Source organism: Drosophila santomea, chromosome 2R, assembly GCF_016746245.2.
Source record: "Drosophila santomea strain STO CAGO 1482 chromosome 2R, Prin_Dsan_1.1, whole genome shotgun sequence".
NCBI classification, from domain to species: Eukaryota; Metazoa; Arthropoda; class Insecta; order Diptera; family Drosophilidae; genus Drosophila; species Drosophila santomea.
The window spans coordinates 12,744,504-12,816,592 of NC_053017.2; the positions used below are offsets into that span (position 1 = coordinate 12,744,504).

General features: G+C 44.9%; 2 protein-coding genes and 1 long non-coding RNA gene across 4 annotated transcripts; 2 read left to right on the forward strand and 1 right to left on the reverse strand.

The window, feature by feature from the left end:
• Positions 1–4,159: 4,159 nt before the first annotated feature.
• Positions 4,160–5,369, forward strand: LOC120445517. 2 transcript variants are annotated; one of them, XM_039625975.2, is made up of 3 exons: positions 4,173–4,501; positions 4,551–4,683; positions 4,736–5,369. In XM_039625975.2, the coding sequence occupies exons 1-3, from the start codon at positions 4,250–4,252 to the stop codon at positions 4,834–4,836; spliced, it is 486 nt and encodes a 161-aa protein (XP_039481909.1). In that variant the 5' UTR covers positions 4,173–4,249; the 3' UTR covers positions 4,837–5,369. The 2 variants fall into 2 exon arrangements, with proteins under 2 accessions (XP_039481910.1, XP_039481909.1); XM_039625976.2 differs by lacking the exon at positions 4,551–4,683 and having other exon boundaries at positions 4,160–4,501; positions 4,949–5,369.
• Positions 5,370–13,895: 8,526 nt separating this feature from the next.
• LOC122756434 (putative uncharacterized protein DDB_G0291608) lies at positions 13,896–23,414 on the forward strand. The gene is made up of 3 exons (XM_044005889.1): positions 13,896–14,016; positions 21,892–22,015; positions 23,258–23,414. The coding sequence occupies exons 1-3, from the start codon at positions 13,896–13,898 to the stop codon at positions 23,412–23,414; spliced, it is 402 nt and encodes a 133-aa protein (XP_043861824.1).
• A 4,651-nt stretch (positions 23,415–28,065) lies between these two features.
• LOC120446071 lies at positions 28,066–28,996 on the reverse strand. The gene is made up of 2 exons (XR_005615819.1): positions 28,901–28,996; positions 28,066–28,854 (listed from the first exon to the last, which is right to left on the reverse strand). It is a non-coding gene; the product is annotated as an uncharacterized LOC120446071 (long non-coding RNA).
• Positions 28,997–72,089: the final 43,093 nt, after the last annotated feature.

The window sequence follows — 72,089 nt, forward strand, 5'->3', positions numbered from 1 at the left end:
CATTTGAGGGCCGCTTTGTGAAAGACTTTTTTATGCTAAATACCGCCGCAGTTTATATTGATGGCGATCCGAGACACAATGTTGTACACCCGATGCAGCCATCCATTTCTATAAATATATACGTGCTAAGTATATCTCACTCTCCTGGAGGAGAAACACAACGAAATGTGTGACAAAACACCACAAGGAATTTTAATCCCAAAATGATTGATAATCATTTGCACGAGCGGCGTGAACGCAACGAGTGAAAAAGCTCTATCACGTTCCATTTGCCTAGGTGTAAAGTCCATGGGGTATTATCAGCACCGCCCAACATCGTCTTCATCAGCATCTCCACATCATCATCATCTCGGCTGGGCTTTGTTTTCTGCTAATGTTTGCACTTAATTCACCAGACAATGCGACACGGGAGTGGAGGTGTGTGGGGGAAAAGCGTTTTCTTTTGGCTTTTACCCGGGGAAAATGGATGGAGAACTGGAGGGATTGTGGCTGCCAGGGCGAAAAGTCTAAATTATGTCGTTGCCGCCTGACTGTTGCATAGGAAAATGCATCATTTTGTGAGCTTAAGAAAAGACGATGCGCTTTTTGTGAATGGGCAACGGAAGCACTGGAAGAAATTAGTGCTACCGAAAATAGGGGTTCTTAGAGATAAATATCTATACAGCAATCTCGGTTTTTAATTCCCACTCTGTAAGTCATGAGTTATGTCTAGAATGCTGTCTTAAACATTTCTGGAGCATGTTAAAAATTTAAAAACAGATGTTTTACACTTGTATTTATTTGCCATATTATGTCGCTCATTCGAGTGATCGAATTACCAGTGCCTAGTTAAGCCCGAACATATTGAATAATTTTCCAATGGCAGCTGTTTTATTACCATTTCAAATTATTATTTGGCGGCTAACACCTTTTTTGTAGACCAAATACCTTAAACTGTTTAGCCAGTGACAAATTTCCTCTGTTCACATCGAGTTGACGATGAGTTGAAAATGTGACAAAAGCTGATTTAAGTCATAATTTATCATGATATGCTGGATTAGTGCGATGAATTTTACAAACGTTTATTTTTAACACGTTGCGACATTGTCAATGCCAGCAGGTTGAATTGGAGTCGCTGGCTAATGTTTAAATTTATTGACTATCAAATGGTGAATGCATTGTGTGCACCCTGCCTACTGCATTAGTTTGTGCCACTTTCGAAGTCATAACCGGCTGAAAGGGGGGATTATTGCGCCGCTGTGGCGATACTCTATTGGCAATTAAATGTTATAGGTTTCAGAAATGCATATCTAAATATATCTTACCATTTCGGGCCAAAAAGCAGAACGTCTTGGCCTAAAGCGAGCCTCTTTGACAAATCAACCACGCCCAAAAGCAACGAAGTTGGCTGCGGCCTAAGTGTTTGTAATTGTTATTGCTGCAAACTCGTTCTTTCACTTTGGTCTGCAAGCGCGAACTTTATGGTTACACCTACCCAGCCATCCAGTCATCCAGCTATCCAGTCATCCAGTCATCCAGCCATCCGGAAAGCAACGGCAGATGATCATCTTGAGCCCCTCGATGCCGCCCTGTATCGGGTTCTAGCGGTAAAGTTTTGGCCAACCAGCCGCGCCCATAAAACAGCGACCACCTAATGGAAAGTGGCCAGTATATCCGCATATTTGTGCAGTACAAGTTCAATATTAAGAAATTACAAGCCAGCCAAGCATTTTGCCCCACGCATTATGCGAAATTAATTTGCGCGTTCGGCAAATTTAATTCAATTTTTTTAACAGCTCTGGCCAACGCGCGGATAACACGCCCCGAAACGAAAGTTGACCCACTGGAGGATACGGCTATGGATCTTCTACCCATGGCCAGTACGAATTAAGACATAATAAAGCTGTCCCTCGGTCGAAGCCTCCTCTTTTTTTTGTTTGGCCCATCCGTCAAGATGGCTCCTCTGGCTGTTCGGGGCGGGTAATTCGCTGCAAACACCTTTGAGAACCTTTGAGACTGACAAGAGCCCAGACTTGACAAGACGATTTTGGCTTAAACGCTGCCTTTTTGGGGGGTAATTTTTCGGCCACAGAGAGGTCGACACACTCGCGAACCGCAAAGTATCTGGGCCAAGTAAGTGGATGTGGTTGTGGATGGCGATGTGGATGTGGATGTGGATGTGGTGCCTGCTTGACAAACGAGTGTCATTTATCAAAATGTGACACTATTTGCGCCAAGTCATGTGTTAACTGCACTTTATTTTATTGTTATACCCTGTGTGGGTTGTCGGTGTATCTTGAGTGTGTTAACTTGGCCCAGAGGTTCTTTCTCAGTTTCAGTCTCGCTGTTTTGCCATCGGTTCCTCGAGTGCTCTCATAAAATATATATCATAATTGAGGGTTATGTTGTTTTCTCTTCGCATTTTTCGGGAATAAGCCAAAAAGCATAGCAATCGACTTGGCCACCCGGATGAGAAATTGCCAGATTGAGATATGGCCATGTGAGGGAGAAAAATGTTGACTGCCAACCTTTGGGCCATGTTCTTCATCTCCGATTACAGAAACTAATGTTGGATATAGATTTTTCACTACATCTGTTTTGAGACCCAGCAAGAAAATGAATCAACCTAATAAGTTTTGGCTGCAAAGAGAAAACTTTGCCAAATACCAATGTCCCGAAAAAAAACGTCTACAGGTATAAACTTTAATTGAGGAATTTTGGGGATTTTATCCCCGGCATAAAAGAAGTAATTTTTTCCTTTCCAATTTGTGTTTTTTGGGCGCGACCGGCATTTAATGCCAATACTATAAATATTATGATTATGTGGCCCGTACATGAGCGCAGTTATACATTTTGCGCGTCCGCCGCTCTTAAAATGTTGTCTTGAACCGAAAAAAATAAAAAAGGCAGCGGTGAAAAAGCCAAAAACCAAAGACCGAAAAGTAATTTCTTGCACGACATTAATTTCTTTTAAATTACGCATAATTGAAGTACGGGCACTCGAAGTTGATCGATGGTCGATACTCGAACCGAAACGAGTTATCTCTTACCCCTCCTCGCCAAATGTTTTCAGAGGTGCGGTGCACAGCCCCGCCTTCTCTGCCGCCTCCTTCTCGTTGATCGCAGAGAAATTACAAAAATATTGCTCTGCCATAATAATTTAATATTTGTACGCGTTTTTCCATATGAGGAGGCCATGTTCTTGGGACAATCAGGCCGACATTGACATTCGAATTGGGCACCTGACAACTGACAACTGACAACAGAATATCAAAGTCACTCGGGGACTTTGCCGTAATTCGACGACTTCTTCTATTCCCCATTTCAAGTCGATTTGATATTTGATTTGATTTGATTTGATTTTGGTTCACTCATTTGTGTGTTCGTGGGCTGACCTGTCAGTCAGTATGAAATTTCATATTGTAGTCGACTGGGGTCTCAGTGGTATTTAGCTTTATATTTGGGCCCGCTTTGGGGGGCTTTGTTAGCGCGATAAGCGGATTTTTTATTACATCAGTTTAGTGTCACATTAGCGCTGTGCCGAAGTGCGCCCATGCATTCAGTTTTGGATCTCTGTGGGGGCGACAGATTTCTATGGCGGAGGTATTCCATTCAATGGCAAGTTGAGTACTGGCTTACTTGCGTACTTCTTATAGCCACAACTCACAGCGATCAACAAGTTCTTCCGTCGACCCAATCTCAATCTGCATCAGGATCTGGAAGTGGGCCCTGCCTTTGGCTCTTTGCCACACGTACGAGGCAGTTGCCACATCCACATCTACATTCATATTCGAGCAGGTCCAAGTGGAATCACATAAAATCTTGCGGGAAAACACAGAGGGAACTTATGAATTTCTTAATTTTTCTGCAAAACTCACTCGCAGCGAGGAGTTGCCCTGATCTTTTTTATGGCATTTCGTTTTGCGCGATGCTATCAGTTGGGTTTTGGTTGGTTTGGTTTTTGTTTTGTTTCAGGTTCGGTCTTTAAATTGTCTCGAATCCAACTGTAGTCGACCAACTCGGTCGGTGGGTCGATTCACCGCATGAATCATGGGCCAGTTAAAACCGAATTCCTAAATGTTCGCTTACGTTTCGTACTCTGCAGGGTCAACGTATTTGACACTTGTAACCTAATTTAATTCCTCGAAAGCAATAATTATCAGCACGTGAAATCTGCGTTGAATTGCTGATCACATTTACTGCTCCTTAACAAATATTTAAGCAGCATTACTTTGCCTTAAGCATCAGAAGTTTTTCGGAATACACTAAAATGGCCATACTTCTGGGCTGTTGCTATTTCTTTGGACCGCGTACTGGTTGCATTATAGGTTCACTATGGATAATCCTGTACTACAGCCTGATGGCGTACTTTATGCACTATCAAATGGTAAATTCTCGAAGAGCTACTATCGACTTTACCACTCGCGAATATGAAAAGAAAACTAGAGGCTTTTGGGTACTGGGCATTTCGTTCATCGTTATGGCCTGTGTAACTCTGCTTCTGTTGCTCGGAGCTATTCTGGTAATTATCTTTCACACTTACTTAAACGATCTTAGAAATTCTCTTGTAGAAGAAATATGAATTTCTGTTCCTGTTTTTACTGGCGCAAATACCTCCCATTTCTGTGGAATCATTCTATCTGCTGACCGCCATCATATACGGCATAGAATTCGAAAGCTTTGTTATATATCTTCTGCCTCTTGGTAAGTAAATCCATTGTAATAATGTCTTTTCTAATAAAACTGTCATTTGCAGGAATTTTGATCTACATCGATCTGGTTGTATGCTCATATTTCTATGAGCTGAAAAGTCTTAAAAGGCTGAAAGCTGTGTCCGAATTTAACATAGAATATTGAAAGCATTTTGCCAATTTAGCAGCCATTATAAATTATTTTGGCGTCCTCCGCATATACATATATACTTTTATATTTTATATGACTAAAGATCATATGCCACTTTTTCCGGTAGAACACACAGAAGACAGCGATAAGGTTGGATGACTTGAGAGCAGGGAAACATGTCAAGAAATAAAAACAAAAATGATTTATCATAATGGGAGTTGGAGTCTGACTCGGGGTCCAATTCGGAATTGGAATTGGGGTTGGAGTTGGACTTGGACTCGAAGTTGGAGCTGGAGTCTGTGCTCCCAGCGGCGTTGCCTAAACGGGCGATAACGGCCAAGACGAAGACCAAAGTCGAGGACGGCATGCGGCTGCTGATGGCGACGAACGTGGAGATATCGGGCCAAGAACGGTGCGTCTGGATGTCAACTCTTCATATAAAAATTAACGAAATATAAATTAAAAATATGCCCTACCTCTTCTTCGCTGGGCGATGAAATAAAAACCAGAAAAACGAATATTCGTTTCGGCTGCGCTCGTTCTCTGTACGCTTTTTGTTTTCTTCCCTCTTTCCCTTCAGACCGGCGATTTACGAGTATGTCCCCTCTGGTTTCGAGTTACGCCTGCGCGACATTGTTGCTGATACACCGGAAAAAAAGCATATGTGATTGCAGTCGTTTCAATATGCACTGATTTTTCACTGGAAAACCATATCATTCAAATCCAGAAATCGCTAGTTATTTAAGGCGAAATAAAGAGTAGAAACTACTTCATGAATTGAAGCTAATATTTATGTAACTTTTCCCAGTGTAGGCCCCAAAAACCAACTTCACGAATTATGAATTGGCCGCTGTCTGTCGCCATATCGGTGGAATGCATCGATGCGTTTAAGGCTTTATCTATGGGCCAGTGAATTTTTATCTAATGGAGGCAGCTTCCACCCATTGATTGGGGTCCCGTTTGGGTCTCCGATTTCATTTCTGACTTATGACAGGGTTGTATCTTCTCAGCCTTGTGCACTGATAGCTTTATAAGTCGCGATAAGACCAAATCCCCGATCCGAACTCAAATTGAAATCCGACTGCGCTAATTGCGAGCAAAACTGCAGGCGCCAGTGGAATCGGAATCAAGGGATTGGCTCTGACAGATCTCAGGTGCCATACGCTGTATCACCTGCGTGTTATCGCCAGACAAATGCATTTTGCAAATTATTAACATATGTGGCGGCTGTAACACGACCGGCAACCAACACCGCAACGGCAGCGGCAGTGGCAGCGGCAGCGGCAACAAGCTTGTGCAGATACAGATTCAGATACATTTGTATCTGACGCCAGTGGGTAGGAAGCCGTTGCTGAATTTCGCCTCGGCTGCGGCTAATTGATGTCGGTGCACAAAACTTGATTTATTTCTATTAATAAAGCCTCCATGCAAACGGTAGTTGCTCGTTCGTTGAGGGGGGGCAGCGGGTTTGTGGAGGTGTCGATTCGGTCAGATGGCGATACATTTTTGGCTGCCATATTTGGGCGCCCGGAATGCCCCAGTGGAAAATGGGTAGGCCTAGTGCAGACAATAATACAATATTTTTCCCATCGTTTGTTGATAGGGGGATTGCCAATTTCCAATCGGGGCCAATAAATTGCTTGTTTAGCCACAATTACACACGTGAACAGCAGCCGAAAATGGCCAGAAAAGGCAACTGCATCGGTATTGGCATCAGAAATAATCGGGCAAAACTTGTTACCGCAGCATTTGTCGATAGAAATCGCATAAAAACTCGCTTGCATAAATTTTAACACCGATTTTAATCGACGCAATGTGGAGCTGGCATAGACAACTCATTGAGTCCCGCCGATATTCCGGCCAACTCCGACACTTTATGGCCAGCTTTTTGGTGGTAATTACCAGCCGGCAGCAGTTCCGGTGCTTCGATTTGTGTGAACGTGTTCATGTGTGTGTGTATGTCTGGGGCTTGGCAATGCAAACTATAATTTTGTTATAAATTATTGATATGTCAAATCAAATTCTCGGCCTGTTTTTTTTTTTCTGTCCGCTGGAGTTGAGTTCAAGATTTATGATCTGCAATTTGAGTTGGTGGTAGAGATATTGGGAAATTGTAATAGCTGGCCATTGAGAGTTTCTTTAAAACTGCTCGAAACTTTTTTAGCCAAGCAAAATATTTTTGCTGGTCCAACTTAAGACAGATTACGACCGCGGTGTCTACGGCCGGCGGACATATACAACACTTTGCTTTACAAGGCGTTGCGGAAAATACGCAGCGCATTTCCCTGTTTTCCCGCATGCAATTTTCCGTTGAGTTACCTCATGGCTTTGCATGGGCTTTGCGCCGGCTTACTCGCTTTTATTTCCCTCTTGACATAACTGGAGCGATTTGGGCCAAAAGCATAGCCAAAACGGCCAACTCAACCTGATTTGGCAGCCCGTCGACCCCACTTGGGCGCTCTGTCTAACAAAATGCTTGGCCGCTTGTCTCGGCCATTTGCATTTCGATCTCTAACGGCTAACTGGCTGGCCGGCCGGGCAGTCGGCTAACAAACAACAAAAATTCAACAAATCCTATCGTAATAAAAGTTTTCGCCACAAAATTACAAGCTCCGCGAGGCGGGGGAGGACATGTGGATTTTGGATACATGGGCTGTGTATCGCACCGTGTACCAGAAGGCAGTTGAACCACATTAGACTTTCACTTTTCAGCCACACACAAATGGCCATTTGGGCGGCAGGCGTTTTAGCGTTTTAGCGTTTTAGCATTTTAGCATTTTAGCCGGCCGTCTGACTGCGCTTGAAATTTATGTTGATTGGCCGGCCGAGCTGGCTTTTTGGTTAAATGTTGTTAAATTGTTTTCCGCCAAAATGACATGTTTTGACAAATGGTGCGGTGCATTAGGCACCGGTATACTTGTTGCGTTGTCATTTAAATTCTTATTGCGATTGTTATGCCAACCAATCAAACTCCTGAACACAACCTAATAAATCCGGAGATTAAGTTTTGGTTTTTTTTTTGTTGTTTATATGCCTTGCAATGGTCATAAAACATCGGGTCCTTTGACAATGCCGAAGCGGCAAGGCCCACAAATAAATACTAATAAACCGGGAGCAGGACACGAGAGTTTGGTGATTGGCCTGTTAGGCCATCCTTCCTTTCGCGTACTACATAAATTTCAATATTTATGGCTAGCAGCAGCAACACATGGCCAGGATGAAAAACCAAAAAATGAAAAAAAGGGAGCAGTCCGGAATTGCGATTCGGATTTGTGGGCGTTTGACAAGCAGCCCGCCGCTTCTGGGCGTAACCCAAATAGAGGCGTTGACGTTTACTCTTTTGCCCGCCGACCGCCGACTGTCGAACTCCTCGTCCCTCGAATATACGACTCCGGATTCCGGCTAACTAACGGCCGGCCAAAAGGGCTCAGGAATCAGATCTGTCGAGGACCAAGGAGGCACAACCAGGACATTGCGCAAAGGCACGGCTATCGTCGTAAATCGCTGCGACATAAATTCAGTGCACTTTTTGACGTTTTGCCTGGCTGCTTCGGTGCCTGGCAGTGAGAACCCTGTTACCTGGCGCACCTGACACAAAATTGTTCCCTGCTCCCGGTTTTTTCAGCGCTAATCTGTGTAAACAAATCACTGACGTCCTGCCATGTCCTTGGGGACGTGTTGGTTTAATTGCTGCCAGACGTCGCAATTTATGAGCATCAATAAAGTGTCAACTTTTGTGCGAGTGTATGCGCTGCTGCCAAAGCGAAAAACGGTCGGAATAAATGCGCTTCTGGTTGTAAATCATCTCGGCGCTGCTTTCCTGGAAACTAGTCCCTCGCTCTGGGACTCCGCCTCTTCTGCCTCTTCTGCCACATTTCCCCAGTTCCACTGATGCTTAACTTGGCCGAGACACGCTAGCCGGGCCAAGAAGTTAAAAAAAAGTAGAAAGAGTTCCAGCAGCCAGGAGAGCCTGGGCGAGTTTTGGCATTTGCATTTCAATTGAAGCGAGTAATTAATGTATCGCATATCTGTAGAATTTTAATTGCCAAGTCAATGCACTCGCCCAGAGCCAGATCAGATGCATCTGGGCGCAAATACACTGGCCAACAGTGGAACACGAACTGTGGTTTCGGCCCAATGCCACTATTTACACAGAGAAGAATCGGAAATAGGTCATTAAAAATAGGAAAAATGTTTATTTTTTAATAGTATTTTATACTATGTGTATACCTTCTGTTTTGTTAAACAATGGCATGCGCTTTAAAGCGGAAAATCTTTTTAAAATAAATAAGTTAGTTACGTGTTAAGGTCTCTTTTGGTGTATTGGATTAAGTTTTCCCTTTTTTAAAATAAAGGCTGATTGTGCCGCATCAAGTCTTGCACTTTATGAAGTAGAACTTAATCTGGATTCGGCTCAGTATACCAAGTTCGGTGCAGAAACACCGAGCTGGCTGTAAGAGTCGCGCGTGTGGCCCCGTCACGTACCGCTTTGCTAAGCCTCACAATGCCAGCTGCCGCACAGAAGACTCTCGACAATTAAAATATGAAAGGGTTCCTCCATTCTTGTCCAGTAATCGAACAAAACCGCAGAATGGCATGGGATGGAGGGAGACCTGGTCGAGCTGGCCCAAAATCCTCGTCATAAATATAGCGTGGCCAAAGCCCCTCGATGCCACTCCCTCCCAGAGCCGGATTGCATACGAGTATATAGTGCATATAGTATTTGTGGGGAAACCGACGTAGGAAAAATGGGAATTGGAAAACAAACGCTGCACGTGATGATTGCATCATTGTGTCAGCTTAGTACGTGCTCTGCAACGGGCTTGTCATATAAAAAATGACACACAATTCCCCGGCATTCCATGAAGTTTGTCCAGCCGAAAACCCATCTCTCTTCACTGCGCATTAGAAGCGATTCCGAGTTGTATGTGATTTCTGCATTTTGGACAGATGTTTGGCGAATTTCGTGAAAAAAAAGAATGAGAGCTCTATGTTTATCCAACACGTGGTGAGGTCTTTGGCTTCGGAACAATACATCAGGACACTTGTATCCAGGGACAGTGAGACAATAGGGAGATCATGGAATTTATCCGGATTTGTGGGCTAATTTGCAGGAAAGTGGCATTGAATGCGACAGAACTAGTTGTCATTAAAACTAAATTAAACATTAACAAAGGAATTCAGATTTACATTATGGAGTTTATTAATTAAAAAAATTAAATAAAAATTGCTTTACGACAAAAGGTATATACCTAAATTTGCCTTGAATGTGCAAAATGCCCACTCTAAGTTTCATTGACGCCTCAACGTCTGGTTTTAGAAACCCAGTGACTCAGAGCCCTAAAAATCCGAGGCCGTGAATTGTTTTCCCAGTTATTGCTTTCCACAGAAATGTGGACCGATATCCGCTGTATTGTTATGCAAAATCCGGACATAGAATTCATAAAGGGAAATATTAAAAACGCATAAAACTGGGTATTTGGGGTAGAGACCTGATTGTATCCCGTCCAACTTTCGCCTGCCTGTCGCACAAAGCCCGGGTATTATGTGCGTTTTTTCGGGATCCACCAAAAGGGCAGCCGAAGCAAAGAAGATGGGGAAAAAGAGGTTTTTTTTCATATAATTTATGAGAAATGCACGCATTAAACTTCATTAGATCGAAATTTAAGGCAGCGACTGAGGCATTTGGGTGCCCCATAAAAAAGCAGAACACAAAAGTATCTTTCGCTTTTTGTTTGCAATTAGTTCGACGGCAGCGCGCAGAAGCCACATAAAAAACTGGAGCTGCGAGTTCATTGAGGAAGCATCGAGGAAATATCAAAGGCCCAGCCATGCGAAGGCGGCCACATAAATTTATTTTTAAAGAAATGCCGAAGAAATGCACCACCAACTGCGTCATTGTTGGCGGTTGCATTTGTCAAGCCACCGAACCACCGATCCACCGATCTTACGTATCCTCGGATCCACTTGCTCCCAGCGTGAGTTTTCCCCCCGGGTCCCACCGTCGAAATTGAAATTAAAATATTTTGGTAGTTTATGTGCCCCTGGAAGCTGCAAGCTGGAGAACTAGGCATTCCCACCCATCCTCCAGCCGCTGGGGAGGTGTTGCCACCAATGGCAGCCATGTGTAAACATTTGGCCGCGCTGTCAAAACTAATTCGGGTGCCGCTACTTCTTCCACTTTTCTGCTACACTTCGAAAAACTTATAAATCTATTAGACTGGCTTTTGTTCCCAACCAATACGATTTACCTAACCTCCCAGGTTGATAACAAATTTCTAATAAGTGTCGTTGCTGAAAAATGAAAGCTTAATCATGTAAGCGACAAAGGAACTTGTTTAGTTAGACTTTTTTATAGCAAATGACGATTTAAGGAACACGTAAAACAGAGAAATCACATAACATACATATCGTAATAAGCCCAATATTTTTTTTAGTGCAGCGTGGGCTTTGGAGCAAGTGCAGCCCGCCCGTGTGCGTGATGTTGGCGGCGTGAAGTGATGAAAGTGTCATAAATTTCATTGCCATACGAGGGAATCGGAGATGGAAGATGGGAGCTCGAGGCTGGGTGCCCCCCTTCAGATGTGGCCGCATGTGGAGGGCCCTTGGACAGCCCGAATGCAAATGGCAACTAGGAGGCGGCCACTTTAGCTCCATCTTCATCTTCATCTTCATCACCAGCTTCAGCTTCAACTTCAACTTCAACTTCGACTGCAGCTCCGACTTGAACGCAGTGCCACGTTCCCAACGATTTTTCACGCTACCTAAACACGCGTTTGCCATTCGTTTCGACCTTGACCAGTGCGCGGCGTGAAGCGGGCCATTAAAATCAATTGAGAAAATTCGGATGTTTTGGGAAAGTTTGTCACCCAGCCCGGGAAAAGGAGCTGAGCTGCGGATATGGATGTGGACCTCCTGGGCGGCGTGTGTCGCGACAGGCAAATGAAGCGTCTGGGAAAAATCTGGGTATAACCTTCGATTTGTCATGCTCGAGTGACCGCTGACGTTTTGGCTTAGCCGGAAATGCGCCTTCCTTGGCTTCTTCGCCCACGAAAAACCTCCTACAAATGGTCGTAAATCTATAGGAGTAAATCCCTAGGGCGGCACACGCCCCCTTTTTTTCCGTGGTGGCGCGTGCTAGCCGTATTTTACAGGAATTCGCTGAACTCGCGCTGTACCTGTTGCCCGGTGTAACAAGTGTAAACCTAGCGTCCCATTTGCTTGCAAAGCCATCCGGCCGAGAAAGCCAGTGAATGGACCACAAATCAGGCGGAGAAGCCAGCAGCCAGCAGCCAGGAGACTCTGGACGAAGCTGTAAGCTGCAAGCTGCATCCATCGCGTAAATTGTGGCAGACACTTAAGAGCCGAGACAAGATTAAATGCTAAATTACGTTAAGGCGGCCCAGATAAGCCCGGCCTCAACCCTTGCCACTCCGATCCACTCGGCGATTGTGAGGAGTGCCAGGGCCCGTGTCCCAAAGTCCGAGGGTCTGGGAGTCGCAGAGTCCGGGCCAAGGTGATAATGATAAGGAAATGAAATCGCGTTAAGTTCGCCGACATTGCGATTGCAATGCCAACTCGCCGAATGGGACGCGGCACTATCTGAACGCGTATAAAGTACGAAAACTGATGCGTGGCATAAATTAGCAACGGGCACCGTGGGATATAGTTTGCATATACTTTTAAACAGCCGTGAGAAGTATAAGAAGGTGCCTTTTAATATTCCGTGCATACTAGAATCTAAAAATCTAGAGTTGTTCCAAATATACATAAAATAAATGGGCATTAAGTAGTTTCCTTTTGCCCATTCAAAGTTAATGGTATGACATAAATCAAAACTCAAAACAAAACACGTTTGTACACCTGAGCTGCTCAGCTTTAGATAAGTGCTATCAATTACCCCCAACTGCTCCTATGCTCCTCAATGTATTTTGGCACAGAACTCGTACCATTTCCCACTGTCCATCAGGATTTCAGCGTGAGGCTATCTGTGCGATGCTCGCCTGTGTGCATGCATTCAGTAATGCACTTGAAACAAATTCACAGTCGGCATCGCTATCGCAATATCGTGCTGGGAAATGTCCGTGCGCATCAGCAACCTTAACGGATGCACAGGGAGAAACATAGTTGAACATCTCATCCATTTTTTAAAAACCTTTTCTGAAATCTAAGGAATACTCAACTCATATGTAGATACCTCATGGTAGATACTCAAACTTTTTTGTTCTACAACTTCTAAGGAGTATTTATTAAATTTTTTTTGACTGTGTACCTGACTCGACTGGCTTGTGACCCAAGACGCGCCTGATAAGCGAAATTGATTTTCGCAATTATTTTTAGCATAGCTCGGAAAATGGCTGGAAAATGTGTCAAGTGACGACGACCTCATAATTTTATGATTAGTTTGGAGTGCTTGTTAGTGGGCAGCAGCATCGCATCCTTCGCCTGAACCGCCGACCACTTCCCGCTTCCCGCCGCCCGCCTCGATTGTCGGCGAGAATCATCAGTGCGGCGGCATCAGCAACACGTACGCACACTTCTCACACAAGCCACGAATGGAGCTGGGCTTTCGGATGAAAGGATCGGGGTTTTGGCCGGGCCAAAAAGACCGCCGCCGCCGCAGCCGCCGTCATGCCAAGCCGCTCCGTGATAAATTGCAATGATAGCAAAAGTACTTGACTGGTAACTGCAACGACCAGACCAGGCTGTTGCCGAAAATCAGGAAAAATCGAAAAATCGCAAAAATAAAACGAAACATTTTTTTTTGGCAGACGTGTCCCCGCCGCAGAAAGCTGAAAATTAACCGCCGGCAACGGCGCGAGAACGCTTCGTGTTGCATGTAAGCCAGTCAGTCAGCCAGCGGTCGAAAGATGATATATCCAAAAATTCCATATAATGACTGCCGGCTACAGCAGCAATAACGGCAAGTACACAGGTACAAGTACAAGTACAAGTACAAGTACACAGGCACAGGTAACCAAAGTGCATTAGAAGCTGCGGAGCTGAGACATGGGAACTATTTTCACGCTCAGTTGCAATCTGTCAATGCCGTTCGCCACACCGAGTCATGGCAGATGCAGCAACTGCAGCAGCAGCAGCAGCAGCAGCAGCAGCAGAAGAGGTGCAACAACAAGAGGCAGCAGCAACAGCAACAGCAAGAGCAACTGCAACAGGCACGACACCTCTTTGTGGCCTGTTGGTTGACTGGCCAGCGTGCCGGGGCGTTGCAGCAACACCAAGAGGCAACATCCAACATCCAACAACCGAGCCAGCCAGCCAGGCGCGCTGATATATCAAAGCCAAGCCATCATCATCTTATTAAAGAGTGCCAACTTAATTTGCTTCTCCATGCTGCTAGACAAGTTGTTGCCGGTGTGTTCTATTCTGGCCTGATGTTGCTGTTGTTGCTAGTGTTGCTGGTGTTGCTGTTCTTGCTAGTGTTGCTGGTGTTGCTGCCACGTCAAGGTGTTGCTGCGGTGCACCGGTCAAGGTGTTGCTGAGGGGCGTTGCAGCAGACAGTTAGAAATGGCAAAGACAAGTCTAGTTCTGGCATCAATAAGCCGAAGCTGCAATATCCTTGCTGAATAAGGGAATTACTGAAGCGGCTTAAATCGAATTATGCGATTTGCTGGCTTTTCTTAAATTTGATAAGCAGCTTAGTGTACTCTGATTTAATTTAAGGCAAATTACGAAGATTAAATGGCTTACTATTGTGCACATTTCTGTACATTTCTATGCCCTATTCGGGATGTGCGTGTGCCCGCAAAAGGAGAGGAATTTGAAACCGCAATGCCAGGTTCTTTGGGGCCAAGACCATCCACCATCTAGCATCCAGCATCCACCATCCATCCACCCACCAGCAGTTCACTCAACACCTTTTGGGCTGCCGCGGCTCAAAGCTATAATTAATAGATTATCATCGACAACATTTTAAATTCGCATTAAACTCGCCAGCGCGCCAAATTGCAGCGCCAAAGTGGAAAATGGCAAACTATTTTCTAGCAATTTTTTTTCCCCCCACCTTTGTTATGTTGGCCATATTTTGCTTGCACCTTCTTAACTCTTTTGCCCGCTTTTGTTGGCCAGCATTTTCCAGCTCAGCATTATTCTTTTGACTGCTGTTCGCTTTGGTCACATACGCGGAAGTGATTTTTCCACTCCAATGACGTCGTCATTCTCGTTGCTGCCGCCTGATGTTGTTGCTGCTGCTGTTGTTGCTGCTGCTGCAACAGCAACAGGTTGTTCTTGGGGGAGTCCACTGATGATGTTGGCTCACGTGCTGCGACTCGAACAGCACAACGCCCTGCCTGGATTTGCTATTGATAGACAAGATCGATGTGCTGCCAGGCTATTGCTATTGCTTGTTAGTTAGTCAGTGGGCCTTTGATTGTGGAAAAAAGGTTTTTGTGGCTACGCCCATGGATCGAATTCCGCTTAGTTGCGGTCACTTATGTGTGAAATGGAAACGGGAATCTCCACAGGATATCCCCCATTTCCATTGCCATTCCGATTCCAAGACCCCGAGGCGTTGACTTTCCGCACGAGCTGCGTCGGCTCAATATTTGCCGAAGAAATTAACGTGATTGGGCTCATTAGGCAGTCAGCTTATTTAGCCTGGGCACATAAAAAAGCGTTTCGTGTTTAATATGCAAATATCAACACCTCGCCGCGGTGCATAAGCATTTTAAGTTTTGCAAAAAAAAAATGCTGAAAACCATCTCAGCATACGACATTCTGTCATCTGCAATCATACAAAGCAATCAGCAAAGAAAACAATGCCCAACGGAAGATGATGAGGATGGTGATGACGGTGCCGATGACTTGGGTAAATAAAAGTTTTCAAGATCAATGTTTATTTACCCAGCGTAGGGCCAAAAACTGCATTATTGGCAGCATATGCAGGCATATTCCGGCGGGGAAATCTGGCCAAGGGGAAAACAAACAATGAGCAGCCAGCTTTGGGACACGCAATTGCAATTAATGGTAACCGAAAACCGATGGGAGATGAGACGCCATCGAGTGTGTGTGCGGAAGGCGTCGACGCTGCACGCACACACACGTAGATTGGCCGAAAGTGCACTTGGAAAAAAGGGGTATCTATTACAAATAAAATGCTACCAAGTATGCCCAAAGAAGTATTGTCTTTGACTCTCAAAATGGGTTGCAGTATTGCTCATTACATTTAACTGAAATGCAAATAGGTAATCAGCTATTCATGCCTACTTTCTCCCAGTGTAAGAGGCAGCCGAGCTGGAGTTGGCTCAAGTGCCTTGGCGACGCGTTGTGGTCGCTGGACGAGAGAATTAAGACGTCAAGCCACGTCAATTGCCGCTGGAGCTGAGCCAAAGGCTTCGGCGGAAAATGTCTATGATATATAAACAACGGCTGTGATGACGCTGTTGCCGATGATGATGAGTGTCACGAAAGCAAGTTCAATGGCCAAGGATACGGCGTAGGGAGACCTGCCAAACAATGGCCAACAATTGCGTGCTACATGCAGCAGCAGCCGCAGCAGCAGCAACTGCATCAATATGAGATGCTGATTAGGCTGCTGGTCAGCCAAGGTTTCAAGTCGCAGTCAAAAGACACAAACACGCATGCCCATAAAAACGTTAAATGCATATTGGAAAAAATAATGATGACAGTTGCCTAACTAAGCCAGACAGTCAGGCAATACAATACCCAACAGTAAGCAACAGCAGCAGCAGCAGCAGCAGCAGCAACAATTGCACTCGCAGCAAGACACTTAACAAATTAAGATGCTACAACGAGCGAGAAGCTGCAGCGACACTGATCAGCAAAGGAAAGAGATATATATAGCTTCTCACTGTGTAAGAACTTGCTACTTGCTTCACACCGTGGCATTAACTCGAAAAACAAGCGTGTCTGCGGTTCTAAGTCGCTGTTGTTCAGTGTAATTGAAGCTGAAATTGCCTGCACCTTATGTCACATTACGACAACGTTGACAATGCTGAGATGCCGGGATGCTGAGAATTGGGTCAGTTGGGGCTCATGTCAAGGTGTTGTTGCCGCTGCTGCCGTTGCTGCTGTTGCAAGTTGCAAGATGCAAGTAGCAAGTTGCAAGTTGCTAGTTGCATTTGGCACAGCCCGCTTTGCTGACGGAGCTGTCATTGCGGAGCGACAGGCGAGTAAGCTGCATCTTAATGGCTGAAAGACAAGCGAACATGGCCAACAAACATGCGAGTGGCACAAAACGCAGCAGATGAAAGTTGTGGGCAAACAATTGCAATTGTCTCATTAGCGTGACAGAACAAGGCGCCTCCCACTCGATTGCCAGATGCATTTGCAGGTCGTAATTAATTTGCGTCTAGTCTCGTCTCGTCTCGTAATGATTTCTCTACATTGTTTCTCGCACAGCCCCGCTGCCGCATTTGCATAATTGTGTCGCACGGTTCAGGGCTGTCGGATGTGTATGTTAAAATACCCAGCACCACACCAATCCACATACATACTGAACACTGCACACTACTAGTATATAGAGTAGCATGTGGGTGTTGAAAACGACAGCAATTTCGAGCCCGTAGCGCTATCTGGCCCGGCTAATTTCGCCATTGCCACTCGCAACTAGCCACGATTAATCAAGCCGGGGCGAAACAACAACTGCAGTCTGCGGCATATTCCGCCTGTAGCCGCGGATTACTCACATGAACCGCGCCCACAGCACCCTAGTATCCAGTACTCGAATCCCAATCATCTGGGCAAAAAACAAACGCCAAGCATATCAGCCAGCACTGTTTATTTTCCTTTGGCTCTGTGGCTCTGTGTGTCTGCTTTTCGCAGCATTTGGCAGCATTTGGCAGCATTTCGCATTCGCATTCGCACTGTAATTGATCATGTTTGCGGCCGAATGGTATCCGTATCTAACAATTGAGCTCGTAAATTTGCCGCTTGGCCAACAGGAAGTTATGGCTTGAAAATTCGCTGCTTTTCGTACTTTGCATATGACCATTAGCCTGTTTACGCTGTTTACTCGGCGATATAATCTATTTGCTTTCCCGCAATGAATTGCCCATTAATACCGCAATCAAATTCAGTTGAGCAACTGTTTGCTAGTTTTTAAATGCTCGGAACTCACATATTTTGATTTGTAATGTTTACGGACTTAGAAGAGATTAAAAAAGGAATAACTCCTATGCAGCTTATGCAAATTATAGTTATCTAACACACGACTGATGGCAACTCAAAGAAATCATATTTAATTTCTGCAAAGCTGATAGATAAATATATAAAAATAAGTAGGGAATGCCACACATTTCCTTTGTCATTTGTTAAAACTAGACTAATTATTATTCAAAACTCAGCGTTGGATCGAAAGGTAATGAAAGAGCGACTGTCAGAAATGCATTTTGCATTAAGTTGCTCTGAATTTAAATGAACTGCACTATATAATTTTGCGATTTCATGCCGCTTTGCTTTGCAGTAAATAAATTGCACCGCTAACCAGTTTCATATTGGCTGGCGCCCACCGTCAATTGCAATTGCAATTGCAACTGCAATTGCACCACCACGAAAGGGGGCAGAAGGGGCGTGGCCGGCCATCTGCATACGCGGCCCACATGTGGCATGCGTGATATATATTTTCAATTAGCTAGCAGCATTTCGCAGCAAAAACTAGTTTTGTTTAAGTCGATTTTTCGCCAGGCCGCAATTAATTTTGGCTTAATTTGAATGGCCAACTTTTTGCGTACGCTGCACTTCAGCGTTTTTCTCTGGCCAAAAAGAGATGCGGCGCCTCAAATGCTTTTGTTTTCGTTTTGATTTCCATTTCAGCTTTGGGGTGTTTTTTTGTCTTCGGCTTCATTGAAACACCTTTGTGCTGATTTATGAACTTTCGTGCACAGCAACAATAAATTAATACATCGAGCGGCAAAAGTGAATGCAAATAATTTCAGCACTTTGACTCATTAACACGACGGGGAGTTTTCATTAGTCGTATGAAATATGAAATCGCTTCCAGACCATTACAATCTCCCGCGCTTAAGGTGTGGCTCGGCTGGGCAACTTTTTTAATAATAATTATAATTATTATAACGAAATGACCCAGTTTCGGTGTAGTTGAATAGATTACTTAAGACCAGGCGAGAGTGCTAATTGTGGAAGGTGGGGTGCCATTTGGAAAAGTAAACGGGAAACAGGCATTTATGCACCTTTTCCACGGCTTTAATCCAATCAAGCGATTTCGCCTCTCAGCTGGGCATTGGAATTTTCGCAGATGCGAAATGCCAATGCACACAAGAGATTTTCACACTTGAACTTCGCTGGCACTCTCGACAAAGGGAAAACGCATTTTCACGCTCGGCATTTGTCCTGTACGGCTTGGCTTGGGAATTCGTTCCATGATGTTCCAGTCTTCGACACGCATTTCGAATTGGGATTTTGAGCGAGACGAAATTTGTCTTTTTTTTGGCAAGCCAGTTGGCCAAAAGCGAAGGTGAACAGCGAGCATAATTTCCAGGCTGGCAGCTGCATTGGCCTGAAGGAAAGTATGGCAATATGTGATGGGCGACAAATCAAACAGGCTGCGAGATTCGCCGACTCGTGTTTTCACAACTAATGAACTTCGATTTGATGGGTGTTTCTAGAGATTGGCCGAGATAGGTCGAGATTTACGCGCTTTTAATTAGCCCCATCTGAGCATCATGCTGCGCTTTTGCTCAATACTTAACCTGGTTTTACCTTTAATTAAAAGGGCCAGCAACAACTGGCAACAAGCGGCGTTAAATTCGAGTCCATAAAAGCCAAAGAAAGTGTTGAGCTGGGCTTTTGAATTAGGGTTTCGGATTGTAAGATGGGTGCTGCGGACCGCCCAGCTGCTAGCTGCTTATCGACAGCGATAATGTTAATGATGGCCCTAAAATCATTTTACATCCATTTGAGTTGGGCCTACAAGTTTGTCTGCAATTGTGTGGCTGCTCGTAAAACTGCGATTCGAATTTAATTTTTATGACAAGTTTTACTTTCCGCCGTGCGTGAATGTTGTTCGGCCGATCGAGATGTGAATGGAGTGTAAAAAGTAAGACAACTTATTTGATAAGAATCGAGCGACAAGCGAAAGCACTTTAACAGATAGTAACCAGCGATTGAAGTTAGATAATCCCGAGTAGATGTGAGTGATGCAATTTGACGAACTACTTGGCTTAGAATGATTTTCCACTGCATTCCGGCCAAAAATGGAAAAACCTCGCCCATATCCATTTGCCCATTCACCGACCGCTAATGTGCTGTAAGCCAAAGCTAAGGCGCTTTGAAAATCAATTACAAATGTCAGTCATTCTCTTTATTGTGCTGAATGCTGGCTGAATGGCTTGGCATGACAGTTTGGAGCGACAGTTTTGGTTGGGCAACTGGGCTAATTCCCCAGCCAGACATAGGTATTTTACCAATTGCATTTCTTGCAATCGAGGTGTGTGTGAGTGTGTGCTTGCTTGGCTTATGACTGATTGCCTGACCTCAGAGTGACACCATCGATGAGAACTGGGGCCACACAGGGCCAAGTTCATTTATCAAGCCAACTAAAGTCGTCTGCCTCTGACTACGGCTATGTCTTCCAATAAACAACAATTAATCAATTTGTAAATAATACTTCCGCGCCTACGCACAGATCTCGGTGAGCTGGTTTGTTGATGTGGATGTGAATCGGGATGTACTCGGGATACACTTTTCAGCAGTTCATCAATTAGGCGGCGGCGATGGCGGCTCCACTGGCAACATGTGCGCCTGATTGGGCCAACTCCATGCGGCGCCAGTGCAGCTCCACTCGGCTCGTTAGTTTTTCCTCATTTTTCATAATGCACTGGGGCAGAGAGTCCGGAAAGCCGAATGCCAAAACTTACGACTTCCGCTCGCAATTGATGGCCAGTCATTCGGAGGTGGAGTTGGAGTTGGAGTTGGACTCGGTGCTGGTGCTGGACTCGTACCATTGCCAATGCCAGAAGTCAACTTAATTAATTTTTGCCCCAACAGCGCCGCCCTGTGCCACCACTTCAACCACTCCAACCGCATCCATTGCGATTCCAGTTACTATGTGGCATGCCAAGGCCAAGAGGCCAGAGCAACTCCTCCGCACTGGGAGAAAATAATGTACATTTTTAGATGTAAAGTTGTGGAAGTAGTTAGCTTCAACTATATTTCTAAGTATTAGTTCTTAAGGAAGTAGTTAGCTTCAACTATATATCTAAATATTAGTTCTTAAGGAAGTAGTTAGCAGCAACTATATATCTAAATATTAATTCTTAAAGAAGTAAAGTTTGGTATGAACAATAAACATATCTTCATATAGATAGATACCTTGTCTTAATAATACCCCCCATTTCTCGCAGTGCCACTCCCAGCGATTCCCGTAAGACACACAGGAAGTGCAGGCGTTTGGAGTTGCTGCTGCTGCTACTTTTCTTTATCTGGTTATTGCTGCTGCAGGAGCTGCATAAGCTGCGGCTGCAGCATGCAGCATGCAGCATGCGGCAGGTGTTGCAGATATCTCTGATTAAATGGCGTACGCCAAATCATGGCCAAAAGCGTTCAACGCAATCGTTGTTAGGCGCACATTAAACCATGCTTCAATTGCCAGGCGATGGCCGGGCTTCTTCTTCCCTGTTGCACACCTGGGGAGGGGAATTCTAAGTGAAACTCGAGCTGCTCTCGTAATCGCCGAGGGGGGATACTGGTGGCCAGCAAACGGGAAGTCTGATTAACATTCAAGGGTGGGGCAGGAGCTGGCCATAAGCCGCGAATTTGAGTAGCCGGCGATGAGAGATTGCGGCCAGAGTTTCCTATCGATGGAGCACAGAGTTTGGGAAAGGTGGAAATTCCAGGGGCTTACATCATTGAATTGACTGGCTGCCAAACCCTGAAATGGAATGGAAGTGGTAATTATGAATATCTCATTTCTAAACTGTTGCTTAAATATTAAAAAGTGCTTTCTCTGATTAAAGAGGTAAGGAAAAGTGAACGTTTATAGGAATTCATAGTACGACTATAAATATTTCTTAGAACAATGAAAACTTCGTTGAGGGACCGACTTACTCCTGGGCTTTATTCCCTCTTTTTTAGTACCCATCCTCCCCAGACCGCTTGACGTCTCCTGGATGGCCCAGCTGGATGCAGTGCAGCATCCTGGTGGTGCTGCTTCACTGTGGTGCATGCTTAATATGTGGTCGCTGCCCTCGCCCACACAGTGAGTCGCATCCCACTTGAGGGAGCTGCCAAAAGTCACACATTTTCGTAACGAATCGGCAATTAGTAATGCCGGAGGAGACATCTATACGCCCATATCCTCGGGATCTTTTCCTTTTCGACTACTGTCATCGATGTCAACCGCTGGGAAGATAAATGGCCTGGCTGGATCGATGATGTCGACCGTCGACCTACCGCAAATATCACTGCCAAAAGAGGAAAATCTGTAGAATAAAGCCGGAAGATGTTCGGCCGGCGTGTGAACCGTGTAACAAGTGTAGCAAATTTCCCCGGCGAAACGAGCGGCAAAAAATGTGACACGAATTAGTAACGCCTGGGATCCGTATTCTCTGTTCCTGTGTCGGGATTTTGGGCCTCTTCTCTATTTGCTCCTGTGGTGCGTGGGTGACTTCTTTTATTTCATCTTCTTTTTTTTTGTTTTTGGACTCCGTGTGATGGTGCCGCCAGCGTTGTATGTGGTGATAGTGAAACACTTTCATCACTTCGCCCGGCAAATGCATGTCATCCAGACCGACTCGTCGTCGTCGGCGGTGGGCGTTTGTTTTAATAGCTCCGCTCTTGTCATCTTTCTTTGGCTCTCAACTCTTGGCACTCTTAACACTGCCGACACTCGGAGCCCACACACGTTTTGCACCGATCTCATACATAAGTTATGAGCAGTAATCAAAGGTTTTGGCTCAAATGCCGATGCATTGTACACACTTGCAAATTGGCTGCACTGCATTGATTATGGTCAATAAATGGGGAATACACCAAGTGAGGGAACAGAGCTTGTCAGTTTGTAATGGTTATGAAATTTTATTTTAGGTGATGTACATTAATATATTGACAACCACTTAGGCTTCCCATTTATTAGTGGTATTTCCAATGTACTGATAAATGTTTTAATTGGCTTTCTAAGGCTTTCTTTCTCTCCAATTTTTTGAGGGGCTAGTTGGCTTAGAGTGCAGGTGCTAATTTGTGTGCTCCTTGAGCTGAAGAAAGTGATTCATTCAGCCAGTTGTCGAGCGCCCTTCGACTTGCTCAATATGCAAACCCTGCACAATGACACAGATTTTCATTTTCATTAGCCCCCAGAGTGAACTGGACCCGATGAAACTCTCTGTTCTGTTCTGTGTGGTTTTAGTTCTGGCCCGGTGAGATTGACTGACTGACCGAGTTCTCCTTGTTCCCTGCTCCTTGCTCCCTGCTCCTTGCTCGATGTTATGCAATGACTGATTAGAGCTCAGGGGCAGCAACAACGTAACGAACACCATCAGCCAGTGGCCAACGGCCAATGGTCCCACAGCCCAGCATCACAGCATCCCAGCATCCCAGCATCCCAGCATCACAGCATCCCAGTATCCAAGCGACCCAACTTTCCACCGGGAGGCGAGTGACAGCCCGGATCTGAGCCAGCGTTGATAAAAGAAAAGGCAGCAGGCAAAACCACAATACTGACTGCCCGCAATGAGAGAGCCGGCTCCCAGAAACCCCAATGCACAGAAAACAATGGGAGTCAAGTATCTGTAATATCTATTAAGACATTAACAACACGCAATGTGGCTAATGATTTATATGCAGATAGCTGCACAGTATCGAAATAAGTCCACAAACAGAATAAGTAATCATTACACTCCACTAATTAGGCGTTTTTTTTCGCAGTGCATAGAGTATGCAGCTTGGACTTGGTCGTGGCCGTGCCAACATTGCACTTGATTAGTGGAAGCACCGGCAGCAACAAAAACAACGGTGATGGAGCGGATGCTGATCTGCGTGGGTCTGGAATGGGGCCGCTGGTAAGGCCATGATTGGAATAGGAGGGGTGGGGTGCGGGGGCGGGGGCGTTTTGGGGCCGGGCGGCCAAATCTGGTTACTTGCCAGCTTTCGGCTCCGCTTGCGTTTCGCATGCGTTTCATTATGTCAAACAGTCAATCATGCAAAACAGTTTCGGCTACCGACATCCATTTGGGCGCACAATTGTCTATGATACGGTGGGTAGAACAAACTAAAGATCTTACTTATACCGAATGCTATTTTTTCCAAACAAAAAAGCTTTAAATACATTTAGTTCTTTAAAAGTTGTATAGGGTATTTCTGTGAGCTGCAGCAAGCACACTAGTTTGTTAAAAAGCAGTCAAAGTGCTGATAAATCCCACTGTACATCTCCAATGAGCGACCAGATGGACAGAGACTCCTGCAGTGGGCCAAACCAACATCATCAGGATCCGAGGCAGCAGGGGCTAGCATGTTAAGCATATGCAAAGTCGAGCACCCAAGTGCAATGCTTTTTGAACTGCTCTGATTCTCCGATTCTCCACTGATGGACCACACACACGGCAGGGATTTCCTTTGCCGATTTTCCGTTTGCCAATTGAGCGAAAACAATTGCACGTGGAGGAGGGCAGAAGAAAGGGGCCGCCTCGCCAAAAACACTTTAAGGCATCGCAAGTGCGGCAAATGAGTTTCAAATGAAAACAAATCGACCGACACATAACAAAGCCTCAAAGGCGGTGGTAATCAAGGAGCAGGGAGCAGGGAGCAGTGAGCAAGGAGCAGCCAGGATCAAAAGGAGCGGCTGATGCAAAGTGCACGAGATAAGGCGTAACTGCCGCTTAGCTGTGGGCCAGCACACACAAAAAAAATGGCACAAACAATAGGAGCAATGGCCCTAATAGGACAGCGGTAACAGGAGGTCCTGTTCAGGTGACAATGGCAACCAAGGCGACATTTTCCCAAGGCTTTACAGCCCATTGTTCGATTTGGAAGCCACACGCATGGCCCAAACGATGACGTTGACAATAATAATTTCGGCTTGGGAATCGTATTAAGGTGCGTTTTGTGCGTTTGTGCGTTTGTCAACTTCTGGCCCCTTCGTGTGTGGCTACAATTAGAGATCTTTGGGTAACTCGCCGCTGGACCTTAGCAAATTAGTTAATAAAGGTGGGAAGACAACTGTCATGTTGTATTTATATATACTTTATAGACCTGTTCCGCCCACTTTGATGCTCGCCGCCCAATGAGTGTGCGAATCTGAAGGGCCGGCTTCTTTGAGGTTCTTTGCGGTTCTTTCAATATTTTGACAGCCACAACAATCGCATCAGTAGATTGCAACCTACTCACATCGAAGGCGTTCCCACGTTACGCCAAAGAAAGTGGGTAAATGGAGCCCCTTTTAATCATAATTACTACACATTTTTGCCTTAGAAGAGAATCCCTGCTTGGGGCACTTTGTCCCCGCTTGCCGTTAAGTTTACTGTTACGGGTTACGGGTATCATTTTTATTAATTATCCAAAGGGGTGCCTAATTACGCTGGGCAAAAAGGTAAAAAAAATATATTATATATAAATAAAGCGAAACAGCAAAGACCAACAGCTGTTGTCCAAAGCGCAGACTGAGCCCTTGGCTTCATGGCCACATTGACGCGTTCACACCTCGCAAGCAAAAAAAAATATATAAATTAACAAAAACACAAAGAGAAGCCTAAAGCTGTTCCACAGAGCGAGACGGAGCAGTTTAATAAATATTTTAATATGAAAATTGCAGCTGCTAAAGAGGGTGACGCCCTCTTAAGATTAAGGCCATGTCCTGGAACTGAATGTTGTGTGAGTCCACCTGCACACACTTCACGCTGCCTCCGCTAATGTTATCATTCTTGATTTTGCACGCTTGTGATTTTATTGCCGTGAAATTTCCAATAATTATGAGCTCGTTGCCTGGCTGGTAACTTTATGCGCTAATCAGGTTTTCGGCCCATCTTCAACTTGGATTTTATCGGTCTAATCAGTGGGGCAGATTCAGAGCAACGGAGCACGCGGAAAACCCGAAGAAACTCTTCTCATTATGAGACGCGGCTTTTGGCAGTTGGCAGTTGTTCGCCTCCATTTAAACCGTTTGGCCAAAACTTAATGGCAACTTTAATTTGGGTACCTTTTTGTCTTGTATCTGAAACAGACTTACCCCGGTTTTTATCCGCTTTTCCGGACTTGTTGCTACTCTGTGTTTGGCACAAATTGGCGTAAGCCCGCACAAAACGTTTTCCATCATCATGGCAAAAGTTTTCCAACTCTGCGACTCTGCTTTCCGCGCTTTTGTCACAAGTTTCGCTTTTGCATGCACTTCTTTTATCCCCAGAATTTCCATTCCCTTCTCGTCAAGCGCGAGTAATTGCATTGCATGTTGCGCTGCATTAAACATTTAATAATTTCAATTTACTCCATTTTTCGGAATCGCCTTTGGCTTGGTCGTTGCCACAGAATGTCGTTATCATTTGCAGGATAAAACTGGTTCACAAATGAGAAAAGCGGAATGGGTAATATTTTATGTTTATTGCTACTACTTTGTCTGTTACGCTGCCAGCTAGCTTGAAATGGATGGGATAAACGCATTTTACCATCGGGGATGAGAAAATATTGAAAACATATTCTTCAACATTTTTTGTTATGCATAAAAAGTAGCCAAAGGTTACTAGGGATTCTACAGTAATGTTATCTGAAATTTATATTTATATGGGTATCAATATAAATACCTATATAGTTTCTTAATATCAGTACCTGTATATATTTTAATCCCAGTGACATTAGACCTCAACTTCTTGTCCCCTTGTAAACCCGAGTAGCTGCAACGGAAGCCCCTTAGTCTGACTACGACTTCTCTGCACCGGATTCACAGTGAATCACTTTACATCACTTCCTGTCCACCGTTCCCTCTCCGTCCCCCAAAACGAGATTCCCATTTCGGCACGCTTATTAACAATGGCCGACATTAATTTCTGACTTCTGCCTGCGGACTTCTGACCACGTGACATTTAGGCCATTTAGCCACGCTTTTTGTTGCCAAAGGATAATGGCTGTCCACCCGGCTACCAGGTGGGTGCACTAAGTGCCGCGCTCAAGGTGAGATGCCCCTCCCTCAGATCGAGAATGCCACGCCAGCCCATTGCATCCCGTCATAATTTGCTGTGACTAACTGCGCTTTGTGCGCGTGCAGCGGCAAACTGGACACACGTACCGCGATTGGCCACGCATGCGCAGGGTCCACTGTCCCGATATCCGAGCCTTGCGTCCAGATTCCAACTTCCATGGGCCTAGTTAGTAGTTGGGAAATGTCAACTGCCGGCTGGATGTCCAATTTGGCACGCTCCGCGCTGCCAGTGCAATCACGTTAATGGCATGTCATAAAATGCAATTTCAAGGCTTCTGCCTCCGTTTCGGTAGTCCTTCGACTTCTGCTAAATCTTTTGTCCGCTCACTTCGGGGAATTTCAGACTACTGATCATACACTGCCAATATTTTGGCCCAAACAGAGAGTCAAGCTGCGCCAAACTGTCTCGAAGGACCTAGAACACTCTCTCCTTTGCAGAGATTCCAGCTCGTGCTGCGTGCCATCCTGGAACTTGTTTTGTTTGCGAATTAGTCGGAAGCTAACAGTTGTTTATAGTGTTTAAATAGTCTGCGGTTTTCGCCCAGGCTCAGCTGTCACCCAAAACAATAACATGCAGATGCATTTCGGTAGTGAAATATTCCCCAGCTGCTGTGTTGGCAGGCGATCACGCCCTTGAGGAATCCACGAACTGAAAGGCAAATATTCAGAAAATGCACTTGGGTTCCAAACTATTTAAGAACGAGGTGTTTCCAGGAATTGTTAGATTGCTTCCTTAGCTGTACCAATCAGTAATTTCCAATAATTTTTAAACAAGTTATGACGTAAAATCACTTGAACACCAGTAGTGTCTAATGTTTGCTCCATATTAATCAGTATTTTTGGCATAACAATCGATTTTATGGACCAAATATTGAATATCATACCTCGTTAGACTTGTATTTACATTTCTGATTGATTGGCATTTTCATCTTAACATTTAATTTTTTTTCGAAATTTTTGCAAATTTTAATTATGGTACCCCTTATAAAAAATTTTAAAAAATCAATTTTTTTTGCAAGGCAAAAAATGATTGTTATGACTAACTGTGGCCATAAGCTTTAAAAAACAGTCATTCCCTTGCGTTTTTGACCCATTAAAGCCAAGCTGTGATGAAAACTCTCCCAAAAATCGTTCTCAAATTTACATAGATTTTAGTTACATCTTCATGTTCCTTATTTAAATCCGACTTGTCTAGCTGACTGCAATCTGTGGCCAGCTGAAAAATGAATGTAGAGCAGATGTGGCAGGCTATTTTGCATGCAGGTCAATAGCCAACAATTGCAGCTAATTGGGCCGACGAAGGCACTCGACTTCAGAGTCCACAGGCTGGGCTATTCTAAGCTGCTCTAAGTACTGCACTTGGAAAATTGAATATTAATGCCCGGATTCCACTTGAGGTGGCCGGCAAATTGCGTCCGAGGCATGCAACAAATTACAGACAAGCCACTCTGTTCTTCTGTTCTTGAGTTCCTCCCAAAACGCAATTGAGCGAGCAATTTTGCGTTGCAAGACACATTTACATTCGCCACGCCACACAGTCAAGATCGGATTCGGATTTGGATTCGTATCGGATCAGAGCCCCGGGGCAGCTGAAGATCACCGGACATAAAGAACTCGCCTGAGCTGAGCTGGTCTGAGCCAAAAAGGACATTTCATTCGCACCTTGGCGTCTTCTACGCATCGCACAGGGGAAGTCGTCAGTCGAGCGTTGAAAATTCGGGTTCGTCACAAGCGATTTGCTCTTTTCACAATTTCCTCATCTTCATCCTCATCCAGCCAGTAGGTCCTCGTGTGTGTCCCCTGACATCCCTAGTCCCGCCACACCATACCATGCCACACCATACCATTTCATCCCGGTAAATGTGTGTCAACCTCGTAAATCCTGTTTGAAATTAAGCGCGCTGCAGGCTGGCGGCCTGTAACGAATTTCTTATTTGATTTTGTGCATACTTTGTCACTTACAATGTGTTAACTTATGTAGGAAAAACAAATTTTCCCCGTTTCGCAACGCTTTTCGATTTTGAAATGCTCTTTAGCCCCTGTTCCCTGTTCCCCCGCCCTCACCTCCGGCAGATGTGTCATGCCAACTGTATTTCAATGGGTCACTAACAAGGTGTTCTAGTGGTCATATAGGGGATCTCTATAAGAAGGGGAGTCTAAACTGGTATACTAATCATCGGAGTGGTTCACTGCAGCAACGAAATGCGTTTATGGGGCGAGTAAAAATGCGATTTGAGGTTCATTTGTTGGATCGAATTTGGAAATATCACAAAGTAAGCGTTCCCTTCACACTTGGATATATAGAATAGGGTACTTTGGTGATTCCGCAGTTTTTAATGTATTCCCACTAGTCAGTTTAATACTTGGCTGTAGTCGAAACGTTTTAGCTGATCCTGTCTCGCCTCGGAATATTTATCCACAGGACATTCAAGCATCTTGAGGCGGACAATAATCGGTTTGGTTAGGATCTTAAGACGGGGCTGCCGACTGCAGTGTGCCATGGATAATTGAGATCTCTCAAAACAGAAGCTCAGACATAGCAAACTCAAAAGTCTTAAGCAAATAAACATCGTACGTTGGAGTATTATTGAGACTCCTTTTAATCCAGAGGAGAGGAACCGTGATGCGGTAGGTCATACTCAGCGCAGACATGGACAATAACCCAAAAACCTATGGCCCTCACACCCAGATCCTAAACACAAACATATTGCTGCAGGCCAGAAAAAAAAGCAGAGAAGAGAAATGGAATCGAAAGAGCAAAAACAAGCGGTTCTCAGGAGTCCTTGCAGCAGAACAACAAGGAGTGTATGTAGTGTAGTACTAACAGTAACCACACCACACTGGCCCAAAAACACATATGGCCAACACACAGGTACACGGCTGGGTGCACAGCATCAATTGTAAAAGGATTAGGGCTTAATTTGAAATGCGCATTCATTTGCACTCCGCTCTATTCCATTCTGGCCAACGCTGGGAGCTACTCATCCCACTCCTGCCATCCCCATACACATATACCTATTCCATGTCCTTGTATATCCTCATCGCTGTAAGCGGATTTCTGGGTGCAGCTTGTTTTTTGCTGTCCCATTTGTTTGTTGTTAGTTTGGCTTTACTATTTTCTATTTTCTCTGTTTTTTGTGTGCGGCTCTCATTAGTTTCCAAATAGCCGCATTAATAGGCAAAGGACTATATAGAGTGGGTATTGCTCAATTTGTGGCACTAAGCCCCCTTTTCAGCTGCCCTTTGTTATTGCAGCAGCTCCTTTCTCCTCCGCTGATTACCCGAAAGTGTGTGGGCTTCTTCTGGCCAGGTGGAAAACCCACAGTTGTCTGACAACTTTTCCTCAGCCCAGTCAGTTGAAATTATGAAATATTCCATGGGAGACACAATCACTGCTAACTGAGCAGCGGACAAGGGATCCTCCCGTATCATGGCAGTTCCTAAGCAGCTCACATAAATCAGGACGCTGCAGTGCGTCGTCTTGGCCAGTCGTTTGTTTTGGCTCACTTGTTTGGGGGGGGAAATCCGCTTACGGAAAGGGCCGCGACAAGAATCGGGTTTAAGCCCAGAAATGTGGAAGGTGGAAGTTGGTAGGTGGCTGGTTGTATTTGGCAGGGACATTCTTTGCATTTCTTCTGCACTTTCACTTCGGACCGAAATGCCCCCAAGCCGTCGCGATTTCCGCGCCGAAACAGAAACACATGTCACAGATTTGTTTCAGTTTCGGAAGCACTTAAGCACTCAGCAAATTTGTTTGAAAAATCTGGAAATGCTGGCGGAGCTGGAGCTCCACCATCTATGGGGCATTGTTTGCCCCTCCGCTGGCAGTTTTATTTTTAAATGTGTACCAAGGGGGATCTGGGTCTGAATCCGAATCCGAATCTGAATCTGCAATGGTTTTTGTCGTTTCGCTTGGTTTCGGTTTGGGGTAAGAACTCAACAAATTGATGATATGCCCCTTTGACACTTGAGTCCATTATTTATGCGCAGGCTTGCGATTATTTCCACATTCTACTGACTCACATCGGCGGACCGCTGAACCGCTGAACCGCTGAACTGGAGGACTGACGGACTGACGGACTGATGGGCCGATGGCTTACGGATTGCGAGCACTTCCATTTCACTCAAAAATTCGAATTCGCTGCTAAGTGCCCCGTTCGAGGGGCAAGGAAGTGCAAGGAAGCAAGCAGCTTTGTTTTAACTTCTCTTGGCTTTCTCTTATGATTTCTCATCTGGGTTTTCTCAGTCGGCTGGTTGGTAACACTTAAGCGCATTTAAGGCTTAACGGAACCGGGGCGAAATTTGATTAATTACCAACTTTAATATTTGGATTGCCATTTACCGTCTTTATGCATACATTTTAAATGCCATATGGAAAGTGGTCATCTCAGTTGTATTTATACTCGTGCATTTCAAATTAGTCATGATTAATAAACTGAAATATTAGGCACTCAATTGAGAATACACTTTTGTAATAGATTGTGATTTGGATTGGATATGCAATATCGGTGTGTCCTGTTGGCCAATTAAGGCGAGAAATTCCCTTCATTTCTGCACTTGTTGGCCGAGTTGTGAGTGCTTTATTTTGCGGTCGCATTTGTGCGTAAATCATGCCACTACATGGCGGCCATATAGCCACACTAATGAACTATAAAACGCCGCGGCCTGCTCTGCAAGGTGTCGGCTTCTGTGCACTGAGAGTAAATATATCTTCTTACAAACTAAAATTATATATAAAATATAAATGGATCAAGAGATTGCTAAAATAAACTAAATAAAAAGGAAAATTGAAATATATTTCAATCATCTTTATAGTATACACTATTAAAAGAAACTTCGTCTTCGCACTATATTTCTCCTAATTTTACATTAAAGGGAACATATATTTTCTCAGTGCACGACCAGCCAACAGGCTCTGGTTGATCGCCATGGAAATGTGTGTTTGAAATGCATACCGAAAGCAAAGCAAACCAATGGAGGGAGGGGCCGGACAGGTTGCGATGGCATAAATAAATTTATAATAAATTGCAAAGTTTAAAAATGACGATATATCATTTGTCGCAGCATGTGTCACCCATTCTCCGGCGCTGTCTGTTCCCAGAGTCCCTGGGTTTGTTTGGCAACTGGCCGCTCAAAAGTGCGAACGATTCAATTAATCTTGACACTATTTATTATTATTGGGGTTTGCGGGGTGTGCGAAGGGTGCCGTGGGGTGTTCGTTGGACATTGCAGGAATCCAGGGAACCAGGACTAGAACTAGAACCAGAATGCTTCAGTATGGCGGAGGTAGAGCGACTGCCCATGTCGCTGTAACATTAATTAGTGGAGCAGGCCGGCCAAGTTCTCGCCGGCTGGAACATGTGTGCGCTGCATTATCATATTTATTAAGCGGCCTCCTCGCCTGCAGCTCCTTTTGGCCAGGCTTAGTTGATATCTGGATATCTGTTGGCCAGGAGGGCCAGGAGGGACTGAGAGGGTCATTGGGTTGGGAGCGGGACAGACGGGCGGGCTGTCTGACTACCCGCGGCTATCACAACAACGAAAATTGATTGCTTCTGTTGTTGTGGCTGGCTTTGATCGTGTTAAGATAGGCCCGGCACAAGTTCTGACTTCTATAGAAAGTTTTATGCATAACTTCGCTGCCGCACCATGGGCATCGTAAATATCTTTTAGTGCCTGTGACTGCCTGCTTTCCACTTCCTCTCGCCGCAGTTCCTTCTGCACGCATTTAATTCCGCACTGTGGAGCAAGGGGGGGCAACTATTTTTGTGACAGATCATAAATCAAAAATCATACACGGCTCCCCAACTCACATCGCCCGATGCCCCGTGCATTTCAAAATCGCCCCACACACGGAGGCACGGAGGCACTGGGGCACAAACGAAAAAAAAATAAGGAGTAGGTAGGAGTTTGCCACTTGCAACCTGCAACTTGCAGCTCGCAGGTGTTTGCACCAAATGCATGACACTCCCCGCGATTGTAAATTAAGTTCACTTGCCAGCTACTCCGCCAATCCTCTCCTGCTGCTGCTGCCATTTTGCCACTTTGCCACTTTGCATTTGCAGTTTTACTATTGCGTTTGCATATTAATGCTTCCAGTGGGCAGGCATCACATATGTGGACAAAGGGTATTTGTTTGAGGCAGCAGAAGGACTACCTTGTCGGAATAACTCAAGTTATGGCAACGAACCTAAAATATCTGCGCACAATAAATACTATTTATTACGATATTGAAATATTTGCTAAAAATAAAAAGACGGTCATTGGACAAAATTACATTTCGGACATCGCAATCAGCTGAGTGAAAGGTGAACGTCATTTAGACTGCCTTTTAATTCCACCAAAGTACGCCATAAATTCTGGATGAAAGCCTCTGCAGAATCAAATGCAATTTATGGACATCGCCTCTCCCACAGCTAAAATATTTATAAAACTGGAAAAAATATTTATTACCCTGCAATGTTTTTCGGGGATGGCCATAATAAAATTTTAATTCCTCCATTCATAACATTTCCCAAAGACATTCTACACTTGGGACGCCGCAGCGGTTACTTCCCATGCTGGACACGTAGGAGAGGCGAGCCCGAGAGGTAATCTGGTTAACTGATCTGTGGCATATGGCTAATAAATCTCCATTTCTAACGCATCCGAACTAAACCAATTGCTACTAATTTTCGGTGCGTTTTTTCGAGCACTGCGACGTGTGATGCCGAAGTCAAGATTGAATTGAATTGAATGGCAAGTAATCGGAGTGAAAAATCATATCAAAATCACGTAGCTGCGTCGCAGCAAATTGCTTCATTCATGGCTTCATACCTGGCCCATGTGGTTTGAGGGCCATAATCGAGGGAACTAGATGACCTTATCTATTCGTATCACTATGGTATATCTATTCCGGGAATTTCTGGAATCACGCTTAGTGTGGAGTCTGGCCAACTACTGGAGTAGCATTTTAATTGGCTTAGTGCTTCATGGAAGCTATTACCCCCTGGGATGCGTATAAAGTTTTTTTGTGACAGTTTGAGGAACGGAGGTAATAACTCGGATAACTACTTTGATTTTAATGAATTTAAATTATGACAGCTGCAGTTCACGAGTACCACGACGAGCCCCGGCCACAAATATTTTATGGCCTTTGAGTGCCCAAATAAATTCGACTTAAAACGCCAACGGAAATGCAAAGAAAAGAGCTTCAGCTTCAGCTCCGATCCCAATTCCAATGCCAGTCCCAGTTTGGAGTCCATGTCTCTGAGTCGAACAACAAACCCATTAAATTGTGTGATTTGCTTTGTGGGCAAGTCAAATGGTATTGTGGCGGGAGAATTGAGATCGACAGGGAGGAGATGGAGATCTTTTATGATTTAAGCCCAGACATTTTGGACGGGGGGCGTAATCCTTTAAGTTATTGACGCAGTCGATGCATTGATGAAATTTTATTTATTTATACGCAACCCTTTTGTTTGCAGCTAGATCTTCTCGAGCGTTTACGGCCCTGAGCCCCCTGACTAATCCCGAAGGAGTTTTGGCCTTTTATTGCGGGTAATAGCTGGGGGATTTCGGGACCCCTTCCGATGTCGATGTCGATGTCTTATATAACACAGTGTTACTTCTGACACTTTTATTGCCGCTGCCCTAGACGAGCCGGGCATAACAAAGGAATTCGAAATCAGGCTTGCGAGCCTTCGGGGATTGCTCGAATGCCTTGGAGTGGTAATTAAATTGGCTGCCACATGATGGCCCATGGCATTGTGAAAGGTCCGTCGCCTGGCCGCCTCTTCGACTTGTTATGTCTCAATCTAAGCAGCCGTCACATAATTAGCCAACAGTCAAACCGTCAACGGATTGCCGGAATCACCGCCACTGCCTCTATATGACAAACTAGCGAACCGGTTCCTTGGCCAAGATCTCGATCCAGCCAAGATCTCGATCTTAAATACGCATGCGCAACTGCAAATGCAACTGGCGGCCCGAATCCGCGGCCAGTTAGCCTCTAATTTTGGCGCTGACAGTTCGCCTGGCAAATTAACACCTCAAGCGGACAGTCCAGAGTCATTTGCCATCGGATGTCTAATGTTCAAGCCGCTGACAGCAGCGAATTGCATTTGAAACTCGGCAATTGGACTTGAAAGCTGAACGCAGAACGGCTGAGGCGCATTTCCTGCGTTCTCTGCCTCATTTTTATTGCGGCTAATTTGGCTGGCTGAGTGGCTTACCAAGGGCTGGAAGTACCAGGCACACTGAGAAGATTTGTCCAAACTATAGAAAACAGAATATAAACTACCATTTATAATGTATATCAAGCTTTAATTGAAGTGTAGTGCCTTAAAGTCCTCGAGGTCAGATAAAAGAAGCGAGACGAGATTGTTGATAAATGTGATATTGTCCAATGCCCAAACTCTTCACCAGCCGCCTTTATCGATGGCACTCCGCTGGCAAGTCAATGGGTGAAAATTAATTAAAAACTCATCAGATAAACGACTTTTGCAGGGCAGGCTTGCCATCGCCGTAATTGTTATTGTTCCAGGGCCCTGGCGAAAATCATTTCATTTCTAGCGGTGTCAGGCACATGTACCTTTGTCCTTCGACAAAGTGAGGTGCTGGGCGACGAGTTAAGTATTCATAACTATGTTTATCGGCCATCAAAAATCAATTGCACACACATGCGGATGCTCAACCGGTATTCCGGTATACTCCAAAACTCCGATATTCCGATATTGCGATATTGCGATCCCTGTTCGCCGGCCAGGCGTTCAAATTGCGCTTGTTAACATTTTTGACCGCCTGCTGGGGGCCAACTATGGCGACGGACGAAAGAGCCAACAAACCGAACATGTTACGCATAATAATTCCCGCAGTCGAATAAATACTCGAACGTATATACATTGGAGGCTGGACTGGACCTCATCGTCAAATGCACACGGTTTATCTGGTGGCCAGCATCGCATTCACGTTGGCACAGAGCCCCGCTTTCTGATAAGATGTCTCTGGACTCTGGGCTCGTATTCGGATTCAGATTCGGGTTCCGAATTGAAATAACAGAAATCATAATGTTTATGCCATTAAATTGTTAACAAAGCGTACCAGCTACTGCTGCAGTGGAGCCAAGATCGATGTTGGCATTGGGGGCAAGGGTCCCGCATGTCAGCACGCACATAAATTATCACTGATACTTACTGATATATATTTGGGTCTTTTCCGCGGACTTGTCGTGTGAATGTCCAGTGTCCCGGTAGGTTTATTTATTTACCCTGCCAATGGCTGGCTACGTGACATTCACGCTTGGACGTCCGCACTTCCATACCCACCTAACTACCAACCTATACATGTGTATATAAATGTATATCTAGATGGGCTTACGTGACCTAGTCTGCAATCTCTGGACATCTCGGCCTCCCCAGTTTCCCCGGCTGCTGTGTATCTTTTCACTTTGGGCCTTATCTAGGCTGACCTATCGACGGCGGGCATTTTTTAATTTTACCCCCCCTCTCACTTGGCCGAATTATTTCCTGTAATTGCGGGCTCGGAATCCGAGAAGCCGTAAAAATAATCAAATGTTTCCTGCGCTCTAAAGTCGCAGCCCTTTCGGGTCCATTTCACTCGGAAAAGGATGCGCGTGATGCTATTCGAGTGTCAACTACTTACACAGTCGTCGAGGCCCACTTTCACAATGAATTGGCCAAGGGATGCGGCCGAGTTAACTCCAACTTCGGTTCATGGGGGGAAAGAGCGGAGAGTCCGATTTTATTTATGACTTTATCTTTCACTTTGTTTGTGCGAGATTTTTGTTTATGTTACCAGCTTTCCTGGGAATTCACCGAGATTCTTTCCTCTTTTGCGGTTGTGTGTGCGGTCGAAACGCTTGGCCTTGATTTCTGGGCCAACTCCATTCGTGGGTCCTAATCACGTGCCCTGGTTCGCCGTAATTATACCTCAGAGTGTGCTCCGATTAAGAGCTCGCATTAGAATGTGACTAAACTTAATTGATAGAGCTTCTTTTTCTTTGATATTACATCATGACTTTAGATACTTAGTGGTGTAAATGCCCATTTGTATTACCAGCGAACCAATATCATAACTTAGTAACGTGCAATCAAAATATCAGTAATATCAAATCTAATTGAGATGGCGATTGCACAATAGATGCTTAAATTGAACAAAGGGTTAAATAGGTGAACCTTCTGACACCCGTTGATGAACTTAAAGTGCCAACGATATGATCTAGTAGTAATTCTGGTCTGTGAACTCGAATTTCTGTGTCTACTAAACGCTGCAATCAAAAGCCACGAAAACATAACGAAATTTTGATTAGCACAATTAAATTATTACATGCCACAAGAGGCGGCAATTACAAATGGAGGAGGAGTGGCAGGTGCTGCGAGATGGATGTTTGCCGCCATCTGGCACTGACCCACGCGATTTTGTGGGGAACTCCGGGCCAAAAACCACAAATGAACGACATTAGTTACACTTAGACGTTGAGCGTAGAGGGGAGGGGCGGGGCAGGGAAAATAATTAACAAATTAAATGAACAAATGCCCCGAATAGAGATTGGAACGCATCTGCAAGTCGAGCGGAGGAAATTATGAAATTGTCGTGCGGGAACAAAGGAACCAGAATCTCTATCCAAACAGATAGATAGAAGACGCTAATTGAGGTTGGGATTCGGTATCGAGGGATGGCCGCCTGGCTGTAAGTTTACACAAGCTAATTATTATATAACCTCTTGGAACTTGTGAAAATCTCTTCATCATCATCATCAGCGCTGGGTTACTGAATACCCAGGTATGAATACACACACAACAACACGCACTTGTCAAAATATATAAACTCAAAAAGTGAGGCATTAAAAATGCATTTTGACAGGTCTTACCTGGAAAATGGGCACGGGCTCAGGTTCTACCTGTTGGCATTTTGCGGCTTTGATCGATAATCGCGGCCCACGCAAAAGTGTCCGTCACGCTAAGGCACTAATGGCATTACAATAACCTACACTCACTCACACTTTCGTCCTGATCCGGGACTAGTTTTTGCGGTCTGGACAAACAGAAACCGCGACTAGGATGCGATTGTCCGCCGGACAATCCCTTATCCCTTAATGGGCTTTTGTCTGCAGCAGCAACGGCAAATCCTCTCAAGTGCAACCGAGCTGCATCAGATTAGAACAGGTTCGCCTTTGTCCCCGCGGCACAAATACAATCCAAATATATCCAAAAATGTTAATGCTCTTTTGGTAGTCAGAAAATAAAGTTTGCCGGAATTTTCGGTGTCCCATCTGCTAATCGCATTGACTGAAAAGTTGCTGCTAAGCCGCGTGTTGTTCCTAACTTTGCAATTAAAATCCCTGGCCGGCACTTCACACTTCCACGCTGATGGATTTCCATGGAAAACTGTCATCAAACTGGGTAAATCTCCCCCTTCTCCAGTTCTCTGGATCCCAGAGATCCCCTGAATTTCGATAACAACTTGTCACAATTTTGACAAGTTACTGAAGTGCCTCGTTCTCGTTCTCGGTCTCCATTCTCCGCCGAAATGTTCTCCGTTCTAATGAAGAAATTATCTATAATGATACGCGGAAAATGCACAGGTCTGAAAATGAAATAATTGTTCTGTTGTGATAAAAATCAAATTATGAGGAAACTGAAACCTGCTGCATGGCACAAATGTGAAAAGGGTATGCTCGTTCGAGGGTTTGACCGAAATAATAGCTTACACCATGATTATGAGAATGACGTATTATTTTGTGATAAGCATGTGAATTTTTTGATGGATTTATTACACCAAAATATGGTATCGCATGCAGCGGGCTATGGAATAGATGTGTGCGTGTTCAGGATGTGTCACTCAGGAGCAGGTGGAGTCAGTCGCAGATCCGGGTTTTTGGACAGGTGGAGGAATTCAGTGCGATTCTGGAAAGTGGGGGGAAATGCTGCTCGAAAATCTATACAGATCGAAACTAATACAGCTGGCCTGTATTTTTAAAAACAAACATATTTAGATGCATCCCAATTTGCTAGCATACTTAGTGGGAATCTGCCAATAGATTCCACCTTTAATTTTCTCGAATTCAGGCTCGGAAAGCTGCATTCACTGGTTGTTGGGCCAACAGGTGCATTCGGCAGTTGGCCAGTTTCTTAGCCATTCCGCTCATAACCACAACCGGCAGCAGTGGCATCTGCCGGAGGCTTCTTTTCACCACCACTGGAGGTTAACCCCAAACGAAAACCCAGGCCACGTTCTATGGAGTGTCAAGCACTTGGAACAGCTTGACAGAAGCGGTTCATGGAATCGAATCGAATGGAATGGAATGGAATGCCCGTGGATGAGAAGTGTTTGGAGAGCTAAAAGCATGTTATCAGCCATCTGTGTGTTTACATGCGTATCAAAGGCGAGCACGCAGCACGCAGCGCAAACCTAATCAATATGCTCGTCATTTGCGCCAAGTTACATTTTCCTTTTAACCGAGTACGTGTCAACGGTTCTTAGCCGGGCTCAAAGCCAGGACAAATACCAAACATACGACACAAAAAAAAAGAAAAACAGATAAACCTACCCAAGGACGTTGACAAAGAGCTCGTGGTCTGGCATTGTGACTTTGATATTTTTTTTGGGCATTAAACTTTGATGAGTTATCGCACGACGACGCGCACCCGCACTAAATAATTATTTTTACTTTTTGAAGTGCAAGGTGTCTGTGGAATTTCCTAGGTCCCAAATACCAAATACCAGATCCCCGACCTCCGGACCCGGTTAATTTATGTTCATGACCTCTAATGGCCGAGCATCTCGCAGCGAGCGCCATCAAACAAATTGTCCCGGTCCGTATGCACATTGAATTTTGATACGAATAAGGATAAGGTTCCAAGGTTCCAGGGTTGCAGGGTTCCAGGGTTTCCTCAACAATGCTCAAGATTAATTGATACATGTCCATTTCGTGTTGACAAGCTCTGTGATTCTGGCGACTCTGGCCACAAAAGAAAGCAGCAATAAAAGGTACGAGCGTGGCCAAAAATAAATGATGCACAATAAGGCCAGGACGCTTTTATCGCTCCCTGTTGATGATAAACAATCTAGGAGGGCTACTGTCCCCCATTTTTGGGGATGAGCAGGGGCTCCTTTGTTGAGTGACATATGTGTGCGTGGCTGCCCGCTGACTGCTCATCCATTTGACTGCTCCTCCGGTTGTCCCATTACGTGCCGGCTGGAATCGGGGGAATCGGACTTCCACGACCCCACTGCATCAACCATCTATCAATCAGGCCACCGAGCTTTTAGCATTACAATAGACAACCTCGGCATTGTCTTCGCACCGATTTGAAGGACATTTTCGATAGATTTGCCCAGGGGCAAGTTCGATTCGTTATGGTAGTGCCTTTACAGTTTAATTACAGCGCTTGAGAAGCGACCTATGCGGCGTATACTTGATATGGCAGTGACTGAAATGACTGAAATGGGCCGCCGTTCAATCAAAAGCCTGTCACGCCGGCCACTTCGAAGCCTTGCAAAAACTTTGTGTCAGCTGGGGCGTAATGAAAACACCCGGCCACGCCCACTCTAGCCCACTGTGGCTCACCCACGCCTACACACGCCCACTTAATTAGTGCCCCAGCTCAATGCCGGGCATATCCCGCTGTATCGCTCTGGTCGTCGGCTTGATTGTTTTTGGGGTTTGACCCATTTGCGGGAATGCAAAACAAAAGCGTGGCAGGTCAAGCCCACAAGGCCACACGATATCGCAGAACTGGCCGCTCCATCGCAGGACAATTCAGAGGCACCCAACCACGCATCCAATTGACCAACCACACACCACCCATCCACCCATCCACCCATCCACCCACCTAGTGCCCATTCCAGTCAAAGAATTTGCAATCGGCATCGATGTTGTGTCCCTTGTTGTGCAGCTAGCTCATAATTAAATTAATTAAATTCAATAGATGCAACGGCGACAGCAGGAGGCACTCACCGAGGTCATAATTACGCCCTGTTGCTTTACATCGGACACCACAACAAGCCATAAGCCCCTAACGAGCTGACAATTTTCGCCACCCCCCACTGGAACGTTAGCCTCCAATTGAAAATGTCAACTGGTTGCAGCAGCGCAGCAGGGAGGGGAAAGCGGGAAAAATCCCCTGAGAAACTCGGTGGAGACCTCCAGCGGAACCAGGAAGCAGAGACAGTGGGCCACGGCTCGGCTCTACACTTAACGAACAAACAGTTCACTTGGGAACATGTCTTGAAAGTTATTAAGAATCTCAACTAAAAGCTGCTGCTGACCAAGTGTCAATAGAATCGGCTTAATTCGGCTTAAAATCGATTTAATGTTGTTTCAGTTTTGTATTCCAGAAAATCAGATTCCAGATATCTGGCAGATATTTCGAAAGGAGGGGCCTCCAATTTGGAGCCCATTGTGCGTGACCCGGCATCTAGCTGGCAACCGTACTATCCTCCGGCACCTCCTGTGCTCTTGCACCTCCACGGCGCACAATTATCGACTTGGAGGCGGGTGGAGGCGGGCAGAGCGGCGGAGAGTGGGGCTGAATGGATGGCCGCAACTCACAAATTGGCAATTTGACTTGATCCAGTCCCCCGGGTAAGAGCCACGCAATGGCGCACTGCTGGATGCCCGGCGACGTCAATAAGATGATTTAGAGCACAGAAATGGTTGTCGCGAAGTCGGGAACTCGAAAAGCTGATACTGGTTGGTGGTGGTGGGTGCTGTCAACGATGTCTGGAAATTTGAGCTCTTGTTTTCGCCCGGTTTCATAAAAAACACATTAATTCTAATTGGCAGCAATTGCATTGAACCGCCCGGTGAGCATTTAGTGGGTCTAGCCGACTGACTCACTCAATGACCGAAGCTCGGAACTTCAGTGTGAGAAAGTGATGAACTGGCCCAGGGGGAAAAAAAAAAAACAGAGTAATGCCGCTGAGGGCCACGGTTTGTTTGCCTTTCCACGCGCGGCAAATGCACAAAAGGTAACACAGAAATATAGTTACCCTAAAATTTAGCGGCAGTTCAATCGCCGAACAAATAAAGTTTCTGTCGGCTCTTGTGTGTCCTCCCAATTCTCGCCTCCCTGCTAATTGTCCGTTGTCTGTTCTTCTTGTCGGCCAAATGCGTGCACTTTGTTTTAAGTGCAGGCCATCTCTGACCACCGGACCAAGGCTGAGTTTGGAATTGGTTCCAGCTAAAAGATGTGAAAACTGTAGATCGTGCAGCAAGCATAGCATATGATTCGATTTTCTATAAATGAAACATGGGGTTCCAACAAATGCAGCTTCATTTCAATATACCTAAGGTTCTACTACTTTATTTTGTTTTAAAATTAATTTTTAATAGGGCTTTGCAATAGAGCACTTCTTTGTATATGAAATATATATGATGATTCTAACAAAAGATTTCTTCTTGTTCAGTATTTTTCAAACTTAATGCTTCCCGACTTTATGCAAGTTGAGCTCTTTGCGATTTGGCGAGGCGCAAAACTGAAAATGAAAATGAAAATGAAGGAGCGTGGTGCTGCACTTAAAGTTTCAACCGCAAAGTGTCAAAGAGTTGGACACTTGAAACGGAGCACTTCCTCGCCCACATGGATCGGCATTAACATTTGGCCTCTTCTAAGGAATTCCGCCTGGTTTTTTGGGGGAATGGCTTAGTGGGGGCGGGGTGGAGATGCGATAATTAATTGCTTCATTACCGCGGCGAGTGAAAAGTAATGCAAAAGAACCGCAAATGCGCAGCTTGGGTGGACTGGGTGGAATTTGGAACCCGGAGTGGGGAGTGGGGGATGGGGATGGGGATGGGGAATGGGTGATGGACAGGCATACAGCGAGAGTTTGACAGGCCAGCTAATTGAATTGTCTTCTGCTCTGCGGCGCGGCTTTTAAAATGTGTGGCTATCAAAAAATACAATAAAAATCGACCGCAAACCGAACGAAAGCCGCAAGAAAAGAAATATTAACTTGGTCGGCGGCTATATTAAAAACGAATGAACTGAAAACGTAAAAAGAGAGCCACGAAATAGTTTTGGAAATGTTTTCAAATTATTTTAATGCCCCACCGATGGAGGGAGCACCGATGAACCTGTGAATCTGTTGTTGGCCCAACAGAACAGAAGGAACACACCGCCCCCCCTCGCTAATAGTGTCAAAAGTTTAATGATGAGCCACCGGCTGTCACTTTTGGGGCCGTGTGCCGTTAAGTACAGTACTCCCTCCCTCGGTTTCCATGTTCCTGCCACGAACAGCTGTCAGTGGGGAAGTGACAGCGCCATTTTGCAGATGGCGGCCTGCAGAGATCAGCAGGCCGAAAGTCAAAATGGGAACAAAGCAGGAAAGCCTGCGGTTAATGGAGAAAGTACCTAAGAATTTAATATACGCAGATTTCTCTATAGTAATTTTATCAAAAGTCGTAGTACCTAATATATACTAATAATATAATATATCAATAGTTTCACTTCATCGCTTTCGTAGGATCAAAACCACAACACCAGTTCGCAAGATCAAGGATACCGACCATCTGTGGCACAAAACCGCTCATCCCTCAATCAGTTCCTTTAAATCTACAGATCCCACATTTGCCTATCACATCGAGATGCATCGAATGTGAGGCCAGCAGGGACGACCTCAAATAGGAGACACCAAAAACCTGCCAGCCGACCATGTGTGATAAGTCGCTAGTACACGCAGATAGCCATCGCGAAGGTAGGAGAATCCTCATGGGACTGTGACACCTACAACGAAATCTGCACATGTTGTAAAACGAGGAGATTTCTAGCGAAGAGGATGTGAAAAAGGATGAGGCGGTCTAGCTTGCGTGTAAGGAGAGCACAGATCCGATCCCTGGGCATATACGCATATACGCATATACCTACTATCGGAGGGCTGGGATCGCGGTGTGTGTATGCTGGATCTAGAATCTAGATAGCATCAGGTTGGGTTTCTCCGACGCACATGTGGAAGCCCAAATTGCGTTGTTAAAATGCGAGAGGCGTTGACAATGGGCACAAACACATATGCTACTAGCCCGAGTCTAGGACTTGTTCCTGGCTCGTTTACAAAGCCAAACAATGAACACGGCCTTATCGCGATTTTGGTTCCATGAGACCAAAAATACGTTGATAACCGATCGCTGATAGCCGACAGCCTGCTCCAGAGGAAGCAGCTGCCTCCGTTCCACTCGGCCGCTTAGTAGTAGTTGAGCAGCAAAAATCTGTTGGCCTTGATCGAGGTGTGAGCTTGCTCCACATACCCTGTAATTACCGGCCAGCAGGTGTCAAAATAATTAGGCGCCTACTTAGCCAGTACGTTCAATCCGGACCAAGGTCCCAGGTATCCCAGTCCCAGTCCCAGTTGCAGTCCCTCGGAAATGAGGAAGTGAGCTTTTCGAGGGAGCAATTACCGATGATTATCGTCAACACCTTGCACTCAAGGTGTCAAAATGTGCGCAGGGCATCATGCAAAATGGCAAACGGCACTAAACCCCGCCGAATGCAGGATGCCGAAAGTCGTAAGTCGTAAGTCGAATTCCCGGCCCGCTAATTATGTGAGTCTGGCCAACACTCGACAGTCGACAGTCGACAGTCCGACACTCAGTCACTCAAAGTCAGCGAAATGCAGTCCGGAATTATTTTCAGCAAGTGTGAAGTTGATAGTCGGGCACGTCCATTAATCATTTGGTTGTTAACAAGGCACTTGATGGCAGTGACAGACCCCGCTTTTCGGTCTGGTCGCCGATTCCTTTTTTTTTCGTTTTTTTTTCCGCCTTTGGGTGCGAACTGAAACTCAAACTGCGCTCCAAATCTGTCTTTGACTTATCCGCCTAATGGCATTAGCTGTTCAGGGGATCAGAGTGGGCTCCTAATTGCCCAGAGCTTGGGTTTCGAGCCTGACTCATGCATATGAAGGTTGCGTTCTCATAAACCGAAAATACAATATTCTCATGGGCTTTCCGTAACCAAACTACATCGAATTTGTACCTAAAATATGTTATTATAAGTTTCAGTAGCGAGGAAAGAACTTCGATTCAGAAATATATATTACCACTTGCACGAGCAGTTCTAATGATGAGAAATGACTCACACTAGATTCATAATCACGATAAAGTCAGGATTGATTAGGGCTCTTTAAGAGCCACGAACTGAACGGCCATAAATAATGCAATTAATGAAAAAATACTGTTGCGAGGTGCCCAGTAACCTCTTTTTCGAGACATTCGAGCCTGGTTACCCACTTTCACCCTATCTATGTGCAAGTATCGCGCCTTTGTCTCGCTCGTTTTGGGATCCAAGTTGCCAACTAACCCAGTGAATCGCTGGCCATGCAGCCTGATTAATGTTTATGGTCACACCTCTGGGATGCAGGAGCAGCGGTTTTGCAGAAGAGGTGCCAAAATTTTACACCTGCACTGCACGCAGAATTGCAAGTCAGCGGCGGGCAGGAGCTGCAATCTGCCCAGAGATACGAGTCCCGACAGGAAGCCATAAATAAAAATTAGACAACCATCACAGCACAGCACAGCACACAACATATGATTTGGAAACAATTTTCTAACACCATCGGAGCGCGAATGGAACTGAGTTTCTTTCCCTTTCGACTTCCAGGCTGCAGGTGCAGTTACAGTGGTTGATTGGCGGCATTTAACGCTGCGTGAGTTGGCCCAAAGTCGGTTTATCTCCTCTGGCGCCCTTTTCCTCACCAGCTCCGCTCCGTAGCAGTTACCAGTTATTCTAGGCGTGAACTGGAGTTCCAGGGGCAGGCGGCGTGGCATGAAACAAACGCAGCAGGATCTGGCACCTCAAATCCAGCGGCAGCAACTTTGCCGCTTGCCAAAAGTGTTCTTCCAAATTATAGGTTCGCTTTTTGGTTAATTAAAAAGGTTCAGTCGGTATCCCGCCGCCGCCGTGGAAGATGATGATAATGATGAGGGATATCCTTGACCAACACCTTGGGTTGCCGGTCTCCAACTCGCTGTGATACGGCGCCCTGGGCAATTAAAGTCTTGTTATGGAGTGTAATAAGCGTTTACGAGTTTGCTGCCTGAGATGCCGACGCGTATCTGCGAGTCCTTAGGCTCGAAAAGATTGTATGGATATACCCGGCATTACCGCTTTAATATTTTTCGTAGATTTAAGTTAGTAAGCTACGTTAACTTGCAAAATACCTAGCATTATCGCTTTAAAATTAAAGCGAGCTTTGTTATCACCCATAGATGATCTCACGTTTTCAACAGCATGTTGGTCTTATACTTTAGGAATTGAATAGGAAAAAGAAATACTAATACTTTCAAGGAGATCAAAATGGTAATGTATATGGGGATATCAATATACCGTTTTGAGAAGGGAACCCATTTCTTATGTAGTAAAGGAATGAGCCATCGTTTCTTTGCATTTGAAGACTCCGTTGCCTTGTCAAACCAAGGTGCAATTAGTGATGCATTTGCGAATCATCCCAGCAGCTGCCAGTTGAGGATTCCCTCAAAGAGATCCGCTGCAACGATGCCGATTTGCTTTCTAGCCAAAACACTTAAACCGATGACAATCGTGGATCACTTGGTGCTGTCTCAGTTCGCGTAAATTGATATTTTCCACGCTTCAAGCTAGATCCGAGATCCCAGAGGATCCCAAGAGATTTAGACAGAGAAACGGGCAGACGAAGTGATTTCCCAAGTCTAACCACGTCGAGCGACAAAAAGATGACGTAGAGAAGTATTCTACGTTCCCAATCCGATCGTAATCGCATCTGAGGCCAATCCTACCTGTTCTGTTCTGTACCAGCGGAGATAACCACAAATTGTTTGCCGAGCCCTGTTTTCGATGTTTTTAATATTTTTTTTCTCGTCGCTAGATTCTCATCAGCATGCATCGTTGTCCTTCGCCCTTTTGGGCCATTGTCAACGGGGCTCTTTGTCAACTAACTCGCTGGGCCCAGTGTTTTTTTCTTGTTTCTTCCTCAGAGGGCTGGCTCACGTACGAGACCAACCGCCAAGATTGCCCAGGTCTTTGTTCTAGCAGATATCGATCATTAGATAGTTGCCCCTGCCATTGTGCCCCTGCGCCAGCCCTCAGTTTGTTTTTCCACGCACACAAAGTACACACAGACATCTCGACGTGTTCCTCCCGGGTTCTACGTGTGTCCTATGTCATCAATTATTATGTAAGTTTTATGTGTTTTTTCCCCGACTCATTCCCCTGCGCCGTGGACGGTTTTCCCGGGTATTCGTGGAATCTGTCGCAAGCCTCCCAGGACCATCATCCACTCGCATGATTAACTGGAAATATTTTGGGGCGTGTACGGTCCACTGTCTCGGGGCCCAAATGTTGTGATAAGATGTTGATTTGGGGCCTGGCATTCTTCATGGAAATTAACTAATTTTTCATTCAAAATATACGAGTATAGTTTATTTCTAATAACTAGCAGTTTGAACTTTAAATCTGTACATTTCGCTTGTCAGCTTTCTAGAAAACATCTCGTTTTAAGTCCCCTTTCTGCCGGAACTTTTCTCGGACATATTATGGCAAATAAGCTTCCAAATTCAGAGACCCCTTCGAACTCGATACCGTTTGCGTGTAATCGATGCAAATTATCAGCTCGCCCGAGATAAACTGTTAAACAAACTTCTTAAGTGCTGCCCCCCTGACCTAACTGTACTTGCTTTGGGAACTTACTGTTGGACTGGAAAATTGAAAAGTGATACCATTAGTGCGGCATCGACATTGGCATCGGCATCAGTATCGGCATCGGCATGTGTGGTGGTAAAGTATCGTGCTGCATGCAACACGTGCTCGAATGAGTTATGGCCAGCGAGGAAAGTTTTTAGCTTTAATATGCCAGTGAGTGAGTGACCAACTTCTGCACTCCGATCCCTCGTCTCCGTGGGCCACCATCCTGGCCATCTTCCTGGCCATCTTCTTGGACTAACGAACAGAATGCTTGCACGCTCTGGGCCAAAGTGGAGTATCTGGAGTATCTGGAGTATCTCATAAGTAGCGCAAACGAAGCTCTTACGCAATGGCATTATGGCAGCGAACCTGCCAATGTCATAGATGACTCTCGAAGCGGGAATCTTGTGCCGTCCTGTGTCGTCAATAATAAATAAATATGTGTCTATGCTGTGGCATGCCACAACACTTGAGATGGCTCGAACTCGACGTTTTCATAAGCAGGTAAGCAACTATTACACTCCAAACAAAGGCCACAACTCCACATAATACCAGTATAAAACCCACGAGCGAATGGAACATGGAATTGAATAGAATAGAATTTTATGGCATAGCCACCGACCATCACGGAGGTCCGTGTAATAAGGACATCCGAGCTCTCGACTCTTTGACATTCCCACCAGGCACTGAACACCGGACTTGGCCGGCGAACTAATGATGACACACATTTCGTATCTGGATGTGGATCTCCTTCTCCAAGGACTTCGGACTACGACTGGGATGCTTGTCAAAATAAATTGAAGCACATGCTTAGGCGCTTTCGCTGCACAATGGCATTAACATTGTGATGTGTCCTGGACCAACAAGGAGCCAGCAGGAGTAGGCAGGAGTAGGTAGATCCACTGCCCGGCTCCACTGGACATGTCCGAGACGGTGGGCGTTGACAAGGACTATCGGCGGTTATGATCTCGACTCGAATAAATTGTGGGCAGTGGCTTATTGGAATGGTTCGTACAAATTGGCTGGCCAGGACCCTTTCCCATGGCCAGAACTACTCACTACTGTTTGGTAGCTGCCCTCGCAGGTGCTACAGCTACCGTGGGCCAATGCACCTGCGTTAGCCTCCTGCTCGAATCCTTTTTAATGAACTTCGACAAGGGTATCTGATGTTGTAAGCCGGCACTCCACTTACACAACACGACCTTCAATCACAAGATCTGTCATACCTCTTCAGGCATATGTAAGAACCCAAACTTTAAGTTCAAAACTGTTGCTGTCGTGTATGCTTAATTATTTCATCAACGCTTGGCTTAATTTTTGATTGATGACCCGCCCCAATTTGTCCCGCGAAATGCAAAACAGCAGGGCATCCGAAAACATTCCGATACAAGATACAAATTTAAGCGCAGCTGTTCCAGCAAGTGCACTTGACCAAGTGCATCAGTTGCGGGGGCGTTGAAGTTTAAAGCAAATAGATAATAAATCATAATTCACAGCTGAGTGGAAACATCAAAACAAAAACAAGAGAGAACGCTATAGTCGAGTTCCCCGACTATCTGATACCCGTTACTCAGCTAGTGGAAGGGAGAAGGAGAGTCTTAAACACAGTTTTTGGCGGTTTGTAGGCGTTATAGTGGGCGTGGCAGAAAGTTTTTTGGCAAATCGGTAGAAATTTACAAGACTAATACAAAAATGAAAAAATATCAAAACATTTTTCAAAAGTGTGGGCGTAGCAGCTTTGGGCGGTTTGTGGGCGTTATAGTGGGCGTGGCAGAAAGTTTTTTGGCAAATCGATAGAAATTTAGAAGACTAATACAAAAATGAAAAAATATCAAAACATTTTTCAAAAGTGTGGGCGTGGCAGTTTTGGGCGGTTTGTGGGCGTTAGAGTGGGCGTGGCAACATGAATCGACAAACTTGCGCTGCTTCTATGTCTCTGGAGTCTGTATGCTTAATCTCAACTTTCTAGCTTTTGTAGTTCCTGAGATCACAGCGTTCATACGGACGGACAGACAGACGGACAGACGGACGGACGGACAGACGGACAGACGGACAGACGGACAGACGGACAGACGGACAGACGGACAGACGGACAGACGGACATGGTCATATCGACTCGGCTATTGGTCCTGATCAAGAATATATATACTTTATATGGTCGGAAACGCTTCCTTCTGCCTGTTACATACTTTTCAACGAATCTAGTATACCCTTTTACTCTACGAGTAACGGGTATAATGATCCCGCTCTTCGACATTTTTGGGCATATTGAGTACCGAAATGTACCACAGAACAACGATTCTCTTAGAGTTCTTTCAAATGTCAGAAATTAAGTTATGACAGATGACCATCCTCCCCTCCATATTCATTTCCATTTCCATTTCCATCGCCATCGCCATCGCCATCTCCACATCCATGTCCACATCCATCCCGCTGGTCAGCTGTCAACTCATCCGCTGCTTTACAACTTTGGGCGCGTTCATAAATTTTTCAAAAGCTCCATTCATTTCGAGCTCTCATTTAAAGGGCGGTCCCCATATATAAAACGTATCCGAAAGGCAACAACAAAGCGGCAGTAACATGATGGATTAGTTTTGAAAATGCCCAGCGTTTTTCTACTTACTTTGATATTCAAGGTGGTTGGGGGAGGAGGAGGCCGCTTTCGGCTTTCTGGCCGATGATAATCGCATCGTTTTTGTGAAATTGAGCTGTGAACTTGGTTCCCTCTGTTCGTTTGTTTGCTGCTTTTTCGAATGTGTAGAATGATGATGATCCGATATGATGTGGGAATGGGCTAAGTGAAATTGACAATGCAATTAGGGAGCGATTTTGGTTAGGGGCAACGATCCAGCAGTGGGCGTAATTAGAAGCGATTTATTTTTAATGAAGGTAATTAAGCACATCAAGTTTTTGTTTTTACCAGAAAACATTTTGAAACTAAGTACATAAATAAATTCAATAAGCGAACTTTTCATCTGGGCAGTGCCATTGAATTGGAATCAAAACTCTTTCATCCAATCAGTTCGGATTTGATCGATATTCTCCAATTGGCTTTTGGCTGTGCGCCACCTAGCGGAAATTCAAAGAACTACCTCTTTGGTTTGTATTAGATTTCAAGTGGTGGATTTGTTTTCAAATCTCAGACGAGACTGCTCGAGGATAATACACTCTTAAGTGTCTCGTGAGTAGTGACATGCATTTTATCACTTCAGTCAGACCGTGTAATTAAACGTAAAATCGCTGAAGCCAAGCAAAACGAGCATTGCAATGCAGTTGCACTTGCACATGTGGCTGCCACAAATGGTGGCAACTATTAGCACAGTCGCATAACTGAGGCGTTCCCAGTTTTGTTTACTTAGGCACGCGGCCAGATGCAGATGATCACAAGAGTGCACTGCAAAGAAAACATAATTCCCCCCATTTATAAAATTAGAAAATACACTAAAGCCGCTAGAAGAAAATACATGCTAATTAGCCAAGCGAATAATAGCAATTAACAGAGACGTTTTGGCTGAAGACAAATGATTGGGGCGTTCGCCATAATGAATGTAAAAGTGTTGTAAAAATTAAGCGAAGCTAAAAGATTATGTTTGGGCCAAAACGTTTAGGCTGTGAATAAAGAATTTAGGCATTATGCTAATTTGTGGGCGTTACCTGTTCCCTTCGAATACTCGTACATGTATACCAGTCATTCATAGTTCAACTTCCGGACTTGGCCAAGTTTAGTTATTACCTTTTTAGATTTCCGCTGGGGAAACAGAGCCAAGTCTAAACAAGATTTATGTTTGAGTTCAATTTTTAATATGTTTTCAGTTTTTCGGTCGGCCCCAAAGATTCTCTTTTTGGCCATATAATTGCTTCCAAAGGGGTTTATTTTTTGTTTGGGTCTTCGGTTCTCTGCCTTTCGCTTTTGGGTTTGCGGCGAGGTGTGTCTGCATTTTTATTTGGAGCACTTCAAAGTGTTCCGCTCTTTTGTCTCTGCTGGTTGCTCATCCTCCACGGAGCGCGGCGATATTTTAGTTATTTTTCCATATTTATTTTCTCAACCGCTGGCCAACAAACAATACAACAACAGCAACAACAGCAACGAAGGAGGCAGCAACACACATAATTAGTGTAATTAACGCTTTTTGGCTGAGTGCGTGCAGAAAATTGTGTGTGAAAGTGCGTGGCGCTCTTGGTATGTTTTTCCGTTTGTGTTTTCCCGATTTGCCCCGGTTCTCTCTCGTTTCTCGAGGCATTTGGTTTTCCCATTTTCAGAGAGAGGGTTCATTCAACTGATTTATGAGTTCTAGGCCATGTTTGCTTGCAGTCTGCACGCTTTTTCCGTAAATTCCCCGTGTTAATTTGTGAACAATCTGTGCTGCACGATATGCAACGGCACCGGACAGCCTGCACTGCCACTAATTAGCAAGGCTATCACTAACCCAATCAAATGGCAAATAAAAAGATAACTTGGGCCCGAAGTTGGGGAATCGAACGACTCCCGCAGCTGTTGTCTGTCATCGGGGAGCACGGCTAATAGAACCAATATATATTAGAGCCCCAAACGTCCAGGCCACACTGCCATCTATATACATACATATAATGGCCCCTTGTGAGAAATAATTAAAAACGAACGTTGGCGACAAGTAGGAACCCTATTTCGGGGACGACAAATATTAATTGCATATGAGTCCCGAGGAGCAGTAGCAGACATGAAAATGAGCAGCAATTAATATGCGCACTGCATATTACTTTCCCCCAACTCCCCGCACCCGACTTATATACATATATACGACATATCTCCCAACTGAACACTAAAAGCAATTTGCAGCCAAGTCGCAGTGCAGCTCTAAACGAAATCTAATTTACAGTAACATCGTGCACGCTGCTGTTCCAAAACAAAACAACAACAAAAATACAGAAAAATTTCCCTTTTTGTCGCAACTGTGCTCCATTTTTCTACTTTTCCCTTATTTCATATTTTGTGTCTTTCTGCGGCAGCCAAATGCCATGGAACCATATCATGGCTGAGTGTCATAAGTTTGACAGCACACAATTTACACGTTGATGGAAAAGGATACTCGGGATACACCATACACCATACGCCATACGCCATACACCATGCTGCATGCAGATACAGATACAGATGCAGATGCGCATGCAGATACAGATACGCGATGAGGTTGCGAGGTGGGGCCTACAGATGCAGAAACATATGTTATGCTTCCAATATATAATTAGTTATACGTGCTATTCATGAAGCGATGGCTGCTTTTGAGGCTAGTAAATATATTTAAGAAAATAATTTTATAAATTGAGGAATGTGGAAGAGAGCATACATTTTCGTACAGTGTTCGTCTACGCAAAGTGTGAAAACTCATTTGTATCAAATTTCCCATGTGTGGTGGCGCGGGGGAAAAATGAAAGTGGAGGGGACTTGGAAGGGCGCATCGCACACAAATTGATGTAATAAACTCTACGCGACTGCGGCGCTGACAGGACAAACTTGTCGAACTGGAGTCTGATGATGACGAGGACGATGGCGATGGCGATGGCGATGGCAATGGCGATGACGATGACGCCGCCCCGTGGGGGTGCAAATCCAATGCGTTTCGGCCTACGGAGCCAACCCCCAAAGAGCCCCGGAATACCGCTGGAATACCTGAAATCCCCGACCCTGGCCAGTCAGTCAGTCACTCACTTGGTTTGACACTTTTGACATGGCTTGTAATTGACACTTGCACTTGGAAGAGCAAAATGCGTATCTCCATTCCATCATCACGTGCATGGCAATGATTTATTTCATCACTTGTCTTGTTGGTGCCGAAAGATGTGATACATCGTGTGTTTCAAGGGATACGAATTTCTCTTGTTGTGAAAGTAAAAGATTTCGAATCGATGCCAATTGAATTGGAAGTGGCAAATCGAGATAAATGAGTCAACTGTGCTGCGTACCTCAATCACTTTATAAACACATAATAAAGCAGCAGCAAGTACATTCTCTTGCACTAATTTTTACGGTTTCCTTGACGCGTTTAAAATCAGTTGCCCAGCTCCACAACCCACACTTGCCACCTGGGGCAATCAGTCAGGATAAAATCGGGGCGAATGCTCGCAAATTGTCAAAGTAAAACTCGGTACTTTGGCTAATTAATGGATCTGCTGCAGACGGAATATTCCCTAGGCGAAACGCGTTGGAGCTCAGCAGGAATTCTGCGTAAATGCCAACTCAACGACGCCCCGGTAATGGACAGGTTGGGTACCCAGGGGTGTGGAGCTTCCAGGGATTTAATTAGGCCAGGCTAAGAAGTCCTGCCCGTGGGTCATTCATTTTGCGAAATTTTTTCCCACTTACCTTGGTCGCGCCAAACAACTGCAACTGCAAGTGAAATGCACTTATCGCTGATGGCGATTTCTTTTGCTCGTGTGATCTGAAAGTGCACAGGAAAATATATTTTGCAATACTTAGTCCTCAACAAGCTTTTATCGGAGTAAATACGTAATAACAAACAAATAATAATAAATAAGAAATAAATGAATACAAACTGAACAAAGAATTATATGATTTTTACAACTTACTTTCATACAGATTATATTGAATTTGTTTGGCATAAAACTTTCTGTTAAAGCTAATAACTTACTTTATGAACATACCATACTAAAATCGACTTATTTTTCTCAGTGCACTGCTGGACAAGCCTGATTATTGATCGGGAAGTGTTGCAAGCGGGAGCCATTATGTTTCCGCTTTGGTGATTCGATTCAATTCGAAAGCGCTTGCGCATGCGCGCACCTTTAATTTGGCCAAAAGAGGCCGAGAGGCGTCGCAAGTTGCAGTTGCAGTTGCAGTCGCATTTGGGCTTACTTGTCATTTGATTAATGAGACCACGCTCGGCCATCGATCTCCATTTAGCGGGGCCGTCCAAGAGTGAATAATGGGGGCGTTGCCAGTTATGCCAGCTACACCAGGTACCACCAACTATAGCGTATATATACTCGTATATATGTTCGTGTTTATTGCGATGTGAGAGCCCCTTTAATGGCGTTCTAATTGCACAAGTGTGAGGCTGACTGCCTTTCCCGGTTTGCCCCTCTTTTTGAGTTGCCATGTTGCCGGCGACTGATGCGTGAAATTTCCAGAGCGCGACTCTTTCGGGGGCCGGCGGGCTTAAGGGGCGTGCCCACTGGGCAGTGACATGTCTTAACTGGCCAATACACAAAAGCCATCACACCACGTCACACGGGACTTGAGCCATTGTCCAGTTTCAGCTCACTTATTGCTGTTCCTGAAGTTTCGAAAGCAGGGTGGGGGTCAGGACGCCAATTGCATCAAGAGCGAAGTTTCAGTTAAACTTTAAGTTGCAGCTGCCCAGCGACATGCAACCTGGCGATGCAGTTGGTTGAAGACAAGTTAGGGCTGAAATAAATGGAGTTTAACTCAGATGCTCAGAGGGAAGGGTTACTATAGTACATACTATATACTATACTACATATAACATAAGGTAAAAATATATATTCTATTAAGTCGGAGACAGTCTTTCCACTTGCTCATTTCAGTGGCAGTTCAGTTCCCGAATTCTTTTAGCCCCATTCCCAGGGTGCAGCCCAGTGCGAAAGTTGAGAGCTAGAAATTTGTATTTCCCGCTTGTATTGATCTGTAATTGGCTGCAGGGCAATATCTTGGCACTATATCACTGCTGTCTCGATTAATGACAGCTCATGAACTAAGCCACAACTAAATTGTCGCTTTGCTGTTGCTGCTGTTGTGACTGTGCCATCCCAAGGTAGTAAACTGGGTCCCAGTGCTGACAGTCCCGCTTGTGTGCCCGGTTACCCACTAACACAGACCGCAGCTGACAATTAAGATGCACATACATAGATTGCAGCCGGAGCAGGAGTCTCGACCACATCCACATGCACATCTCAGGCCTGACAGTCGGGACTAAAGAGCCAAGCGGATGTGGCGAACGGGCGAGAAAGTAACGGAAAAATTCAGCAGCGACGACATGCAAGCAGCAACACATGAGTGAAACAAAATACACTGAGAACTATGGGAAGCAATATTTTAAAAATAATATCAAAATAGAACGCAGTGTGTTGGGTGTTGTGGGGTATAAACTTGTTGGTTTCCTCGAATGGAAGTTTATAAAAGTGTATACAAATGATAAAAAGGGAACTTTACTCTTCAACGAATCTAAACTATAGGTTTATTAAATTTGACATATATTTTAACTAGATCCCATTCTTTTTTTTTGGCTAACGATCATCAAAATGATCCAAAAATTCGCTGTGTGGCAACTCTCGATGTGGCAGACACCAGGCAATTGGGATTCGTGTCAGAGTTGTGTGGATGTTGGGGAAAATTGCGCAGGCGCACCTTTCGCCACGGAGGGAAAAACAGAGACAATTGTCGCCCCATCGCCATCGTAAATCGTGTAATTCTGCCGATGGAAGAGCCGAGGAAAAGGCGAGACTTTTCCTGTGAACACTTTGAACTCAAAGTTGGGCCTGGTGGGCGTTGAACGACGAAAGAAAAGCCTGGCAAGCTTTTAATTGATTTGTAGTTGTTGCTGCTGTTACCACAGCAACTTGTAATTGCCTCGGGTTCCACTTGGATTTCGATTTGGAGTTTGGGACTTCGATGCTGGGGGAATTGGACTTGGAAACTGGGAGTCGCATTAGTCATAAGTGCGCGGCATGCAACGTCGAGGAATTCGCAGTGCAATTTTCCGCTTGCCACTTAAATGTTTTCGGGGCCTCCGAATGTTAAGTTATTGCCAAATCATTAACTCGACCAGTCGAGCATATGGTCGATCGGTCGGCTTGTCCGTCCAACAATTTTGCTTGATAATTTATTGGCACACAGCGCACAACGACATCAATCACTTTGGTTTGCTTGGTTTGTTGCCAGGCTTTGCTTTTCGGTACGCTTTTCAATGCAGCTTTTCCGCTGAATGAAAACAAATGTTCGGAATTGCCGCCAAAGTATGTAAAGTTTGGTACTCTCTCCTTCACTCTGCCCGGTCTCCCACCACCAACAGATACCCTATAAAATGTTGGCTGATTTAAAATATCATCCGCTTCATTAAACCGTTTACTTACGTAGTAACTAGTTATAATCAGTGCTAAATGGATGAATGGAATAAAATCGAATACAAATGCCAAATCGTTACTAAAAGATATAAAATATATGTAACAAATGTAGGCATGGTATCATTCTATCTAAAAATAACATAGAAAAGAACAGAAAAGCTCTTGTTCAGCAATAAATATTTTAAGAGTACAAACACTTCGACTAAACTTTTTGATCGATTGCTTCAAGCGCTTGCTGTTTCTGTTACTGTCGTGGGTTTTGTGCTAATGGTTTCGCTTTTGATTTCAACATTGTTTTGTGGGCCATGTGGTGCTGGCCCGGCCCAATCCTCATCCCAGCCGAATGGCCAAAAGCCCAGCCCCGTCCAATCTCTCCGGCGAACCTGCTTTATTGATGATTGCCCTCGCCGCTGACAGCACAAAGGCAGCTCGAAACTTACCCTTATCCTGGAAGTCCACTCCTCCGGGGTCGTTGTGATTTGACTTACTGCTCGACTTGAGTTGCAGTTCCTCTCGGTCCGACCAGCCGGCCGGCAACAAACAAAAAGCGCATTTGCATACAGTCGAGGTTGGGAGCTGTGGTAGCTGTAGTAGCTGGTAGCTGGGATCTTGGCTGTGTGCTGACCAAAAATGGCAGAAGCCGCCATGCAAATGAGAGACCTTCTTCAGTGGCCAGATCCGCATCCATCTCCCGTAATAAAGTGATATGCGTGCCCCGAAACAATGGGGTATAAAATTAGCATAATAAAAGCCAAAGGCCAACGCTCGAAGAAAGTGCAGCTCACTGCGGAGCACTCAATCTCAGGGCCAGGTCATCGCGACTCGCGAGCTGAATGTCAGCTTGGCATTCAGCATTTTCGCGGGGGGATTTCGCCAAATCGAAAAGAATAAACCAACTCACAAAAAACCAAAAAAAAAAACAACGAATTCTGTATATCACAAAAAGCAAGCGGCATCCAAAGTGTTACACGCATTTCAGTCACGCGCATCGCGCTACGTGCCCCGGCCATTGGAATCAGCATAGGAATCGGCATCAGCATCTTGGCCACAATCAACAGCCGCCAGTTGCGTGCGAAGCTTGGCCAAGGACTTTGGCCCACTGGGCTCGGACATGACACAGTTATGCGATTTATGTAACCGAGAATTATGTGTCAAAGCTGCAAAACCGACAATGAGGCAGTCTCTCTTGCATTTCTGCTGCTGCTGCTTTGCCACTTTGCTACTTTGCCGCTTGCCTGTTGACAAGAAAAATGAGCTGGCTTCAAGTCGCTGGAATGCTGCAGTGCACTTGGGGCACCAAACAGTTACTGAAATCTGTGAAACGTGTGAAATCTCAGCAAACAGTCAACTATTTAATTTCATTATATTTTCTAAGCGTCCATTTTTGGTCAACCCCAAACTGCTGAGTACCTATATTTCCCTGGTCCTGAAGCAAAAATTCCGAAATTATGCGTACCAACTAGTTTGCCATCAATGCCGTTCTGCATCTACAGTCTTGCCGTTTTCATTTAGCGCTTTTCAGCCTTTCAGTCCATCTGTCCGCAATGCCGTCCTAGTCTCTTTGGGCCAACCAAGCGGGCGGACAATAAACTTGGGCCAAAATATGGGCGGCAGTCAGTTGGTAACCGGGCAGCGACAGACGTGAAATGTCGTTCCATGGCTATCGCTGTAAGACTCGGGCCAAGACAACTGATATGCAAATTGCTTGGCCGGGCTTCGAGTGACAAAGCCGGCAAAGAGCAGCGGCAGCGGCCAGGGAGGCTGATAAATCGAAAACGAAACAAAACAGCCACTTCAAATGGGTCAGAGCGTGGTCCACGAAACAACCACTCGCACTGGGCGTGGACTCCAGTTTAATTACGGAGTCCGGACCACGGAGGGATCCATGATATGGGAGTGCAATATGAAATTGAAAGTCGCCAACAAACGGTTTCAACAGGCGCAATGTAAGAGGGTCTCTTAGCAGATACTCTTTTTAGGAGCAGAAAGGCTTAGAGAAGCGTTTGAATATAGAAATAGGAGTTTGCTCATAATGGAAAGTGGTACAATATAGAAATGTTTAGTTTTAGCTAATACTATATTTTAGGCGATTTTTTTATGCACCTTGGTATAAGCAATATACCTTCTATAGTGCTTCTAATAGAGATTAAACCTTATTTATTTACTTTACATAAGCGATGTGATATTATAAAGCTAGCTAAAGTTTATATAGAACTAACGATTCTGTTTAAGTTTCCTGCGCTTTTTGGAATATCCCCACTCGCCTTGCCATAGTAGTGTATCTCCAAAGGAAACCAGTTGCAATTGTTTCTCTAGGTGTCCGGTGCGCAGCTCTGCGTCATTTTCCCGTCCCATTGGTGGAATGAGGCCTCCATCTGCATCTCGGAGCTGCTGTGTGTGTGTCATTTTGTGGGTGGCGGTGGGTCAGTCAGTTGGCAACGGTTGTTGTTGCTTGTTGTTTGTTGTTTGTTGGCCATTGCCAGCTGGCGCTATCACATTTGCTGGTCATTTGTTGCGCCATAATTTGAGTCGCAGAGTCGCAGAGTCGGAGGCTGCTCTAATTAATAGTGGGTCGTTTGCTGTGGGCTCGATTTTTATCACCGCCCTTTAACAATTTATGCTCCACCGGCTGACAGGCTGACCGGCTGACCATCTGACCATCTGACCAGCTGGCCATTATGGATGGGGAAGCCCCTTAAACGGACAGTGGGGTCGCATTGATAACGAATTCCAAACATGAGGCGGACCCCTATCATGTGCATTTTAGATGAGGTGGCTGAAACAGCGGCCGCTCGATGTGCTGGATAAATGGATAAATGGATAAACGCACAACGAGCCATTTGCCCGAAAATTTTTGTAAATTGAAAATGAAAGATAAAACGCTGTTCGGGGAGCCCGGGGGCGAGAACATTTTGGATTTTCGCCTTCGCAGCGGAAATATTGAATTGGTTTGTGGAATGTTTTCATTATGCGCCCGCCCGCTCGAAAAGCAAAAGAACATCCTTTTTTATGCCGGACGGGTTTGGGCCCGAAAACCCGAAATAAGAGCCATTTTAAAAGGATTATTGGCCATCCATTGAAGCCGTATCCCCCGGCTGAGGTGATTGCCAGATCAATGGGCCAACAACTGTCCGCGGGGGTCTGGGCCACACCCGCTATCCGGTTGTTCGTAATTGGAAATGCAATTTGCCAATCGCATTAAATAGCAGCAATTGTCGTCGCGCACAGTGGCAATTTGACAAATTTTTTATTGTTTTCAGCGTTGTGGCCATAAAACGATATTAATACCTCAATGCATTGTCCACGGCGATCGGCGATGTGAGCGTAATGGCACGGAGACTTATTGCTGACACGACTGGCCATATCACGATGGGGCCATAATGGTCGTATGATAATTAAGTGACTTTACGATCGCTGTTTATTCAATTAAAAGTGCGAAGCCAGTTATCATCAAACTCATTCCCACCAGTTAGATGGTATTCGTTTAATAGCAGACTGTCTTTAAAGGTATATTCTTTAGTTCTTGCTACAAAGTTGAATATCATCCTCACAGCATCTCCATCCATAGTGAATAAATAATAATTGTATATCCACCTGGACAGTTAATTAAGGCAACCTGCTGTCTTGACCTGCTTCCATTTCGATGGCTTGTTAATAACGCTTCAGTCTTAAACCAATTATGCGTTATCAAGTGCCGCCGTGAATCCTTTGCCCCACTGAACACGGCCCAAAGTGCCCCACCACCCAAAAACTGCAGTTGGCGAACAATAAATGCCGGCTTGCAGTGGCTTGTCAATTGCAGAGCCAGGGAAATAAGATAAATCAATATCTGTGCGGCTGCACGCTTGTGACAAGCTACCAATGTGCACTCGCCAGATATGAATTTAAATAAATATTGGCGAATATACAAAAATTGTGTGGCGCAAGGCACTGTGCCCATGAGTCAGTTCTGAACTGGAACCACTGGAACCACCCGCTGCGAAAGACAGGCTATTCGAGGCTGGCGGCCTTTGTTTCTTGGCGTCTTTTGAATGCATTATATAACACCTACACGGTGACAGGCGTAAGGAGTCACGCCCTCTTTGTTGGGATTTCCTGGGGGGCAGTGATACCCAGCGAACCTTAAAGGGGGTGTTAAACAGCTGTCCAGTGGGTGAGTGGTGCTCTATAAATTTCGCTGATTGATTTTTATTGAAATGGGGCGCAGCTTGAGACCTGCTGACAATTGCATAAATATTTCTCCCCTCATGCGGGCTCCAATTTCAGCACTGCCAGGCGATTTATGAAGTGACAAAGGTATGAGACGTGGTCATACTAGTTTCCCCCGGCTTCCTCGGCTGTTGAAAAATTAATAATTTCATGGGCAATTTTTAATCTAGTACGTGATTTAATTCGTTGCCCGTCCAGCCAGCCAGCTAGCCAGCCAGCAAGTCAGCCAGTCAACGGGTTTAAATACAATTTAGATGCTGCAGAGTCTAGCCCCAAGTTAATTTGCAAATGGCTCTCCAGGAGGCTACCACTGGCCACGTCCTGTCCCGACGTTGATTGGCCACGTTTGCGAAATTAGTCCGCACCGGGGACGTTGGCCATCATAACTTAGTCTCCGCCGATCTGCACCGGCAGCTACTCCAGTTGATGAAGTGCTCCTCTGTGCTCTGTGCCGGTATAAGCCCCGACAATTAGCCGTCCTCAGGGTTTCCTGGTGTAGGTGGAGCTACTACCCTCTCATAGTTTCCTTACCGAGTGGTCTAGCTACCTGTGTTACCAACGCAGGTGCACAACTTGTGACTTGTGACAACACCTTTCACAACAAATACGGTGTTTGTTTGCTATTTGAAAGTACTATGTTCATCTGGGGCATTTAATTACATATTGAGCTGTGTAGTTCGTTGCACAGCAATCGCTGAAGTCATCTGTGCTGGCCAGCGAATTACCTCCTGGAACCACTTGGCATTCCGGCGAAATATTCCGGGCAAAGTGCGCTCGAGGAGTCGCCACTTCACAGGAGCAGGAACCGCACGTATGCAAAAAGGGATTTTTATTTGCCATTTCCTGCGTGCCCCGCCACCTCAACACGCATACAATAGGCTTTCGCCCACTTGTTTTGCCCGTGGCAGGAAAGTTGGAAGGCCGAGTAAGCGCCAACTAACATGAGGGTCGCAATGTAATCCTGTTATTTGGCCGAGTGCAGCAATCAGCCACGTGAACAATTCGAACCAACACTGGACACTGGGAGAAATGCAGGAGCAGAAGCTGCTTCAAAATTGCATCTCTATTTCAGATTCAGTATTTAGAGGTATTTAAAATATCCTTTATGATCTAGGAATCTGAGCTCTGCACCCAAACTTTTTCTTTACCATTATATAATCTAACAGAGTTTTTCTTTCTATGCAGTTGCGTCAGTTCCGGAATTTGGATTGCGGCTGTGCATTGTTGGGTGGCTCCAACACTCGAGTGGGGCACCGGACTCGAGCGTCATAAGCGCATCACATCGGTAAATGCCACATATGGCATATTGAAGGGATCGGAATCGGAATCGGAATGGGAATGGAAATCGGTATCGGGATGGGAGCGTGCAATATGCAATATGCAGTAAAAGCTGAGCCGGCTCACTTCGTTTTGGCCGCTTTGGCTCGGGACTGGGAAGGCCAATTAGAGCGAGAGAAAAGTGCCAACTCGACGTGAACGTGCCGTTAATGCTAAGCCTCCTCCCGGCAGATTCGGCTTCAGATGCATCTGCATCGTGGTAGTACCAGTACCAGTACCAGTACCTCGTCCGTCCCTGGTCAAGCAATCCAGTAGGCGAGCACTCTAACGCTCCAGTTTGCATTGAGCCGCCGGCTGAATGTTTCGCGCTAATCGAGTTGTTACATTTACGAGGTAACCCAGGCGACTCTGGGCAAGCAACCAACCGACTAGACGAGCGCTGCCTGCCAAATGTCAAGAGTTCAAACGCCTTGAACTTGAAGCGAAAACGTGGCCGAGATGTGGACGTGGACCATGAATGTGGGATGCAAGTGGCTGCAACGGGGGAGCAGCCAACACCAGCATAAACTGCACTTTATGGCCTTTACCATCACATACCCTGTGCCAAACTATCCACTGCCTGCTACTTTTATGAGTCGAAAACTGGCCGGCGATAATAGAAAAGAATGTATTGCCTAAGAAAAAATGTGCCTTAAGGAGAAGCTTTAACTGTATAAAAGCAACTTAAAATATGTATTGAAATTGAAATTGAAATGTGCTATTGAAATGTGGAAGTAAGAGTATCTCTACTTCGCGAGGAAACCACCTCAAGCATCCAACTGAGTCCAGATCTCTGGGCTCTGGACTTCTCCGACTGCGATCGCGATCGCAACGTGCGCATGCGCAACGCTTCTGCCTGCGGGAAAAACGGAAAACGATGGCTAAAATGCTGAAATACAGCCGCGGCACAGCTTGAAGTCGCCATGGCAAAGTAAGAAATCATAGAGAGCGGGCATTTTGAGGCCTTTATAAATGCTGAAAGGTGTTAACTGAGCGAGCGCCCGCTTTGCGCAGTGTAGCAGTGTAGCAGCCGCAGCGACCCATCAACGCCGCTGATTATGATGCATGGCCACAGGACACAGTGGGTTAAGAGTTAAGAGTTAGGAGTGGGGTTAAGAGGAGGCACCGAGACCTGCGTGCAAATCGCAGCACATGTGGCGATGTGAAAGAGATGCCGACGCCGCGATGAACCGACTTGGACTGTCTTGGCCACGGGATTCCTTGGCTGAGTGCTGCGGACATAATGAAAGCCCCATTATCCACCGACCAACCAACCAACCGACTGACTATTCACTTTGTCTAATTACATAATGCAATGCAAATTGCGGCGACCACGCCCCAGTTGCATATCCATTTGCCGCAATAGTGCCGTTTAACCCCAGCCAAGACCCCGGGGACCACCCAAAAAATGGAAGAAACAAAATTGCAGTCGTTCGCCAAGCCAATGAAAACAAATGGCAAATACAAATAGAAATAGAAATAGAAATAGAAAACGAAATAGAAATAGAAATAGCGAACAATGACAGACCGTCTAGTCTACTAGGTATATGGAATTGTGCAAAAATTTGCACACTCAAATGGAAATGCAGGGAAACACGAGAAACGACTCTGAACCCAGAACCCAGAACCCAGAGCTGTGCCCGAAACCTTGACGTTCTAAAATGCCAATTATAACTAGCGCAAATACAAATAAAAATACCAGGCCGGCACAAAAGCCAACTCCATCCAGCTTCGAGCACTCTTTTGGCCCGAAACAAAAGTCCACTTGGCTGTGGCTGTGGCTGTGGCTGCTTTTGTTTTTTGATTTTTTTTTTTGGTTTTTATCAACGGTTTTTCCATTATGCTGCAGGCCATAAAAATGTTTGTTTGGGGGTTGCAGCCTGCCATCGATATTCAGAGCCGAGGCATTACCTTTTCTCAGTTGATTTGTCAGAGCGGAATCGTGACGGGGATATTCGCGTTCCGAGCCTATAAACTTGATTTGTGCTACGACTTTTGTGTAATGGCTGTCACATGAGTTAAGATGGTTCAGGAATGTGTGATGGAGCTAAATATTAACTTTGTGTTAATATATCATTATGTTCATAATTGCTTATTTGATTGATTAATCTACACTTAATAAAGACACTCTAGATAAGCCTATCAGTAAATTAACTGAATTTCAAGTTCCGGTGCAGAATATATACAATTCTCGTCGCCATAAGTGTAAGATAAGATAAATATACGCCTTTTGTTAAGGGCAACCCCTATTCGACTTGCAGTTCTCCAGTTTTCCTTCGTGACCCACCTTAGTTGCAGATCCAAATAACATTTGGCCACATGAGTTACAGTTGCAGCTCAAAAATCGACTCGTTAAATATTCGTCAGTTTGGCCAATTGAAATTTTCGCATTAATCGTCCAATTGCCCCAACTCTGTGGCCTGGTAATTGGCAAATTTTTTGCCGAGGCAGAAATCAGAGTCTTTGTTTGCCTAATTGAAGTTGCAATTATTGATTGGATGCAAATTGATTGGCAATGGCCCAAACGCTGCAGCACCTGCTGCCACCTGCAAAGCCAAGTTAATGAGGCCCACAAAGTGAGGCAGGCGGCACTCGAGAAGCAGGAATCCGCAAAATGTTGTAACTTCAAACTCCTTGGAAAGGGTCCCATTGTGGCATTGTGTTTCTTGACAAATTTTCCGCAAGCGGATGGGAAAGTGAAAAGCGTTCCTTGCATGCCGACGGAAGTCAGCAAAGAAAGCCCGACAGATGAGTATGTAAATGATAGCCAAGCCACAGAAAACCCGGCAGGATAGCACGCCACTTTGGCAAGATATATATCCTCCACATATATATGTTTATGGGGTTATTCCTGGTCGTGCGTGTCTGATTTGCTGAAGTTTCGTTTGTCTGGCCCGGAAAGTTCTGCCTGCAGTTTGCGGAGCAGTCGAAATTCTTATGTTAATTGTTGGCATAGGTGGAAGTAATAAAACATTTTCGTAACATTATCAAGTGGCACAAGTTTTCAGGTAAGCAGCGGGTTATCTGCAAGGCTAATGAGCTACTCCAGGATGAGTGTGCTGCTTCCATTCAGGTATGAGTTTAGATTACGTTTTAATGATGAGCGTGCTCAGACGACGAGTTCACCTCAACTCGTGCATTGTCTAGGCAAATCCCATTCTGTTTAATAGTTTTTGTATCTCGAACAGTAACAAATCAAATCAAAATTCAATTCCCCAGCAGCTGCAACATTGCCATTATTGTTATTGTCAATGGTTATTAAAATGTTTTACAAATGTTGCTGTCCGCACAGCGATCAACTGACAAAAACCAGAACCGGACTCTGGGACTGCGGTACTGTGGGGCAATAACATATAAATGCCTATCTCAAATGCCATGTACCATGTAGCCATGATTTGGCCAAAGGAAATTGCGCATTCGCCGCGTTGACCCACATGGCCACGAAACGCACAAAAATGCTGCACACACTTAGCGCGGAAAAATGATTGAAAATGCAATTGGCAAATACAATTATGAACTAGCTCCGCTGTTTATTTTCGACCAAGCGCACATTTTAATTGAATACCAATCGATCTATCAACTGCATTTTGAAGTTGCGTGCTCTCCGCCTGAATTCGAATTTATTTGCTACCGAAAATTGCCTGACATTTGATTGATCCGCCAGGTGATCCACCAACGACTACCAGTGCCCCTCCCCTTCCCCTCAATTTCCTGCAGTATTTTCCGCATTTTCCCGTCGTGCCCAGCCATCGTCATCATCAGACGAGTGCGGTAATCGGCGGCTCAGATCTACAAAGCCCCCGGCAGATACAGATTTATTTGCTGCGGTCTGGCTGGAAAGTGAAAGGATTTACATGGCTGAGACGGCCCAGCATTTTATTGGCCGTTCGGCTTTCGTTACCCTTTTCCATTTGATTAAGTCGCGTCGAGTTGAGTTGACTTGAGTTGAGTAGAGTCAATTTGAGTCCCGCTTGCATGTCAAATTAATTGATCGCCCCAGCTCCATTGACGTGTTAGGAAACGCTCAAAACGTCGGCAGGTGTCGACTAGTGGGCATCTGATCAGGTGCCACCCGTTTTGGCCCACAGTACTGTGGGTTTTTTTGTGTACTTTTGGTGCTGATTGAAAATGAAAATCGTCTGTTTTTGGCCATTTGGCATTTTCCGAACAGACTCGCAAAGTGAAAGTGAGCTAAGCCGCCTGCCATTTGGTTTCGAACAGACTGCAAATTTATGGCCCCCATTATCTAGGGTAAACGAACAGTTAATCGCTCCAATAACATATGCCAATCAGGTGGAACTGCTTCTTGGCCAAGCCCGCGCAATGAATAACCCATTTGCAGAGCCATTCATCGAGTTGATGAATGGGGACTTGGGATAAACATGTGCGATAGCCAATGCGATGGGTAATTTGATTTCCATTGAAGTGCACCAACTCAAAACAAACATAATTGAGACCAAGTTGTACTGAAATGAGATACTAGTCTGGGTTAACTGTTCATGGATTTTAAAATAAATATTTCATTTATTTTGTCTAACTGATATATGTTACCTAATGTAGTTGGCATGGCTAACTATTACACATTCCATTGTTTCTTTCAAAGAGACCGCAAAGTATATACTCGTACATATATTTTAATCGCCTATTAAGACTTTGAACATTATCGATTTCAGAAGTGGCCTAACCATAACCCCGATTTTCGTTTTCAAACGTGAGCTGAGCTCAGTTCTGTCACCTCTTTAGCCAAGTGTCAAAACTGCGACGTGCTGACAAATTTCTGAGGTTTATCAGTTGCGTATTAATATGTATCGTTAGCATAATTTCCACATTTATTCACTAATCACTCGCGTCAGCCTGCGATTTGCCCTACCCAATAAGGCAGCCATGGGTGCATATTAATTTCCATCATAAATTACCAAAAATAACCAAACGACGACTTGTCATAGACCCCAAAAAATATAAACGAATGTTCAAAGAGTTGGAATCCAAGTGGCATTCGTAATGCCAGCAGTTGGAAATTGTAAGGCTGTGTGTGCCAGAATGTCTATAAAATATTAAAATTATATTTCATTTGCAATTGTCGCCAGCAGTTGGTGCGAAGCAAAAAGTAGAAGTCTGTCGACAGGCGTTTCACATGAGCCCAGCCATATTGCAATCGTTTTTTACTTTGGAGCCTTTGTTTGAAACATAATAAATGTCGGCCAAGAAGCAGAGTCTGTGCCCCCCAAAGTGCCACGCCCCGCCGAACGGGTTGAAATTTATGCCACATGCGAGCATATTCATACATACAAACTATATGAATTGTGCCTTGTCAGCGGCTGAGCGGGCTGCAAATTTTGATGTGTGAATTTATATGCGAAACATTACCAGATTTAACCGAAAAATGTTTCGCGCTTTGCAAATGACATTTAATGGGCACTTTGGCTAAGTCGAGTTAGATTGAAAATGTAATCAGAGTGGGTAGCACTCATTTCACTGTATCGTTTGCATGGCCATGATTTATGACGGCCATTGCAGCTAGTTTTTCATAAATGTGCCATATTTTTTCCAACTTTCCAAGGCGCACGAGAAAACTATTTTTATATTTTTTATCACTTGCAAAATTTATGAGATTTATTTGTAGTAATAGGGTGTATGTTGCAAAGCAGAAACTATTAAATGAAGTACTAAACAGTTTGGCATTAAGAAGGAGGTGGTCTCGACCCCATAAATAATATTCATGAACTCATTATCAGGCTTGTCTTTCTCGTCATGTTAGTCAGCCAGCCTTTAAAGTTATTTAGAAAAATACAGAATTTATGAACCAATTTTGGTACGGAAAATCGTGATCGGTCTATTTAATTCCAGTACTTTAAAAAAGGTACACTGTTGGATTCTTAACTCCCAGATTTATACTGAAATCAGAAATGCGAGTATGTTCGATTTCAATGTTTTTTATGAGCATCACACAATCGAATGCTAATAGCCCGGGAATCAAACTGAAGTTGAAATATTTCAAGTTGAAGTCAGAATCTACCTGACAAATTATGGGAATAGCCCCATTCAAAACTGCCCTGTCCACAATTATGTTTTGACACCTCGATAATAACGCAGGGAGTCGTTTGTTCCCAAAAATATATATATTTGAGGCACCAGCGCCGCATGACAATGAGCATGTTCAATAAATATTCGGAGAAATAATCGCAGCAGCAGATGATCGATGGGAAATAGACATGCTCAAGCGTAGATCCCTCGGAATGAGCTGCATTTGGAGATACTTTCGAGCGGATGATTAACATAAAATAACTATAAAACGCTGCAAAAGGGATGTGTCTGCGGCAGCAAGTTGTTCGCTGTCTGCAGTTGTCCTTATGACAACTCTGTCCGCTTGCCACAAAAAGTGGTGCTGAACGGGCTGGCATAAATCAATGTTCCTCGCCGATCGGTTGACATACTCGATGCTCGATGTACGATGTACGATGCTCGATGCCTGATGCTCGATTGATCGCTGGCTGGAACGATCGCGGAGTACTATAAATTATGGGATATTTGACAGTAGCGATCGTGTAATGAGAGATCACCAACTGCTTAATTGATAAGTTTCGTCTGTGACCCGGTCTCTGTGGCTCTCTGGCTCTGTTCAGCAGCCTTATCACTATCACTGCTGCGTGATGTATTGTTAGCCGTGACCAAATCGTGTAATAAGCCGGCCCATAAAATTGCCAACTCCGGCAAGATAATGCCTACGACTAAACAACTGCCTGCTGGTTTATCGCCGCTGTTAATCTGGCGACATTATGTCAAACAAGGACAGGTCGCTCTGGTGAATGGTGAGTGTCTCTTGGAGCTTTTGGATCTGCTGGATGTGCTGGCTCCAGGTCCTCTGGATAACTGGTCTCTTCAGAGCTGGCGACTGACTCCTTGGGCCGCCTCGCTCCCCAAAATGATCGATTGCGCGCAAACGCATTGACATATCGACATGAATCTTGCATTATTAAGCAACGCCAGGAATCTTAAATGAAGACCGAGACGGTCGGCTGCCGTTTAGCTGCGATTGTTATCGTAATGATGCGTTCGAAGGAGAGAAAACCCAAGGCAAACGCATTCCACACTCACTGTCGCATTCACACGCCATCCTGGAAAGGAAAATCTGGCCAAGAGATAGGCGGAGCTGTCAGGGGAAAAGTGTAAGGGCCGACGGGCAATGCGAGAAAATTAATAATTTCGCATCGACACCCAATTGGCAAGGCGACCGCTCCTTGCGTCGATGTGACAACCAGCTGATAATAAATTATATTTTATTTCTTTTCAATGCTAATGACAACATCCGACAGCATCTTTATAGCCCTCTGTTCAGGTGTTCTCGCCCGCCATTCCTGCTCAAATAACTCAAAGATCTTTGGCACCAATAAAGGGAAGGCGGAAGGCCTCTGCCTGCCCATTAAAATTGATGGAATCTTTGGGGCTTTAGAAAAACTGGTGTTCTTAATTGGCAATGACTAAAGATGCTTTGCAAAATAAGAAAAAGTCCAAGGTCTGCAATATAATGGTATATGATACATGAAATCTTGAGGTGTTGATAATTGTAAGTAAAATATGAAAAAGTTTACTATACATCAAAACACCTCCTTAGGCACCTTAGTACCATATATAACGAACTTGTTGCTCTTTGCCATTTCACCTTAAATACACTGGTATAAGGCATTGAATAACTAATATAATATATGGCCAGTTGGTGACAGTTTTCGGACCAGTTTTAGCCTCGTTTGATGGATTGCCATGCACAATATTTAAATTGAAATGCAAATCCTAGCTTCAGTTGACAGCTTTGCTATTTCAATCCCTCAGTTTGCTGGCGCAGCACAAAGTGCAAAATAATAAGCTAGCCACAATATGTGATTCCGTAATTAAAATATATAAATACAAATATGGGCATTTGCATACTGGTGTCCGCATTTTGTAATTATTGCGTGCGTGATTTTTGGTCGAAAGCAATTCCATCAGTGGAGTTTCCAGGGTAAAATAGTTGCTGTCGTCCATTCATGACATTCTGGGCTGGACTGGTGCGATTATTTCAGTAATACAATGAGTTCAATCAATCAAACTGTTAATTAAGTAACCCACAGTCGATTCAGTCGATTCATTTTTAATTTTTAATTAGTTTGTCTGGCAGTTCAAAATTATTGAATTATTATACAAATTAAATAAGTGCAGGCATTTAGATAAATTTAATGCTCTTTACGCACTGGAATCGAATGTGGAAAGCAAATATTAAATATAAATTTTGTTTGCCTGACGAGGTACATGAACGTGTAATGAAATGTAAATATGAAAACGTACTAAATTGCTAATCAGAATTGCTTAATACATTTTTTCTCGAATTGAACTATCTGTAAAACCCCTTTTTCCGCCCATGGGGAACTGGTAATATTCAAACGAACCCAATAAAGTCAATTCTAAGAGCAGACAAAAGAAATCAATTATGCAACTGGCAATTCAGTTCAGCCAAACATCAGGTTCAGTTCAATTTTGGTCGGCTGTGTTTTGCCGTGTTTGCTGTCAAAGTTGGCCAACTGTGTCAACCGTCAATTACATGGGGTTAGGCAATACATTCTACTCCTCTCTGCGTTGGCAGTAAGCAAATAAAATGTACTACAAAATGATTCCAAACTTAGATGCAGTTCGTACTAAAAAATTAAGTAGCTCGGAGAGATTTATGCGATTCGCCAGAGAGACAAAAGAAATCTTTAGCGAGGCAAAGCAGTTTTTTGGCCAACTGTTTTGGGCCACCGTTTTTTGTACTTTTTTGGGCCCTCTCCCCTATTTTGCTTCGCCATTTTGGCTGACTCGGGAGCACTTTGCGATTTGTCAGAGTGCAACGTGGCCAAGAGAGAAATGTCAGTGCAAGTTGGCTGCAAAAGTTGCTTGCTTAGAATTTATCTACTGTCAGCTGTACGACCGCCCCTGTCCAGGACATTAAAAAAGTTATGACAGTGTCCTTGTTGACTGCGTTACAATTTTTTTTCGTTATTTTTGTTATTTCTGTTATTTTTCCAGCTCCTTGGCTTCTGTTTGGCGGCAAATTCTTGGCCAGTTGTTCTGCAGCTTGTTGTTTATTTGTTTACGGCCAGCCAGGAGCAACTTTTGATGTCCTGCTGGACTTATGCGCGGGCGTCTGGCTCTTAATGTCAGAAGTTTTATGCATCCTCGACCGGCATTCACTTGAGATTTATGGGTAGCCATAGTCCCCGTTCCATTTGCCAGCAATAAACCTTTTTATCTGAGAGAGGGCCCTCTTAAAGTTGCAACGCCCTCGAAGCTCATTAGATGGCCAGGATTGGGTCGGTCGGATTGGAGGGAGATCTCTGGCAGAACCAGTTGCAGAACGATGTGACATGATTGCGGACAGATTGCAATATAAACCCGACTGCAGCAGCCGATGGCACATAAAACACAGGTCCGCACAAGTTGTCAACCAGTTGGCAGCTGCACGGAAACATTTGCTTCCTTAAACAGTCAGCCTGGTCAGAGACCAGGACCACGGCCAAGTCCGCGTCCAATGCCAATGCCAATGCCAACGGCTTAAATTATGGTCAATGGAATTTTTATAGATTTTCCAAAGACCCCAAGAGCTGAGGGGCTTTGCAGCTGAATCCGCCGGACCGCACAAAAAGTGTGCAACAAAATTAAATGCATTTCATAATTTCAGCGGCGATGTCTGGGCCTGGGTCCACCACAGCCAATTCCAGATCGGCTGCTCCTCCTTTGGCTTTTGGCCAAGACAGCGCGCATTTGGCCGCGGCAAGTGCAACATTGTCTGTCTGTTAACTTATTGACACCCATATTTGGGATTGAATCATTAAAGCCAGTTTAGCTGCGGCTATACGAGTATGTGGCTGTTGCCCCATTACCGC

Excerpts from the sequence above, each read along its gene's own strand:
- LOC120445517 (XM_039625975.2), top strand. The coding sequence starts at position 4,250 with ATGGCCATACTTCTGGGCTGTTGCTATTTCTTTGGACCGCGTACTGGT. Across the intron at positions 4,502-4,550 it reads TGTTGCTCGGAGCTATTCTG|AAGAAATATGAATTTCTGTT; the intron begins GTAATTATCTTT and ends ATTCTCTTGTAG. Across the intron at positions 4,684-4,735 it reads TATATATCTTCTGCCTCTTG|GAATTTTGATCTACATCGAT; the intron begins GTAAGTAAATCC and ends TGTCATTTGCAG.
- LOC122756434 (XM_044005889.1), top strand. The coding sequence starts at position 13,896 with ATGCAGCAACTGCAGCAGCAGCAGCAGCAGCAGCAGCAGCAGAAGAGG. Across the intron at positions 14,017-21,891 it reads ACGACACCTCTTTGTGGCCT|TACCCATCCTCCCCAGACCG; the intron begins GTTGGTTGACTG and ends CCTCTTTTTTAG. Across the intron at positions 22,016-23,257 it reads TCGCTGCCCTCGCCCACACA|AGCTCAGGGGCAGCAACAAC; the intron begins GTGAGTCGCATC and ends ATGACTGATTAG.